The sequence below is a fragment of the Aegilops tauschii genome, chromosome 5 (genome assembly GCF_002575655.3).
Source record: "Aegilops tauschii subsp. strangulata cultivar AL8/78 chromosome 5, Aet v6.0, whole genome shotgun sequence".
NCBI lineage: Eukaryota > Viridiplantae > Streptophyta > Magnoliopsida > Poales > Poaceae > Aegilops > Aegilops tauschii.
The window spans coordinates 500,787,169-500,859,001 of record NC_053039.3 but is presented as its reverse complement, the minus strand read 5'-3'; the positions used below and the strand labels follow the sequence as shown (position 1 = coordinate 500,859,001).

At 44.3% G+C, this 71,833-nt stretch overlaps 2 protein-coding genes and 1 non-coding gene across 8 annotated transcripts; 2 read left to right on the top strand and 1 right to left on the bottom strand.

Moving 5' to 3' along the window:
• Positions 1–18,320: 18,320 nt before the first annotated feature.
• On the top strand, positions 18,321–18,393 carry TRNAA-AGC (transfer RNA alanine (anticodon AGC)). Its single transcript has one exon. It is a non-coding gene; the product is annotated as a tRNA-Ala (tRNA).
• A 16,585-nt stretch (positions 18,394–34,978) lies between these two features.
• On the top strand, positions 34,979–39,504 carry LOC109763785 (uncharacterized). 4 transcript variants are annotated; one of them, XR_012183209.1, is made up of 9 exons: positions 35,035–35,320; positions 35,521–35,561; positions 35,760–35,942; positions 36,025–36,099; positions 36,200–36,274; positions 36,361–36,414; positions 36,528–37,761; positions 37,839–39,179; positions 39,280–39,504. XR_012183209.1 is itself a non-coding variant. In XM_073498270.1 (7 exons), exons 1-7 carry the CDS (start codon positions 35,278–35,280, stop codon positions 36,786–36,788), a joined length of 732 nt encoding a protein of 243 aa, XP_073354371.1. In that variant the 5' UTR covers positions 34,979–35,277; the 3' UTR covers positions 36,789–39,504. The 4 variants fall into 4 exon arrangements, 1 of the variants encoding a protein (XP_073354371.1); XM_073498270.1 differs by having other exon boundaries at positions 34,979–35,320; positions 36,528–39,504; XR_012183208.1 differs by lacking the exons at positions 35,035–35,320; positions 35,521–35,561; positions 35,760–35,942; ... (1 more) ...; positions 36,200–36,274; positions 36,361–36,414 and having other exon boundaries at positions 36,786–37,761.
• A 545-nt stretch (positions 39,505–40,049) lies between these two features.
• On the bottom strand, positions 40,050–43,753 carry LOC109763797 (uncharacterized). Of its 3 annotated transcripts, XM_073498273.1 has the most exons (9): positions 43,562–43,753; positions 42,006–42,233; positions 41,655–41,723; positions 41,432–41,567; positions 41,186–41,299; positions 40,945–41,076; positions 40,770–40,870; positions 40,471–40,661; positions 40,050–40,365 (listed from the first exon to the last, which is right to left on the bottom strand). In XM_073498273.1, exons 1-3 carry the CDS (start codon positions 43,679–43,681, stop codon positions 41,685–41,687), a joined length of 387 nt encoding a protein of 128 aa, XP_073354374.1. In that variant the 5' UTR covers positions 43,682–43,753; the 3' UTR covers positions 40,050–40,365; positions 40,471–40,661; positions 40,770–40,870; positions 40,945–41,076; positions 41,186–41,299; positions 41,432–41,567; positions 41,655–41,684. The 3 variants fall into 3 exon arrangements, with proteins under 3 accessions (XP_073354374.1, XP_073354373.1, XP_073354372.1); XM_073498272.1 differs by having other exon boundaries at positions 41,432–41,723; positions 43,562–43,752; XM_073498271.1 differs by lacking the exon at positions 41,655–41,723 and having other exon boundaries at positions 43,562–43,740.
• Between the last annotated feature and the right edge of the window lie 28,080 nt (positions 43,754–71,833).

Genomic DNA, 71,833 nt, shown 5'->3' with positions numbered 1-71,833 from the left:
TCCAATGGAGTTGGCCGGCAGCCCTTTTAACCAAGTACGGGCCGTCCCATCCAGTATCATGGTGAAATACTTAGCGCATGCAGCATCGCCAACATCCAATAGTTCCATTGCCATCTCATAACTTTCAACCCAAGCTTCTGGGGCCTGATCTGCTGTGTAGTTAGGCACCTTACGAAGGCCCTTGAAATCCTTAGGAAAACGCACGTTACGTAGAGCTGGCACTAGACATGGTACACCCAAGGTTCCTGAGGTCACGCCTGTCTCCACCGATGTTGTCGAATAAATCGGAGAATGGTGATGAGCCGCTTGTTGAGTCGCCAGCTCAGCCTCCCGACGTGCTCTGCCCTGGTCTACCAAAGCCTGGATATCATTACCAGCGCGCGGCAGGTTAGGTATACGAGGCTGATTGCGATATCGTCCACTGCTTGATACGGCCGGCTCATCAATATGCCTGCTATAACTCCTGCTTGGACGTGGTGTTGAGTGGATATGATCCCGACTGTATGAATAAGCCGCCTGTTGGGCCACAGCCGTCTGGAGCAGTTCTCCGGCTCGTCGTATTTCCATTGCTGCTGGCGATTCGCCTTCAACCGGTAGAGCAGGCCAGCTGCGTCGCCGCAGCAATCATATTATCCAAAGGGTTAGAATAATGACCCGGCGGTGTCAGTACATACTGAGGCGGAGTAGCATTCAAATGGGGTGGCTCCGTCGTGCGTGGCTGAGCCGGCGCTCCAGCCCCAGGCGCTTCAACCCGGTTTATCTCCGACGGGTTACTGGTCCCTGCTCCAGGCGTGTTGAAGAGGTTCCTTGCATCATAAACCGGGAGCAAACGACTCTGGTGCCTCCTTCTCATGACCTCGTTTGAAGCATTCTGATCTATCGTGAGCTGAAAAGACTCTGCCTGAATTCATTGCGCCTGAGCATCCAGAGCAGCCTGCTCCGTGGCCATCCTGGCGTTCTCTGCGTTTAGCTCCTCCTTGGCCTGTGCTATCTCGTCACGCAATTTTGCAACCTCCGCGTTATGCTGAGCTTGATTTACTGGGTTAACCTCTGCCGTTAACAATGTTGCCAGAGTGTCCAACAAGTCGGACAAGACCTGAGCCGGCGGGCGCACAGGGCCTTCTGCCCCGGCAACCGTTGTCGTTGCTGACCCGGAGATCATTGCTGCTGCAGTCGTAGAATTCTGCCCTGGCTGTGTACCGACCATGAAAATCGTGACCCTATTCGGCGGCTCATAGGGGTCCGGAATACTGTCGCCATCGGAATAGCCCCCAAGCCGGCCATCTTGCAATTGAAACAACGACTCAGTCTCACCGGTGGATGACTCACCATTAGAGTAGATGACCGTCTCACTGCCAGACACAGATCTATCCTCAAATTCCGCCCCATGGATGAACCCAACGAAGGCGCGTTTCATGGCGGGCTGAACTCGGGCAAATCATGCACGCTGAGCCGTCTCGATGATGTCGGTGCAGATGTCCGGCTCGGGGCCCGGTTCGCCGACCTTGCCGATGAAGACATGGATTCCGCCGAAGGGGACCCGGTACCCGTACTCGATTGAGCCGGCCTCGGGGCCCCAGCCTGCATCATCGATGTAAAGCTTGCCGCGATGACTCTTGGTCATCCGGCCCACAGCGTATCCCTTGATCCCTCAAGAACTCAAAACCACCGTGCGCTGGCCCCACGGTGGGCGCCAACTGTCGTGGAATTGTCATGGCAGTTGTCCTAGCAGAAGGACTTAGTCGTGGAGCCATCGCGACAAGGTTAGCTTAAAGGGGTTAAACGGGACAAAGGGCACACGGAGTTTATACTGGTTCGGCCCCTTGCGGTGAAGGTAAAGGCCTAATCCAATTTGAGGTGGTATTGCTTATGTTTTGATTACCGGGGAGCGAATACGCCTGACCTAGCTTTCAACCTGTTGTTTCTTGCCCTAAGCCGCCGCCGGGTCATCCCTTTATATACACAGGTTGACGCCCAGCGGCTCACGGAGTCCCGGCCGGCTCATAAACAACGTGTCCGGCTTGGTGACTAATTACACTTGCCTTACAATACAAGTCATACATACATTGCGGTTTACACTTATGGGGCTTAAGTCGCCTTTGGGCTTCGGGCCCTTAGCAAGTCTGCTTCGTGAACCACCATCTTCAACATCTTCATGGGCTTTGTCTTGATAAACTGCCATTGGTATAACCCGGCCCCTCCTGGGCGGGTCATACCCAATAGTCATATCCCCAATAGCATTGGTACACCCCTCCCAACCCTTTGGAGTAGTTATTCCATTGCCAATGCATGCAATCGACTGAATCGAGCATACCTGAAAATCCTCTCATGCTCCAATAGCCATCAACATTCCTGTATCTTGCATAGTTGATCAACATTCCTGTATCTTGCATAGTTGGTTCTCTCATACACCTTGCTCCAAACACCTTCACCACTACACAGGTGATGTCTACTACGCAACCTTCTTCTTGTAGACGTTGTTGGGCCTCCAATTGCAGAGGTTTGTAGGACAGTAGCAAATTTCCCTCAAGTGGATGACCTAAGATTTATCAATCCGTGGGAGGCGTAGGATGAAGATGGTCTCTCTCAAACAACCCTGCAACCAAATAACAAAGAGTCTCTTGTGTCCCCAACACACCCAATACAATGGTAAATTGTATAGGTGCACTAGTTCGGCGAAGAGATGGTGATACAAGTGCAATATGGATGGTAGATATAGGTTTTTGTAATCTGAAAATATATAAACAGCAAGGTAACTAATGATAAAAATGAGTGTAAACGGTATTGCAATGCTAGGAAACAAGGCCTAGGGTTCATACTTTCACTAGTGCAAGTTCGCTCAACAATAATAACATAACTGGATCATATAATAATCCCTCAACATGCAACAAAGAGTCACTCCAAAGTCACTAATAGCGGTGAACAAACGAAGAGATTATTGTAGGGTACGAAACCACCTCAAAGTTATTCTTTCTGATCAATCCATTGGGCTATTCCTATAAGTGTCACAAACAGCCCTAGAGTTCGTAGTAAAATAACAGCTTAAGACACACATCAACCAAAACCCTAATGTCACCTAGATACTCCAATGTCACCTCAAGTATCCGTGGGTATGATTATACAATATGCATCACACAATCTCAAATTCATCTATTCAACCAACACATAGAACCTCAAAGAGTGCCCCAAAGTTTCTACCGGAGAGTCAAGACGAAAACGTGTGCCAACCCCTATGCATAGGTTCATGGGCGGAACCCGCAAGTTGATCACCAAAACATACATCCAGTGGATCAATAGAATACCCCATTGTCATCACGGGTATCCCACGCAAGACATACATCAAGTGTTCTCAAATCATTAAAAGACTCAATCCGATAAGATAACTTCAAAGGGGAAACTCAATCCATTACAAGAGAGTAGAGGGGGAGAAACATCATAAGATCCAACTATAATAGCAAAGCTCGCGATACATCAAGATCGTGCCGAATCAAGAACACGAGAGAGAGAGAGAGAGAGAGAGAGAGAGAGAGATCAAGCACATAGCTACTGGTACATACCCTCAGCCCCGAGGGTGAACTACTCCCTCCTTGTCATGGAGAGCACCGGGATGATGAACATGGCCATCGGTGAGGGTTCCCCCCCCCCTCCAGCAGGGTGCCGGAACAGGGTCCCGATTGGTTTTTGGTGGCTACAGAGGCTTGCGGCGGCGGAACTCCCGATCTATTCTGTTCCCCGAATGTTTTAGGCTATATTGGTATATATATAGGAGGAAGGAATACGTCAGCGGAGCCACGAGGGGCCCATGAGGGTGGAGGGCGCGCCCCGTGCCTCGTGCCTTCCTCGTTGATTCCCTGACGTGCACTCCAAGTCCCCTGGATTGCTTCCGTTCCAAAAATAACTTTCCCGAAGGTTTCATTCCGTTTGGACTCCGTTTGATATTCCTTTTCTGCGAAACACTGAAACAAGGGAAAAATAGAAACTGGCACTGGGCTCTGGGTTAATAAGTTAGTCCCAAAAATAATATAAAAGTGCATAGTAAAGCCCATTAAACATCCAAGATGGATAATATAATAGCATGAATACTTCATAAATTATAGATACGTTGGAGACGTATCAGCATCCCCAAGCTTAATTCCTGCTCGTCCTCGAGTAGGTAAATGATAAAAGAAAGAATTTATGAAGTGTGAATGCTAGCAGGTGCACAAGTTTGATTGATGATAATTTCAATCACCTTTTATAGCATCATTATATGTCATAACAGTAGCTCATATCATAAAACTTTGCATGATCAAGTAACAAACTATTCACATGTTAAAGTATAGATCATAAACTTTCTTGAAAACTAACAAACCGTGTTATTTGTCATCAAACAATTACAATTCATCTTATTTTCAGGAAGAGTCTATGTCAGAGCTTTGATTTAGCAAATCCCACATACTCAACTATCATATAGTCTTCCATGATTGCTACCACTCAAAGCATATTTTTAGAACAAATAGTATTCAGCGAACACAGAGAAAGATAGGGGCTTAATGTTTGGCCTCCCAACCTTTTACCTCAAGGGTAATGTCAATAGTAATAATTCATGCTCAAATGTATTTGAATGGCCATATATGCCTAGATCTTTCCATCACATGATGCTTGCCAACTAAAGAGTAGGTTGGAATGAGAAGGAATACTACTGACTCTTGCATAAAAGTAAAAGACAGGCCCTTCGCAAAGGGAAGTAGGGATTTGCAGAGGTGCTAGAGCTCGAAGCAAAAACAGAGATGAAAATAATTTTGAGAGGTATGCTTTCATTGTCAACATAACGACCAAGAATTCCCAATATCTTTCATACTAGATACATCATAGGCGGTTCCCACGCAGAAAGGTAAAGATTTTACTCCCCCTCCACCAACAATCACACTCCACGGCTTGTCCGAAACAACGGGTGCCGTCCAACTTTCAACAACCCTGGGGGAGTTTTGTTTAAATTATTTGCGAATTTGTTTTTGATATTTTGATCATAGGACTGGGCATCCCAGTTACCAGCCATTTTCTCGTGAATGATGAGCGGAGTCCACTCATCGTGAGAATAACCCACCTAGCATGGAAGATACTGCTAACCCTAGTCGCTACATGAGCGATTCGGGCATACAAAACAGATTATTATTTGAAGGTTTAGAGTTTGGCACATGCAAATTTACTTGGAACGGCAGGTAAATACCGCATATAGGTAGATATGGTGGACACTCATGGAAGAAACTTGGTTCAAGGAATTGGATGCACAAGCAGTATTCCCGCTTAGTACAGATATTTTGGCTAGCAAAGGATTCTAAATAGCAAGCACCACATGTTAGAGGATCCATAACAATATAACTTCTATACAAATATACCCAAGCATAACTCATTATGTTGTCTTCAATTTGATCAAGTTTGAAAATAATTAATGGGGATCACAATCATAGAAGATGTCCAAGATAGTATATTTATATGTGAAATCTCTCTTCCTTCAATATTCTTTAATGAATTGTTCAAGTGACCAATACAATGTTTACTAACCTTCAATAAATTTACCACCTCTACTTCTTATATCTGAAGTCATTACTCCCCATGGGAAAGGCATATGAAGCATATATAATTTCAGATTTATGACATTCAAATCATTCAACCATTTACTCATAGGATATAAGTGAAGCACACGAGTAAATGACAAACTACTCCAAAAAGATATAAGTGAAGATCAATGAGTAGTTAAATAATTATGTAGCTATGTGAGGACTCTCTCTCATTTAAGAATTTCTGATCTTGGTGTTTTATTCGTACAGCAAGCAAAACAAAAGAAATAAAATGACTCTCCAAGCAAAACACATATCATGTGGTGAATAAAAATATAGCTCCAAGTAAAGTTACCGATGAACGAAGACGAAAGAGGGGATGCCATCCGGGGCATCCCCAAGCTTAGGCTCTTGGTTGTCCTTGAATATTACCTTGGGGTGCCTTGGGCGTTCCCAAGCTTAGGCTCTTGCCACTCCTTATTCCATAGTCCATCGAATCTTTACCCAAAACTTGAAAACTTCACAACACAAAACTTAACAGAAGATCTCGTGAGCTCCGTTAGCGAAAGAAAACAAAACACCACTTCAAGGTACTGTAATGAACTCATTCTTTATTTGTATTGGTGTTAAATCTACTGTATTCCAACTTCTCTATGCTTTATAAACTATTTTACTAGCCATAGATTCATCAAAATAAGCAAACAACACACGAAAAACAGAATCTGTCAAAAACAGAACAGTCTGTAGTAATATGTAAATAACGCAAACTTATGAACTCAAAAAATTCTACCAAAATAGGAAGACCTAGATAATTTGATTATTGATCTTCTGCAATTGGAATCAGTAATTTAGCACGTTCTGGTGATTTTAAACAATTGTTTTCGTGAACATAAAGTTTCTGGAATTTTCAGCAAGATCGAATAACTATCATCCAAGAAGATCCTATAGGTCTTACTTGGCACAAACACTAATTAAAACATAAAACCACATCTAACCAGAGGCTAGATCAAATATTTATTACTAAACAGAACCAAAAAGAAAGAACAAAAATAAAAATTGGGTTGCCTCCCAACAAGCGCTAACGTTTAACGCCCCTAGCTAGGCATGACGATTTCAATGATGCTCGCATAAAAGATAAGAATTGAAACATAAAGAGAGCATCATGAAGAATATGACTAGAACATTTAAGTCTAACCCACTTCCTATGCATAGGGATTTTGTGAGCAAACAACTTATGGGAACAATAATCAACTAGCATAGGAAGGTAAAACAAGCAAATCTTCAAGACTTTCAACACATAGAGAGGAAACTTGATATTATTGCAATATGTAGAAGCATATGTTCGTCTCTCATAATAATTTTCAGTAGCATCATGAATGAATTCAACAATATAACCATCACATAAAGCATTCTTTTCATGATCTACAAGCATAGAAAATTTACTACTCTCCACATAAGAAAAATTCTTCTCATTCGGAATAGTGGAAGTATCATAAGAGACTCGAATACTATAAATTGTTTCCACATTAAATGAGTAATGTTCAGAAAAAGGGTAATCATAATCATGACAAGTTTTATAATATAATCATCACTACTCTTTATAGCATAAGTTTCATCACAATAATCATCATAAGTAGCAACTTTGTTCTCATCATAACCAATTGAAACCTCTTCCGAAATAATGGATTCATCACTAAATAAAGTCATGACTTCTCCAAATCCACTTTCATAAATATTATAAGATTCAACATCCTCCAAAATAGTGGGATCATTACTTCCTAAAGTTGACACTCTTCCAAACCCACTTTCATCAATATAATCATCATAGGTAGATGGCATGCTATCATCATAACAACTTTGCATATCAAAACTTGGGAGGCTAAAAATATCATCTTCATTAAATGTAGCATCCCCTAGCTTGGGACAAACAAATATATTCTCAAATATGTCATTCTCATCAAACATAGCTTCCCCAAGCTTGGGCCTTTTCATATCATAAGCATAATCACTCTCATCATTAATAGTATGGATAGCACCAATAGTATAGCAATTATCATATTCTTCCAAGCAAGTGCCAAAAAGATTTTCAAGATCATAAGAAGTATTATTATCTTCCCAATCATAATCATCACAACAAGTAATAGGCATAACGAGATCATCATCAAGTGCATCATCTTCCACAATTATTTTTGATTCATTTTCATGAGGCACAACAATAATAGGAGCAACATTATTTGGGAGAGATATCTTTTTACCTCTCTTTCTTTTTCTTTTCTTCTTCTTCACCACATCATGTGTGGGTTCAATCCTCTTTTTGGAGCTCCTTATTAATGAGATTGGTTGAATAGAAGGCTCCTCCTCGTTACCTGATTCATCATAAGAAATAATAGGAGGATATTGGGAAGTCTCTTCCCTTTCATTAGTATTTTCTTCATCTTCTATTTGTTTTCTTTTCTTTATGTAGTTGGCAATATAAGGATTTTCAATGCAATTCACGGCACAATACATATAAATTTCCTCTAGATCAAAATTAAGAAGTTTATAATGGGCAAATTCTGGAAGATGCTTAGTTATACGTTTCATTTCTTCGTAACCCATAAGCATACTAAGTTCATTATAATGTGCAAGGGAAATCAAGTCATCACAATTTTTGGACACGATTAGATCATGAAACAATTTGCATCGCATAGTTAAATGACCCAGTTCATTGCAAAGTTCACAAGTACAGCCAAGAAAATTTAAATTTTCAGCACAAACATCTAGCCTTTCTTGCAACAATTTAGTTTCTAAATGCTTATGCCTCTTGCAATATCTATCTTCCCTATTTCGTGTGTACTTGCAAACCCAATACACTCCACAAAAATCGACATGCTTATAAGAGACATTTTCATCATGACTAGTGCAATCATCATTAGTACTATAGATATTCAAGGAGTTCATACTAACAACATTGCAATCATGCTCATCATTCAAAGATTCAGTGCCAAACATTTTAATGCATTCTTCTTCTAACACTTTGGCAAAAATTTCCTTTCCATCATACTCACGAAAGATATTAAAAAGATGAAGCGTATGAGACAAACTTAATTCCATTTTTTTATAGTTTTCTTTTATAAACTAAACTAGTGCTGAAACAAGAAACAAAAAGATTCGATTGCAAGATCTAAAGATATACCTTCAAGCACTCACCTCCCCGGCAACGGCGCTAGAAAAGAGCTTAGTTGACGGGGTGTGAGTGCCGCTTACCTAGCCTCCCCGGCAATGGCGCCAGAAGAGAGCTTGATGTCTACTACGCAACCTTCTTCTTGTAGACGTTGTTGGGCCTCCAATTGCAGAGGTTTGTAGGACAGTAGCAAATTTCCCTCAAGTGGATGACCTAAGATTTATCAATCCGTGGGAGGCGTAGGATGAAGATGGTCTCTCTCAAACAACCCTGCAACCAAATAACAAAGAGTCTCTTGTGTCCCCAACACACCCAATACAATGGTAAATTGTATAGGTGCACTAGTTCGGCGAAGAGATGGTGATACAAGTGCAATATGGATGGTAGATATAGGTTTTTGTAATCTGAAAATATATAAACAGCAAGGTAACTAATGATAAAAATGAGTGTAAACGGTATTGCAATGCTAGGAAACAAGGCCTAGGGTTCATACTTTCACTAGTGCAAGTTCGCTCAACAATAATAACATAACTGGATCATATAATAATCCCTCAACATGCAACAAAGAGTCACTCCAAAGTCACTAATAGCGGTGAACAAACGAAGAGATTATTGTAGGGTACGAAACCACCTCAAAGTTATTCTTTCTGATCAATCCATTGGGCTATTCCTATAAGTGTCACAAACAGCCCTAGAGTTCGTAGTAAAATAACAGCTTAAGACACACATCAACCAAAACCCTAATGTCACCTAGATACTCCAATGTCACCTCAAGTATCCGTGGGTATGATTATACAATATGCATCACACAATCTCAAATTCATCTATTCAACCAACACATAGAACCTCAAAGAGTGCCCCAAAGTTTCTACCGGAGAGTCAAGACGAAAACGTGTGCCAACCCCTATGCATAGGTTCATGGGCGGAACCCGCAAGTTGATCACCAAAACATACATCCAGTGGATCAATAGAATACCCCATTGTCATCACGGGTATCCCACGCAAGACATACATCAAGTGTTCTCAAATCATTAAAAGACTCAATCCGATAAGATAACTTCAAAGGGGAAACTCAATCCATTACAAGAGAGTAGAGGGGGAGAAACATCATAAGATCCAACTATAATAGCAAAGCTCGCGATACATCAAGATCGTGCCGAATCAAGAACACGAGAGAGAGAGAGAGAGAGAGAGATCAAGCACATAGCTACTGGTACATACCCTCAGCCCCGAGGGTGAACTACTCCCTCCTTGTCATGGAGAGCACCGGGATGATGAACATGGCCATCGGTGAGGGTTCCCCCCCCCCCTCCAGCAGGGTGCCGGAACAGGGTCCCGATTGGTTTTTGGTGGCTACAGAGGCTTGCGGCGGCGGAACTCCCGATCTATTCTGTTCCCCGAATGTTTTAGGGTATATTGGTATATATAGGAGGAAGGAATACGTCAGCGGAGCCACGAGGGGCCCATGAGGGTGGAGGGCGCGCCCCGTGCCTCGTGCCTTCCTCGTTGATTCCCTGACGTGCACTCCAAGTCCCCTGGATTGCTTCCGTTCCAAAAATAACTTTCCCGAAGGTTTCATTCCGTTTGGACTCCGTTTGATATTCCTTTTCTGCGAAACACTGAAACAAGGGAAAAATAGAAACTGGCACTGGGCTCTGGGTTAATAAGTTAGTCCCAAAAATAATATAAAAGTGCATAGTAAAGCCCATTAAACATCCAAGATGGATAATATAATAGCATGAATACTTCATAAATTATAGATACGTTGGAGACGTATCAGCATCCCCAAGCTTAATTCCTGCTCGTCCTCGAGTAGGTAAATGATAAAAGAAAGAATTTATGAAGTGTGAATGCTAGCAGGTGCACAAGTTTGATTGATGATAATTTCAATCACCTTTTATAGCATCATTATATGTCATAACAGTAGCTCATATCATAAAACTTTGCATGATCAAGTAACAAACTATTCACATGTTAAAGTATAGATCATAAACTTTCTTGAAAACTAACAAACCGTGTTATTTGTCATCAAACAATTACAATTCATCTTATTTTCAGGAAGAGTCTATGTCAGAGCTTTGATTTAGCAAATCCCACATACTCAACTATCATATAGTCTTCCATGATTGCTACCACTCAAAGCATATTTTTAGAACAAATAGTATTCAGCGAACACAGAGAAAGATAGGGGCTTAATGTTTGGCCTCCCAACCTTTTACCTCAAGGGTAATGTCAATAGTAATAATTCATGCTCAAATGTATTTGAATGGCCATATATGCCTAGATCTTTCCATCACATGATGCTTGCCAACTAAAGAGTAGGTTGGAATGAGAAGGAATACTACTGACTCTTGCATAAAAGTAAAAGACAGGCCCTTCGCAAAGGGAAGTAGGGATTTGCAGAGGTGCTAGAGCTCGAAGCAAAAACAGAGATGAAAATAATTTTGAGAGGTATGCTTTCATTGTCAACATAACGACCAAGAATTCCCAATATCTTTCATACTAGATACATCATAGGCGGTTCCCACGCAGAAAGGTAAAGATTTTACTCCCCCTCCACCAACAATCACACTCCACGGCTTGTCCGAAACAACGGGTGCCGTCCAACTTTCAACAACCCTGGGGGAGTTTTGTTTAAATTATTTGCGAATTTGTTTTTGATATTTTGATCATAGGACTGGGCATCCCAGTTACCAGCCATTTTCTCGTGAATGATGAGCGGAGTCCACTCATCGTGAGAATAACCCACCTAGCATGGAAGATACTGCTAACCCTAGTCGCTACATGAGCGATTCGGGCATACAAAACAGATTATTATTTGAAGGTTTAGAGTTTGGCACATGCAAATTTACTTGGAACGGCAGGTAAATACCGCATATAGGTAGATATGGTGGACACTCATGGAAGAAACTTGGTTCAAGGAATTGGATGCACAAGCAGTATTCCCGCTTAGTACAGATATTTTGGCTAGCAAAGGATTCTAAATAGCAAGCACCACATGTTAGAGGATCCATAACAATATAACTTCTATACAAATATACCCAAGCATAACTCATTATGTTGTCTTCAATTTGATCAAGTTTGAAAATAATTAATGGGGATCACAATCATAGAAGATGTCCAAGATAGTATATTTATATGTGAAATCTCTCTTCCTTCAATATTCTTTAATGAATTGTTCAAGTGACCAATACAATGTTTACTAACCTTCAATAAATTTACCACCTCTACTTCTTATATCTGAAGTCATTACTCCCCATGGGAAAGGCATATGAAGCATATATAATTTCAGATTTATGACATTCAAATCATTCAACCATTTACTCATAGGATATAAGTGAAGCACACGAGTAAATGACAAACTACTCCAAAAAGATATAAGTGAAGATCAATGAGTAGTTAAATAATTATGTAGCTATGTGAGGACTCTCTCTCATTTAAGAATTTCTGATCTTGGTGTTTTATTCGTACAGCAAGCAAAACAAAAGAAATAAAATGACTCTCCAAGCAAAACACATATCATGTGGTGAATAAAAATATAGCTCCAAGTAAAGTTACCGATGAACGAAGACGAAAGAGGGGATGCCATCCGGGGCATCCCCAAGCTTAGGCTCTTGGTTGTCCTTGAATATTACCTTGGGGTGCCTTGGGCGTTCCCAAGCTTAGGCTCTTGCCACTCCTTATTCCATAGTCCATCGAATCTTTACCCAAAACTTGAAAACTTCACAACACAAAACTTAACAGAAGATCTCGTGAGCTCCGTTAGCGAAAGAAAACAAAACACCACTTCAAGGTACTGTAATGAACTCATTCTTTATTTGTATTGGTGTTAAATCTACTGTATTCCAACTTCTCTATGCTTTATAAACTATTTTACTAGCCATAGATTCATCAAAATAAGCAAACAACACACGAAAAACAGAATCTGTCAAAAACAGAACAGTCTGTAGTAATATGTAAATAACGCAAACTTATGAACTCAAAAAATTCTACCAAAATAGGAAGACCTAGATAATTTGATTATTGATATTCTGCAATTGGAATCAGTAATTTAGCACGTTCTGGTGATTTTAAACAATTGTTTTCGTGAACATAAAGTTTCTGGAATTTTCAGCAAGATCGAATAACTATCATCCAAGAAGATCCTATAGGTCTTACTTGGCACAAACACTAATTAAAACATAAAACCACATCTAACCAGAGGCTAGATCAAATATTTATTACTAAACAGAACCAAAAAGAAAGAACAAAAATAAAAATTGGGTTGCCTCCCAACAAGCGCTAACGTTTAACGCCCCTAGCTAGGCATGACGATTTCAATGATGCTCGCATAAAAGATAAGAATTGAAACATAAAGAGAGCATCATGAAGAATATGACTAGAACATTTAAGTCTAACCCACTTCCTATGCATAGGGATTTTGTGAGCAAACAACTTATGGGAACAATAATCAACTAGCATAGGAAGGTAAAACAAGCAAATCTTCAAGACTTTCAACACATAGAGAGGAAACTTGATATTATTGCAATATGTAGAAGCATATGTTCGTCTCTCATAATAATTTTCAGTAGCATCATGAATGAATTCAACAATATAACCATCACATAAAGCATTCTTTTCATGATCTACAAGCATAGAAAATTTACTACTCTCCACATAAGAAAAATTCTTCTCATTCGGAATAGTGGAAGTATCATAAGAGACTCGAATACTATAAATTGTTTCCACATTAAATGAGTAATGTTCAGAAAAAGGGTAATCATAATCATGACAAGTTTTATAATATAATCATCACTACTCTTTATAGCATAAGTTTCATCACAATAATCATCATAAGTAGCAACTTTGTTCTCATCATAACCAATTGAAACCTCTTCCGAAATAATGGATTCATCACTAAATAAAGTCATGACTTCTCCAAATCCACTTTCATAAATATTATAAGATTCAACATCCTCCAAAATAGTGGGATCATTACTTCCTAAAGTTGACACTCTTCCAAACCCACTTTCATCAATATAATCATCATAGGTAGATGGCATGCTATCATCATAACAACTTTGCATATCAAAACTTGGGAGGCTAAAAATATCATCTTCATTAAATGTAGCATCCCCAAGCTTGGGACAAACAAATATATTCTCAAATATGTCATTCTCATCAAACATAGCTTCCCCAAGCTTGGGCCTTTTCATATCATAAGCATAATCACTCTCATCATTAATAGTATGGATAGCACCAATAGTATAGCAATTATCATATTCTTCCAAGCAAGTGCCAAAAAGATTTTCAAGATCATAAGAAGTATTATTATCTTCCCAATCATAATCATCACAACAAGTAATAGGCATAACGAGATCATCATCAAGTGCATCATCTTCCACAATTATTTTTGATTCATTTTCATGAGGCACAACAATAATAGGAGCAACATTATTTGGGAGAGATATCTTTTTACCTCTCTTTCTTTTTCTTTTCTTCTTCTTCACCACATCATGTGTGGGTTCAATCCTCTTTTTGGAGCTCCTTATTAATGAGATTGGTTGAATAGAAGGCTCCTCCTCGTTACCTGATTCATCATAAGAAATAATAGGAGGATATTGGGAAGTCTCTTCCCTTTCATTAGTATTTTCTTCATCTTCTATTTGTTTTCTTTTCTTTATGTAGTTGGCAATATAAGGATTTTCAATGCAATTCACGGCACAATACATATAAATTTCCTCTAGATCAAAATTAAGAAGTTTATAATGGGCAAATTCTGGAAGATGCTTAGTTATACGTTTCATTTCTTCGTAACCCATAAGCATACTAAGTTCATTATAATGTGCAAGGGAAATCAAGTCATCACAATTTTTGGACACGATTAGATCATGAAACAATTTGCATCGCATAGTTAAATGACCCAGTTCATTGCAAAGTTCACAAGTACAGCCAAGAAAATTTAAATTTTCAGCACAAACATCTAGCCTTTCTTGCAACAATTTAGTTTCTAAATGCTTATGCCTCTTGCAATATCTATCTTCCCTATTTCGTGTGTACTTGCAAACCCAATACACTCCACAAAAATCGACATGCTTATAAGAGACATTTTCATCATGACTAGTGCAATCATCATTAGTACTATAGATATTCAAGGAGTTCATACTAACAACATTGCAATCATGCTCATCATTCAAAGATTCAGTGCCAAACATTTTAATGCATTCTTCTTCTAACACTTTGGCAAAAATTTCCTTTCCATCATACTCACGAAAGATATTAAAAAGATGAAGCGTATGAGACAAACTTAATTCCATTTTTTTATAGTTTTCTTTTATAAACTAAACTAGTGCTGAAACAAGAAACAAAAAGATTCGATTGCAGGATCTAAAGATATACCTTCAAGCACTCACCTCCCCGGCAACGGCGCTAGAAAAGAGCTTAGTTGACGGGGTGTGAGTGCCGCTTACCTAGCCTCCCCGGCAATGGCGCCAGAAGAGAGCTTGATGTCTACTACGCAACCTTCTTCTTGTAGACGTTGTTGGGCCTCCAATTGCAGAGGTTTGTAGGACAGTAGCAAATTTCCCTCAAGTGGATGACCTAAGATTTATCAATCCGTGGGAGGCGTAGGATGAAGATGGTCTCTCTCAAACAACCCTGCAACCAAATAACAAAGAGTCTCTTGTGTCCCCAACACACCCAATACAATGGTAAATTGTATAGGTGCACTAGTTCGGCGAAGAGATGGTGATACAAGTGCAATATGGATGGTAGATATAGGTTTTTGTAATCTGAAAATATATAAACAGCAAGGTAACTAATGATAAAAATGAGTGTAAACGGTATTGCAATGCTAGGAAACAAGGCCTAGGGTTCATACTTTCACTAGTGCAAGTTCGCTCAACAATAATAACATAACTGGATCATATAATAATCCCTCAACATGCAACAAAGAGTCACTCCAAAGTCACTAATAGCGGTGAACAAACGAAGAGATTATTGTAGGGTACGAAACCACCTCAAAGTTATTCTTTCTGATCAATCCATTGGGCTATTCCTATAAGTGTCACAAACAGCCCTAGAGTTCGTAGTAAAATAACAGCTTAAGACACACATCAACCAAAACCCTAATGTCACCTAGATACTCCAATGTCACCTCAAGTATCCGTGGGTATGATTATACAATATGCATCACACAATCTCAAATTCATCTATTCAACCAACACATAGAACCTCAAAGAGTGCCCCAAAGTTTCTACCGGAGAGTCGAGACGAAAACGTGTGCCAACCCCTATGCATAGGTTCATGGGCGGAACCCGCAAGTTGATCACCAAAACATACATCCAGTGGATCAATAGAATACCCCATTGTCATCACGGGTATCCCACGCAAGACATACATCAAGTGTTCTCAAATCATTAAAAGACTCAATCCGATAAGATAACTTCAAAGGGGAAACTCAATCCATTACAAGAGAGTAGAGGGGGAGAAACATCATAAGATCCAACTATAATAGCAAAGCTCGCGATACATCAAGATCATGCCAAATCAAGAACACGAGAGAGAGAGAGAGAGAGAGAGAGAGAGAGATCAAACACATAGCTACTGGTACATACCCTCAGCCCCGAGGGTGAACTACTCCCTCCTCGTCATGGACCGGGATGATGAAGATGGCCACCGGTGAGGGTTCCCCCCCTCCGGCAGGGTGCCGGAACAGGGTCCCGATTGGTTTTTGGTGGCTACAGAGGCTTGCGGCGGCAGAACTCCCGATCTATTCTGTTCCCCGAAGGTTTTAGGGTATATTGGTATATATAGGAGGAAGAAATACGTCAGGGGAGCCACGAGGGGCCCACGAGGGTGGAGGGCGCGCCCAGGGGGGTGGGCGCGCCCCCCTGCCTCGTGCCTTCCTTGTTGATTCCCTGACGTGCACTCCAAGTCCCCTGGATTGCTTCCGTTCCAAAAATAACTTTCCCGAAGGTTTCATTCCGTTTGGACTCCGTTTGATATTCCTTTTCTGTGAAACACTGAAACAAGGGGAAAAACAGAAACTGGCACTGGGCTCTGGGTTAATAAGTTAGTCCCAAAAATAATATAAAAGTGCATAGTAAAGCCCATTAAACATCCAAGATGGATAATATAATAGCATGAATACTTCATAAACTATAGATACGTTGGAGACGTATCAACAGGCAAATCTCGAAGTGGTATCAAGGTATGTGCTCTCCCCCATCCAGACCATCTCACCGACGACATCGACGACGGTACCTAATTCAAGCATCCTAAAGAAGCCTTTCATTTCTTCAAAGGAGAGAACAAAAGTTGTCCGCAACAATCCCTCTTGAGCCTAAAGTAGGGAATGATGTGCCTCTACTCCCTCCACCCGCAAGAACAAGGGTTTGCGCATATGGAGTATCGATAAAAAATGTATCAGGCAATGTTAGTCCAGGCTAGAACTTGTCCCTGTAGAGCTACCGTGCGCTAGTGACCCTATCCCGGTTTAGATCTCTCCTCCCTTTGACCGAACCCTTGAAGTTCACAATGTGCTCCTCTAATGTGCTCCACTTCCTTCTCCATTTCCCCCTGGAAACTGATCATCATCATCAAGTCAGCATCTTCGTTGTCCAAATCGGACGAATCGAAGAACTCTATTTGAATGAATTCATGAAGCTCCTTGTCTTGATACTCATCATCTGAAACTTGATGAATCCATAATTTTGCCTACAAAAGAATCCAAAAAAACTTGCTCGAACATTTTTAGAACACATAGAAGGCAAGGTGTATGACGGGAAAAGCGGGACACACCGCGGCGGTGGCCAGTGCGGCGAGAATGGCGGGGAGGAGTTTGTGATGGTGGCGGCAGCACTGTGAGGCCGGGTAAGCGGCGGAGCTAATGAGGGGTGGGCTGAACAAGGGAGAAGAGAGCAGGAGAAAAGGGCAGGTTCGGCTAGGTAGGAGGCAATTTGGTGGAATTTAAGGTGGGTCTGATCTATCTATAACGGCATGGCAGATGTGCCCATGCGCGTCCGGGGCTCACATATCCACCCCAGATATATGGGGAGAATATGAGGGGTGTCGGTTAGGCCGGATGTATAGGTCCAGTTGGGTCGCGATTCCCTGAACTTATAGTGTGTGTTTGAGGAGCCCAACTATAGATTTTCTAAGAGCATCTCCAGTAGATGATGTATAATCGTGCACCCAATTATGGTTCGAGTAAAATTTATATCACCTAAAAGTGTTTTTTTACATGACCGAAAACCTCCGACTCCAATAGATGATGTAAAATAGGGCACTAATGTTGGAATACGTGATGGCAACATTTCGTAGACTAAGTTGGAGATAGTGGAGGCAGGCGTCAATGGCTCCTCCTCCACAGCTGGCGACAGGGCGGGAGTTGGTGGGGGAGGAGGCACACCATCAACAGCAGCACCGCCCGCGGGCAATGACGGCGATGAAGCATCAACAACAGTCGGGGCCGCCTTCGTCTTCTTCGCTCGGGATGAAGCCCTGGCGAGGTCGCACGGCGGCCTCTTCAAGCCACCACCATGTGATTTGCTTGTGGGAGCCTTCTTCCTCGCTGGCGGTTCCATTCCGGTAGCGGCCGTGGGACGTGGGATGCTTTTTTGAGCGCACACACCAACGGGGATGTAGCTCAGATGGTAGAGCGCTCGCTTAGCATGCGAGAGGCATGGGGATCGATACCCCGCATCTCCAATAATAGTCATTTTATCCATCTTTTACATCTTTTTTCTTTCTGTTTTAACATCGCAATGTCTGTTTCGACGATGAACGGGGTGCCGGGCGGTGGTTGAAGTAACGACGTCCGGCGGCATGGCTTGGGCCCGGCGCAGAAGGAACTAGACACAGCAAAGCATGCAACACGAAAATGAAAAAAACCAAACGAAACTAATATAGCCAGCCACGAGTTTGAATCATCGGCTGTTTCACCTGCTCTGTTCTAAAAATAAACTTTTTTTCTTCTATATCAAAAAGGAAAGAAAAACAGGAGATGAAAAAAAAAGATGCACCCTTTATTTGTTTTCCTGATTACCACACACCAGAATCATTCCAGGAGAGTGAGTCAGTGACGGTAAGTCAGCACGGCGCCACGGTCACATACATTACTACTGCACATCATTAGCCATTTGGCTAGTAAATAAAACGGAGAGAACAGGGGCAATGTAGCATTTCCCTCTCACGAAAATCTAAAATCTTATATTTCTGTTAGGGCTCTTTGAGGCGGAAATGCTGCACCACGGCTATTCCTGATGTCTCCCATTATCATATAGGTTCTAACCTTTGCACTGTTTCTTCTCTCATCCTCTACTCGATGTGTATATGTGACTATCACCTATTTGATGTACTAAGCTCTTGTTGCCAATATTAAGAAGAAAAATATGCCAACGTCTTGAGATCAAATGGAGATAGGAAGGTTGTAATCTCCTCGAATGAAGTTGCGGTGTTGTATATAAAGGGCAATGACCAAAAATTCGCTATTGATTGAAACAACGGTTGGTAGTCATTCATTGTTTTCTCATGAGCTGAATGGCATGTGTTGCACTCAAGGGCATAGATAAAAGTAAATCGATGCATATAAATAATTTCATTGTTGGACCACCCTGACCCATTGGGCTAGCTTTGCCACTGGTTGCACTGGCTGTGATAGTAACTAAAGGGGATAATTACATTCATATGCCCTTATTTGAGCCACCCTAAACAGTTTTGCCGCTTGTTTCCGAGGGTGCTCAGTTTTGCCCCTATAAAGGTATATGTGTCCTTTGTATCATCCCTATGTTTTCTGCTCAGAAGCCTTTAATCGTTATCTTGGTCCAAAGTACACCTGGGTAACTACAATATGGGCCATGTCACATACACGTTGTACCCATCAAGGAAATAAAACAAAAGAAATAAATATACCCTCTTTCTCTATTTTTATTCTCATAGGTTCTAAATTTGTAGTGTCGTTCTCATAGGCATACCAAAAAATGCATGCCAAAACCACAGGTCTCTTGATGCCATTGCTTCTAGTATATGGTGGCATTTCTGGCGTGGCATTGGTACACCCCTCGCAACCTTTTGTGGTAGTTCTTCCATTGCCAATGCATGCAATCGATTGAACCGAGCATACCTGAAAAACCTCTCATGCTCCAATAGCCATCAACATTTGTGCATCTTGCATAGTTGGTTCTCTCAGACACCCTGCTCCAAACACGTTCACCACTACACATGCAAATCTTGAAGTGCTATCAAGGTATGTGCTCTCCCCCATCTAGACCATCTCACCAACAACATCAACGACGGTACCTAATGCAAGCATCCTAAAGCAGCCTTGCATTTCTGCAAAGGAGAGAACGAAAGTTGTCCGCCACAATCCCTCTTGAGCCTAAAGTAGGGAATGATGTGCCTCTGCTCCGTCCACCTGCAAGAACAAGGGTTTGCGCACATGGAGCGTTGATAAAAAATGTACCAGGCAATGTTGGTCCGGGCTAGAACTAGTCCTTGTAGAGCAACCGTGCACCAGTGACCCTATCCCGGTTTAGAAATCTCCTCCCTTTGAACGAACCTTGGAATTTCACAATGTGCTCCACTTCCTTCTCCATTTCCTCCTGGAAACTGATCATCATCATCAAGCCAGCATCTTCGTTGTCCAAATCGGACGAATCGAAGAACTCTTTTTGAATGAATTCATCAAGCTCCTTGTCTTGATACCGCTCATCTGAAACTTGATGAATCCATCATTTTGCCTAAAAATGAATCCAAAAAAAACTTGCTCGAACATTTTTCGAACACATACAAGGCAAGGTGTATGAAAGGAAAAGCGGGACACACCGCGACGGCGGCTAGTGCGGCAAGAATGGCGGGGAGGAGTTTTGTGATCGTGGTGGAACCGTTGTAAGGCCGGGTCGGCGGCGGAGCTAATGAGGGGTGGGGCGAACAAGGGAGAAGAGAGCAGGAGAAAAGGGCATGTCTAGGTAGGATGCGATTTGGTGGAATTTAAGGTGGGTCTAGTATGTCTATAACGGCATGGCAGACGTGCCCATGCGCGTCCGGACCTCACATATCCACCCCAGATATATGGGCAGAATATGAGGGGTGTCGGCCAGGCCGGATGTATAGGTCCGGTTGGGTCGCGATTTTTTTATCGGTCACTGACCGAGCCGTCCTCCCGAACTTATAGTGGGTGTTTGAGGAGCCCAACTATAGATTTTCTAAGAGCATCTCCAATAGATGATGTATAATCACGCACCTAATTGTGGTTCGAGTAAAATTTGTATCACCTAAAAGTGCTTTTTTACATCACCGAAACCCTCCAACTCCAATAGATGATCCAAAATAAGGCACTTATGCTGGAATAGGTGATGGCAACATTTTGTAGACCAAGTTGAAGACAGTGGAGGCAGGCGTCAATGGCTCCTCCTCCATAGCCGGCGATAGCGCGGGAGTTGGTGGGGGAGGAGGCACGCCATCAGCAGCATCACTAGCCGCGGGCGACGACGGCGATGAAGCATCAACAATAGCCGCGGCCGCCTTCGTCTTTTTCGCTCAGGAAGAAGCCCTAGTGAGGTCGCACGACGGCCTCTTCGAGCCACCACCATGTGATTTGCCTGTGGGAGCCTTCTTCCTCGCCGGCGGTTCCAATCCGGCGGCGCCCGCGGGATGTGGGGCCGCAAATCCACCGTGCTGATTTGAAGGAGGCATGGCGGCGGTGGTGGCGGGACCAGCGGCAGATGCAAAGGTAGCCATGGCGAGGTGCGTTAGAGCGGCGTTGGCGGCCACGGGGTCGGACGAGGCGTCCATGGGGTCCGGTGGCGCGAGGCGGGAAAGGTTCCGCGCAGCAGTTCGGGTTGCGCATGTGACTGCTCAACTTTTGCTCGAGCGGCCCAAGTGATTCAAATTTGCAGCACTCGGTGGCCTATTACACATCGTGCCCTGTCCTCTGAGTATTTTTTTAAATCTACATGATCTATTGGGTATCATTTTTGACCCCCGTTGATGTAAAAATCTGTTACTTCTACATCTACTCCCTCCGTCCAGAAATACTTGTCGAAGAAATGGATGTATCTATACGTATTTTAGTTCTAGATACATCCATTTTTATCTATTTCTCCGACAAGTATTTTCCGGACGGAGGGAGTACATCATCATCATTATCGAAGATGCTCTAAGCCCTCTTGAAGAGCTTTTGGAGTATTTGCGGCGTTGCTTTGTGCGTGATGCAATGGACGGATCCCTGCATGTCCAATTTATAGCCCACGAGCTGACCGCTACCCTAAATTTCTGCAAGGAGAGCTGACGGCCTCCCACTGCATGCTTGCCATTTTACAAGCATCGTCTGTTAGCCACCCGAAGCTGCTAGCATGGGTCGCATTGGCCGAGGGGTACTGGAACAATGTGTGGTATGGACGAAATATACAAACTGTGCGTCGCATTGCAATGCATGATTTTGTGGCTACCTCAACTTGGTTTGCTAGTTACGTAGTTGCTACATGGTGCAAGCGGTCGGAGGTCCAAGGAGAATTTAAGTCAGTTGTCCAAGCTTTCTTCCCCGCAAAAAAATAAAAAATAAAAATGGAGGCGTTCAAGCTTTCTTGCTCTCTCCTTGGAGCAGCAGTTTCACTGCTTTTCCTTTAAATGTTTCTCACATTAGGATGGCTTGGAAAATTCGGGAGGACATGTCCTCCTGCCCTGTCCAATCAATTGTCCCCCAAATTTGGTACTCGCGGGATGGCCCCTGCTAGGGTTTGGCGAAAAAAGGGCGATGCCCAGCCGCCGCCACCGTACACGTCCTCCGTCGGCGAGGACGGCACCAGCGCCGCTCGGGGAACCCATCCCCGGGGCGGTCATCTTGCGGCTCCGTCCGCCCGTGCGGCCTCGTCCGCCATGTCTGGGAGTCTGAGAAGACCTTCCCAGGAATCTGATGTGTGCAGGAGAACGGAACCCCAATCAGATGGAGGCGGCTATGCAAAAGGAACAACTTTGGCAGGGGATCGTAGGAGCAATCTTGATCCAGCAGGCACACAGTTCGATCCAGGCGGCTCTGCCAGAAATCCTAACACTACGACACCGCAACTAGTGCACAATACTGCAACATCAGAAGCATTGGCTTGTTTGGTGTGGAACTGTAGGGGGATTGGGGGATCCAGGACAGTCCGTGATCTTGTATCACTCAATCAAGTGCATCATCCTCAGTTCATATTCTTGTGTGAAACGAGACAAAGAAAAGAGAGAGTCAGACGTTTATGTAGCCGGCTAGGCCTGAGAGGCTATGCCGGAGTTAGCAGTGAAGGCCTCAGGGGAGGGCTAGCACTCTTCTGGGATGACAAGTTGCATGTCGAAATACAAGATCTCAATGAACGTTATATTGATGTGCATGTTGGCTTTGCTCCGGGTACTGTTTCATGGAGATTGACCTGTGTATATGGTGAGCCAAAGGTGGAAAATAGACACCTCATGTGGGACACTCTCCGTCAACTGAAAGCTAAATCTGCTCTTCCGTGGACAGTTATGAGGGATTTCAATGAAGCCTTGTGGCAGTTCGAACACTTCTCGTTTTCCCGTCGCACGGAATGGCAAATGGAGGCATTCAGAGATGCATTGGATAGCTGTGATTTGGTCGACCTAGGCTTCAGAGGCGTACCTTTTACTTAGGGAAACGTTTGGAGACGGTGCGCCGGCCGAAGCTTTCGGCCGGTCGCCCGCTACCTCGTGCTCCCTGTGTCGATGAGATCTGCGCGCGGCGACCCTATCTGCTGCAACCCAATCTCACAGGCGAGGCTGCCGTCCACCCCCGCATCGCGCCCCTACCCCATTGCAGCCCAATCTCGCCGGCAAGGCCGCCGTCTACCCCCCGCATCGACCCTCTACCCGCGGCAGCCCAATCTCGCCGGCGAGGCCGCCCGTCCACTGCACGGCCGGCGATTTCCCCACGCGCACGACACGTCCACCCCGTACCTACAGTCTTCACGCACGCGCATCGTCGGTGGTGAAGCGCTCCCTCGCCGGCCGCCATGGCTGCCTGCAGCCATGCCCGGATCCTCCCGTGTATACAAGTGTTGCAACCGTCACCTAGAAAAGCTTCAAAAGCCGTTGAAAAAAGCTTCAACCATAGACATAGAAAGCTTCAATGGCACTGCACAACAAGGGAAAGCTGCAACCGTTGTTGGATTTTGCTACTACCGGCAAAGCTTTTTGCTACATCCATCAGGCAGAGCTACGACCTCGCGAGGACGACAATGACTTTTTTGCTGCAACCGTAGCAGGCTTTTGCTACTATCGTTGGAGGTTTTTGCTACATCCAGTAGATAAAAAAGCTTCAACCAGACAACAAAATACAGGAAAAGTTACAACCGTTTTGACAAAAAGCTTCAACCCGTAGATGAAAAAGCTTCAAACAGAGATTGAGAAAATCCTCCTCGACGACGACCATGGCGTCTCTCTGTGTTTTTGTTGCAACCGCAGAGTAAAAAGCTGCAACCCTTTGTGAAAAAAGCTTCAAGCTCAGGTGAAAAAGGCTTCAATTGGCACGGTGGAAAGCTTCAATCCGCGAGAAAAGCTTCAACAGGCATAGAGAAAAGCTTCAACCGATGAGATAAAAAGCTTCAACCTGACTCGCCAATGGCAGCGAGCAGCGACGTTGAGAGCTGCGTCGGCGACACGACAGTGCAGCGACGATGGCGGCTGCTAGGTGCTGCGACGACAAGGGGGTGCCTGTGTGCTTCTAGACGGCGCCAGTTTTTGCTACGAGGGGGCTATGGGCTTTCTGCTGGACCGGGGGGCGAGTATGGATGCTGCGACGGGGACGGGGACGGCGGCCGGCGGCGACGGGGACGGAGAGCGCATCCAGCAGCGTGGGACTGGGGGGGAGGGGAGGAGGTCCAGGTGAGGGGGCTAGTCGCCGGCGACAGAGAGCGCTAGGGCGCGCACGCGGTGAAGAAGAAGGGGAGAAGTCAACGCGGGGGAAGGGGGCTCGAGGAACAGATCTGACGGCTCGAGCTCGCGGATCGGACGGCTGGGCCTTGACCGGCCCAACGATTGGGCCGGTGCGCCGGCGCAGATCACTGCCCTTTTACTTCTGACAATAAAAGGGGAGGGAGAAAGAATGTAAAGGTCAGACTTGATCGCGTTGTGGCGGACAATAACTGGAGGGATATTTTTGCAGAGGCATCAATTGAGCACATAGTGTCCTCATGCTCGGACCACTGTGTGCTGCTTGTTCGTCTCCAAGCTGAGCAATTAGTCCAAAACAAAAGGAGATGCAGACAGTACGAGCTGTTCTGGGAAAGGGCGTCTGATCTGCCCGAAATTATTGAACATGCATGGGCAGCAGCGGGTGACAAGAGCGATCTGGGCGCTATCCAGGGCTGCTTAGGTAGTGTGATGAAGTCATTGCAAGCTTGGAGCTGCCGCAAGTTTGGAAACATTCTTCGGAAACTCGAAGCTGTCCGGTCTGAACTAAATAATCTGCTGTTGCATGGGGCGGACAGTAAGGAGGTACGACAAGTTTCAGACAAATTGAATGAGCTCCTATATAAGGAGGAAATGCTATGGTTGCAACGTTCTAGATTTAGTTGGCTGAAAGAGGGGGATCGAAATACAAAGTTTTTCCATCGAAAAGCTGTGTGGCGTGCAAAAAAGAACAAAATTACCAAACTTCAAAAGGCCGATGGGAGTTGGGAATCCTCACAGACCGGGCTGGAATTGATGTCCACACAATTCTTTCAGAACCTCTTCACGCGGGATCCTAGCTTGAACCCAAGTGACATCGTCGATTTGTTTGAGAAAAAGGTCTCTGAGGATATGAATGAAACCCTGTGCAAAGAGTTTTCTGACATGGAAATATCGGATGCCCTATTCCAAATTGGGCCGTTGAAGGCTCCGGGTACGGATGGGTTCCCGGCTAGGTTTTATCAGAGGAACTGGGGAACAATAAAGGAGGAAGTCATTGCAGGTGTCAAGTTATTTTTTGCTACGGGTAACATGCCAGCTAATATCAATCATACTGCAATTGTCCTCATTCCTAAAGTGGATCAACCATCAAATCTGCGAGAGTTCCGGCCTATTAGCTTGTGCACAGTGCTCTACAAGGTGATTGCAAAATGTTTAGCAAATAGATTAAGGCCCTTCCTGAGTGATATAATCTTAGTAAACCAAAGCGCGTTTGTCCCTAGGAGACTTATCACTGATAATGCATTCGTGGCCTTCGAATGCTTTCATTTTATTGAGCATAATACAAATCCGGGGAAGAATTTCTGTGCGTACAAAATTGATCTGTCAAAGGCATATGACTGTGTGGACTAGGGTTTTCTTGAGAATGCGATGAAAGGCTTGGGTTTCTCTCACCGGTGGATCAGCTGGATCATGTCATGTGTGACCACGGTGAGCTATTCTGTATAATTAAATGGAACCTTGCTGGATTCGTTTACTCCGTCCCGTGGTCTCCGTCAAGGCGACCCCTTGTCGCCATTCCTATTTTTGTTTGTTGCAGATGGCCTTTCAGCTTTGCTTCAAAAGGAGATCAACAACAAATAGATTGAGCCCCTGAGGATATGTCGTCGAGCCCCTGGTATTTCCCACATGTTATTTGCGGACGACACCATGCTATTTTTCAAAGCAGAGACTAAGCAAGCTCGAAGGGTGCAGCATGTGATTAATACATACACACAAGGTACAGGCCAACTGGTCAATGTTGATAAATGCTCTTTGATGTTTGTCAAGTCTTGCCCGGCTGAGGTACAAGAGGAAGTAAAAGCTATGCTACAGGTCTCACAAGTAGAGTTTGAGCCCAAATATTTGGGTCTCCCTACCCCAGAGGGTCGTATGACTAGAGGAAAATTCCAAAGTATCCAAGAGAAGCTATTGAAGAGAATGGTTCAGTGGGGAGAGGAAATCCTTATTAAGGCAGTAACACAATCCTTGCCAAGTTTTCTGATGGGGGTTTTCAAACTTCCTGATGGGTTGTGTGAAGATCTTATGAAAATGATAAGAGAGTTTTGGTGGGGTGCTAGCAAGAATCAGCGACGCACACACTGGATCTCATGGGATTGCATGATCAGACCAAAAAACTATGGGGGAATGGGATTCCGAGACTTACAACTTTTCAATGAAGCTTTGCTTGCTAAGCAGGCATGGAGGTTAATTGAATACCCCGATAGCCTTTGTGCCTAAGTACTCAAGGCTAAATACTATCCTAATGGGCTGTTGGTAGACACGGTATTCACAGGCAACGCTTCGTCAACCTGGAAAGCCATTGAGTATGGTCTCGAACTGCTCAAGAAAGGGATTATTTGGCGCATTGGCAATGGAGCAAATGTCCGGATATGGAGAGACCCATGGATTCCCCGTGGTCCTTCCTGTCGACTCATCACTCCTAGAGGTCGGTGCCGCCTCAGATGGGTTGCCGAATTGCTACATACTGATGGAACATGGAAATTGGGACTACTACAACAATTTTTTCACCAAGCTGACATGGAGGAAATTGTGAAAATCAAACCGTCGCAGCGGCTCGTCTCAGACTGTGTGGCATGGTTCCCGGACAAACGTGGCTCTTTTTCTGTGAAGAGCGCGTACTCCCTTGCCTTACAGGAGAAAATAAGTGCAAGTGGCCTTGGTGCCTCCACTGTCCGTCCGGATGGCCGACGACCTGCGTGGGATTTAATCTGGAGGAATCCAGCTCCACCTAAGGTACACATGTTTGCATGGAAATTGGCACATGAAGCCCTGGCTACTGAAGTGACCAAAAAATCTAAACACATGCAGAATGAGCAAGCATGCACCATCTGTAGACATGTTACAGAGGACGCCCATCACGCCCTTGTCCGCTGCCCCCATGCTGCTGGACTATGGAACTCCATGAGAGAAATCTGGGACATTCCAAGCGAGGAAGAAATGCATGATACGGAGCCAGAGTGGATCTTTCGTCTCCTTGAGAAACTGAACGAGACACAGCGAATGATGGTTTTGATGATTCTCCGGCGAGCGTGGCATGTGAGAAATGAAGTTACACACGAGAAACCGGCGGTTCCAATCGAGGTCTCTCGACGGTTCCTCGCTAGCTATGCCATGTCCCTGTTGTCGCTACAACAGCACCCAGACGCAGACCCCATCAAAGGTAAACAGGTGGTCGACTACTTCGGCGAGCCTGCGCGGAAGCAGAACCCCATATGTCATGTGGAACATTGGACACCTCCGGTGGCTGGCTGGCTGTGTGAAACTCAATGTCGACGGTTCCTTCCAGCCAACTGACGGCACGGCCGGAGCGGGGATGATCCTAGGTGACCACCTGGGGGCTGTAATGCTGGCAGCGATCAGAGGGCTTGGGAATTGTGCGGACGCCCTGGAAGCCGAGTTGGCAGCAATCCATGAAGGAATTACTCTGTCTCTTAATTGGACTGAACTAGATATCCTTGTGGAGACTGACAGCGCTGATGCGGTGCAACTAATTTCGGTAGCCGGAAAAGACCGTTCAGCACACACTCACAAAGTAATGGAGATCAGATCAATACTGTCTCAAGAAAGAAGGATTCAAATTATGAAGATCAAGCGGAATGTTAATGTAGCTAGTCACACTCTCGCTCATATGGGACGTACACAACAGCGTACTGCTTGCTGGTTGCGTTCTCCCCCGGACGAGATTGCGAGCATTGTTGCCGCTGATTGTAATTACATTTCCCGATGAATGAAATCCCTTTTCCCGCAAAAAAAAGTTGTCCCCCAAATTTAATGGTGGGACGGGACGTTTAGAGTTTGTTCTGTTTGGTAGGGAGGAGAGAGTGTGGGGCGCGGCGCTGGACGGAATTCTGGTTTGGGCCTCAAATTTGTTGGATAGGCTTTCCAAAGGTATCGCTGGGCCACGTTGGACTGCGATATCTGCTTGTAGACTGTAGCTGCCCCGCTTTGGTCCTCTTGTGCAGTTTGTTCTTCAGACCAGAGAACAGAGCGAGTCTTGAATTGATTCTGGTATAATTAATAATGTTTACGTTTTAACCGCACACAACAATGGGGATGTAGGTAAGATGGTAGAGCGCTCGCTTAGCATGGATACCCTGCATCTCCAACTGTTCTGTCAGACCTCTTTGCACACTTTGCTGTTGTTCTTCTTCTGCATGGATTGGAGCAAAATAATAATGGCTCTGTTTTCAAATCTGTTTTGTCTTCTGCATAAACAAAAGAATGAGGACGAAAAAGGACCCATTATGTTTCTTCTCGATTATTGCCACGCTTAGAATCAATCAAATTCTCGTCACAAAAAAGAATAATCTGGTAATGATGAAATCTATTTTTTCTTCTGCACAAACAAAGGAATGAGGATGAAAAAGGACCCATTCTGTTTCTTCTCGATTATTGCCACGCTTAGAATCAATCAAATTCTCGGCACAAAAAAGAATAATCTGGTAATGATGGCAGGCTTTTTGCACACTTCGCTGTTGTTCTTCTTCTGCATGGATTGGAGCAAAATAATAACGGCTCTGTTTTCAAATCTGTTTTTTCTTCTGCACAAACAAAGGAATGAGGACGAAAAAGGACCCATTCTGTTTCTTCTCGATTATTGCCACGCTTAGAATCAATCAAATTCTCGTCACAAAAAAGAATAATCTGGTAATGATGGCAGGGCTGCAGACACAAAACAGTACTTACATCATGGGTGCTTATAGGCGCCGGTGCACCGGCCGAAAGTTTCGGCCGGTCTAGCCCAGGCCGTTGGATGTGAGCCGCGCAATAGTTGGATTCAGGCAAAAAAAAAAAGATCAGATCGCCCCTAGCTTCTACATCCTTGGGGCAGTTCGGGCTGGATCCACATGTCCCGCTCGGGGACCGCGGCGCCGCGCCTCCTGTCCCCTCCGGTGGCCGTCCTCGTCGTCAATCCCCACCCTCGCGGGTCTTCCTCGTCGCCCGCTGGACCCTGCCCGCGCCGGCCGTTCTCGCCGCCGGTCCCCATGCAACAACTCCACCTGAGTTGCAGCTCTTGACGGCAACGGTTGCAGCTCGGCTGCCGCCCCTCGCCATTGATGCTCGCTGCAGGAAATTATGTCGACGGCGGCCGCCAGTCAATCAACGCCATTTCGAATGGATGTAGCAAAAAATTCACCGGTAGTAGCAAAAATAAACTACGGGTGCAGCAAAAATCAAATACCGTCGCCATCTTCGCGAGGTCGCAACTCCACCTTACATGGATGTAGCAAAAACTTCAGCGGTAGTAGCAAAATTATACTACGGTTGCAGCAACATCGTCGTTGTCATCGTCGCAAGGTCGCAGCTCCGCCTGATGGATGTGGCAAAAAACTTCGCCAGTAGTAACAAAATCCAACTACGGTTGCAACTTTCCCTTGCTGTGCAGTTCCATTGAAGCTTTTCTGTCTATGGTTGAAGCTTTTTTCAACAGATGTTGAAGCTGTTCTAAGTGACGGTTGCAACACTAGTATACGCAGGTGCATCCAGCCATGGCGGCAGGCAGCCATGGCGGCCGGTGAGGGAGCGCCTAGCTGCCGGCGATGGAGGTCGTGGTCGCCCAGTTGCAGCCCGGGGGGAGGGGGAGGGGATGCGCCCGCGTGAAGGCTGTAGCTAAGGGATGGATCTGGCCATCTCGGCAGGCAGCCACGGCGGCCGGCGAGGGGAGCCTGGCCGCCCGCGATGGAGGTCGTGGTGGCCCAGATGCAGCCCGGGAGGAGGAGGAGGGAGGAGATCCGCGTCCGTGAAGGCTGGAGGTAGGGGATGGAGCGTATATGGAAGGAGGCGGGTCGCACGGGGCCACTGTGTACTGCGCGTTGGCCAGCGTGGCGTGCGAGCCGGCCGAAGCTTCGGCCGGTGCGCCGTTGCCAAACGATTCCCTTATATCATTGGCTAGTAGATAAAACAAGAGACAAGGCACCATAACATATCACCCCGGTGAAGATCCAAAATCTCGGACATGGAGTTTATGCTCTCGAAATTAAATGCACCCTCGTGAATAGAAGAATAAAAAAATAGTAAAATGTCAATATTTTCTCAAATTTCTTGGCAACGCACATTGTTGAATGTTCCACATATGCACAAATATCCGCGAGGAAAGAACATTCCTAATGTTCTTTGCAAGAAAAAAGCTCCAAAACTACTCTTTTTGAAAGCACTTAGGAGTGATGATTTTGTTATTTTGCCCAGACATCTGCGCATATGATTTCATCACGAAAATATGCATGTAGGGACAAAACTAAGCATTGTTTACTGTGGAAAACTATATTGTTGGATTTTATTGTAAATAACAGGAGCATTTGAGGTCGGGATTAGAATGACACTTCCACAAAGATGCCAAGTTTCTCTTGGAACTCCTTGGCCTCTAGCACCACTAGTATTCCCGATGTCTTCTATTCCCACGGGTTCTAATATTTGTATTTTTTTTTCTATGATCCTCTACTCGACGTGTATATGTGACTATCCCCTATTATATGTACTAATATAGTGTTACCAATATTAATAAGAAAAATCTACCAACATCTTCACCCGCAAAAAAATATAGCTACCAACATCTTGACATTAAATGGAAATAGGAAGGTTGTAATATCCTCAAATGAAGTTGCGATGGTGTATATAAAGGGGAATTACCAAAGGATCACTATTTGCGAAAACAAAGGTTGGTAGGCATTCACTGTTTTCCCATAAGCTGAATGGCATGGATTGCACTAGTTGTGATAGTAACTAGAATTATGCGAACACCATTCGATTGGGTCTAGATTTGGTATGTAAGCACCAAACCAAACAAGTTGTACATATACGTGGCATATATACCTTTTGATTTTCAAACCATTATGGTTGCTTATTTCGGATAATTAGATGATGGTTCACTAAAGTGGAAAGATTGGTAAGAAGAGGGGCAAAAAATAAATAGAAAATCATCTTGTGAAGTTTATCGCTTCCTAACATACCCCGTTCATATACCACACTTTCAATACATATATAATTAAAGCAATGAGAGACTTCCATGCCGGTTTTGCGAAAAAGGGTAAAAAGTAACTAGGAATGCCAAAAAAGGCAAAGAAGGGAAATCACAAGTGTAAAACAGAAGAAAACGATTTTGCTCATACACGAGAGTCACTCATACATCCACATAAAGGCTAAATATAGTAATTTCAAATGTTAATTTGATTTGATAATATTTCCTTTTTTTTAAGAGTATGTTCATAGATAATCTATGATTGTATGGAATTGAATAGCTTCATAATTTTATTTGTTTCCCGTTGGAAAAACTCAAGTTCTCAAAATACTATAAAAACCACGAACAATAATGGAGAGTTCAAAAATTCCACAAGGAGATGAGACAATTTATGCATAAGCGCTAACAATACTACCTATTTATTTATTACCTTTGCGGTTCAAAAGGTCCTCATAAGAAATTTGCAAGGTTGGAATCATCAGGGATTTTTGCTATATGGGTTGTTAGTTTATATATTGAGTTCTATAGAGTTATTTTTAAGGATTTATGCACACTACATTTTTAGCGAGTATTATCTCTTTAAATAATTTTTTATTTTTCCTATGATATGACCAACAAGCTATAATTTGATGCAAATTCAATCATTTGATATGAATCACATGAGGTATCGATTTTTCCTATGAACCCATAGCTGCCACGAACCTTCTTTGTTCTTTACAAGAACATCTGCTGAGGGAAGGAGGGCTGGTCATGCCTTTCATTTTGGTTAAGAGTTGCTCGCCTTACAAAAGTACCAAAAAGGCTTTGATGATTGACACTCCCTACCTTAGAATCTAAGCCCTTTAAAGATACATTAGTTGGTGGCGTTGTCGGTAAGGCTTTCATCAATAAGCTCCAAATTCTAATATGTATCACCCCATGAAAGTGCAGAGTACGCTTTTTCTAGAGGCATGATGCTAGTAATTTTTTCAGAGAGCCAAGCCCTTAAATACATAGTGAAATCTTAAAGTGTGGCATTAGTTTGGATCCTGGAAAAGATCGACTGGGATTTCCTCCTTGTTTCCACTAAGATCTCCGCATATTTATCTAGTCTGGGATAACTAAGATTTAAGTCTTTTTGTCGTGGGAGCAACAAAACAGAGAAGAGTTTTATCTGCTCTTCATTCATGCCCGACACACATGTATGGTGTTAGGTCTAAGAATGGTGCCAAGAAGGGTGTTGCACTTCCCCGTAGCTCTGCAGCAACCGACCTACGGACTACATAGAAGAATCTACCTCAGAGTCCATTCACTAGAGTGCCATCTTACAAATGCGCCGACCCTAAATAAAGGCATATACAAGGGTAGGTGGAGGCCCCACTACTTATTGATTCCGGTGGCTAGCATGATGACTTACCATTGCGCAATAGGTGCACCTAACCCACCTACTCGCTCGTCGATTACAATGTTAGGCTGGCTTGCAAGAAAAAGACTCCTATTGTTTAGTATGTGTTATAACCTTGCGTTTTCATTTTCCTACTTTTTTTATAAATCATATGGATCAAACTTATTTATCGAAGATCCTTCGTAAGAGCATTGTACTGCTTAGTTTTGAAGAGGGGTCGCATTAACATGCAACACAACATTTCATCTTGAATTCCTATTGGAAATTTCTACTTTCAAGCATGTGGTTTGCAAGGATAAATGCATGAGACCAGCATAAGTGACTATGAGTAGAGAAACAACTTACCACCTACCGTGGGTGTTAGGGTGATTGAGTAATGTCTCTACCCACTAGATTTCAAATTTTGGTGCTCACATCTCACACACGAGGCATGTGTAAAAATTTACAAGATATTTGTTGATTAATCCACAGTCCAAGTTAGTTATATCGCGTGGTTCAGGGCGCTCTTATACATGACTTAAGGCAGCATAGCAAAAAGGTGACGGTTCGGCTGGGAAAATCCCTTGCTTCAACCACTTTGCTCTCTACTTTCACAATCTTTGTTAACCCGACTCCGCAAAAAAGGGTATTATCTTGTTGAAGTGATTTTCTCACTTCTAACCTCTAAGTCCACTAGGTATACAAGACAAACACGACCAGTCTCGTGTCATTCGCTCAACAGTGCATTTGTTAGAACAGGACATGCATGCTGCCCGATTACATAGAAAAGGGAGGGGAAATTAAGATTCTCCTTCGATTCTGAATCGGCTAATTAATGCACATGGCATTCATTTCCCCCACAAAAGGATCAGTGCATTCATATGCTTCATCTTTTAAATGAGTTTTGGGAAATAGTCAATCCGGCGAGTGCTTGTGCAAATCAATGTTGTGAAATTCCATGAGTCTGCTTGTTTTGAGATCAAGTTGTAGCTTCGGGCTAGAATTCGTAAAACAGAAGGAAAATACTTGGCTCCATCCATATTGTTGTCCCCTCCCTTTTTCCATTGTTCAAAGTTCAAACATCTCTTTGGTTCTAAGATTATTTTAATTGGATCAAATCTCCCCCAAAAGTCCAAAATCGGTTTAATTGCCCTTGAGTGGTTTTGGGGAGGATTTCAGGTGGTTTTGACTAAAGGTTGCTAACTGGACATGTTGACCAGTCATTTGACTTTTACGATCAATGACAATGGCCTTCTTGGTCGAGAGACTCGTCAAAGCTGGCGGACAGCCACGGTGTGTGCTACCACAATGAGTGTAGCGAGAAAAGACCGGTCATCGGTTGTGAGGTCGAGTCGATGCTGCGCACGCTAGTCGTCGGCTGCCATCGACGCCACGTGCAACAGTGTCTGGGCCGAATGCCACTGCACACACTGGGCGCCACCTGCGTCCATGACGAAGAGTTGAAGAGCAGCGGCCACCACCTTGTGGCATAAAAAAAGAATGAACCTCTCATAAGATTGCTCTGCCTTCCTAACTGCACAATAGACTTGGTTTTTTCTTTATCTTGCGGGGACACGGTAGTCTTAGTTTGTAGAATACCAGAAACTTTTTGCTTGGAAGAATATCACTTGGAAAATTATAATACTTTTTTTACATGATATATGATATCATTATTGGTAGTTTTCCTAAGATAAGATAAGTTGAAAAACATTTTATTTTTATGACATCACAACCAGTGGAGCATAATATTTTTACATGATATTCTAATCAAGTATTGTTTTGGCACACTAACATCAAATGACCCATTGTGTGCTGAGTTGCTCCTCCTTGGTTTTTTTGTTGGGAGCTGAGTTATAGTATGGTCTCAATCACCTGATGTCAGCTGATGTCATTGTGTAGTTGTCTCAGCCCGTTTTCTTTTTCTACGTGTGGCGGAAGCCCGTTTTGTTGTTTTGTCGTCCCGTTTTCTTTTTTTGACTTGAAAAAGCCTGGAGGCCCAAGTTGTTATCCCGGTTGGTTGTTCCAGGTGTGTTGATGGTTTTCTCTGTTGATGGTTTTGCCTCCAGGGCACCTGAGGTCACGTGCCCCCAGGGAAAAAGAATCCAACGCCCCCAAATGTTTGACGCCCTTCTCCCCATCCTCTGTTCTTCCTCCTGGCATCCACAACTCCCCACCCCATAACCCCGCCGCTAGCAAACCCCAGAACCCTAGATCTATCCCCTTGAATCAACCAACAATGGAGAGGCAAAAAGTGAACTTGCTGTAGCAAAATTCAGAGTTTCAGACTTCTCCATAGAGCAGAGGAAGGGGAATCAGTTTTGAAAAAAAAAAGATGGATGCGGGTGCTGGTAAAGGGGCGCACATGACTCACCATGGTATGTTTTTTATTGCCTCTTTGCTTTGCCTATTTTTTGTTCTTTGAGTCCTTGTTCAATCAGTTGTAACCTTAACAGCAAAAAAGAGAAAATCTGTCAGGTTTTTTGATTGCAAGCTTGATTTCTTACTCCTCTCTTGGTCAGAGTATTAGAAAACTGGAACGCTTGTCTGATCTTTATATTTGTTACTCACACTGCAGCTACTGCAGAGGAGTATGGAGACTACCTGCTTGCCAATCAGGTCAGTTCCCTGGGAAGAAGGCCTGCTGAGAAAAATAAAGGAGACTCAGTATCAAAATTGATTTGGTTCCCCCCCCCCCCCCCCCCCCCCCCCCTATTTAGAAAAAAGCAAACTAAGAAAAGAGCTTGTTTTTTGTTTGCCTAAAAATGTGCATTTGTATCCCTTCAGAAAAAGTTGATGACAAGATGTTTTTTGCAGTTATCTATGTATCATGAGCGCCAATTTGATTTGGAATGTGGTCAGTCGAGCACGATGCCTGGGAAGTCGTTGCAACAATGGGTGTCGCAAGAAGTTGGTCCTCTTGTCTATAACTACAATGAAATGAACAACACACATACAAACTCTCCTATGATTAACATGACCAACAGGACTATGCCCGAGGTAAAAACAAACTAAAATACAGTAGATTTTGTAGGGCTGTGTTTATATTGTACCTTAGCTTAACTCTTCCAGATTTTTGCAGTTGTTTCTGCAGAGGAGTCCAAATGCTGAAGCCTCAAGAACCCATCCTACAGAAACAACTAAAATGCAGCAAACTGTGAGTGCCAAAAACACATCAAAAGAAAGTGTCAACAGAAAAAGAAAAAAATGTTACATGATCATCATTAAAAACATGCTTTTTTGAATTTTTTTAACAGGGGGTGAGCTTCATGAATGTATCCGGCGATGCACCTATGTCATACATGCAACTGCTGCTTGCTGCTGAACAAGAGGTTTGACCTTTCTTTCCTCTGTTGAAACCACAAACCAACTACTAATTAGTCAGAACAAAAAAATGATCATCTACATTCTCTGGCAGGGGGCAAAATATTTCTCGTCTCAATCACAGGAAGAACGCCTAGTTCGTACTGAGGTTTGTTTTGTACATGAACTTATGTAAAAAGAAAAATGAAAAAATTTGTATCAAACTTGTATACTATTATGTCGTCGCTGATGAAAAATTCTGTTATTGTGAATTGCATTCAGAATGACATGTTCATGATAACTGGCTGCTATGGAAGAGGAACATCAGAAGAACCAAGGCAACCAACTCATGATAACACAGGGCGAGTTTTGGTTGAACAAAATCAGGAGCCTTTCCTGTTTGTTGACAACACAAATATACAAGGACTGCATGATTTGATCTGGGAAACTGATGAACCTGATTGTGCACAGAAGCAGCCTTCAGACAATGAACTTGACAGTGATAGTGAATCAGATCATAACCTTGGACAGCATCAAAGATAAGGTGATATGGATGTTGATATTGTGGAACAACAACATAACAATGAGACGGGAGTTGAAGTTGAACAACTTTCACAAGATGACATCCTCATATTTCTTGAAAATGAAAGCATAAAAAATGCTCAGACTTGCAGCCAGGAAGTTCGTAGCCATCATGTGCCAACTATTGACATGGTTTTTGACAACCAAGAAGCAGCTTATAGCTTCTACAACGAGTATGCAAGCATATGTGGTTTCTCTGTAAAGAGGGCAGCATCCTTTTGTGCAAAAAAGGAAGGTGGCAATGCACCAACAAGAATCACTTTGAAGTGTAACCGATCTAGACGTGCAATTGGAGAGGAAGAAAAGGAAGCAAGGTTGAAAAAACAACGAGAAACTAGACAGGCAAAAACAGGCCAGGTCCCGCGTGAGAACCCCAGGAAAAAGAAAACAAACACCATTGAGATAACTGGTTGTAAGGCTCAGCTTATTATCACAAAGAAGGTAGACAAGTGGGTTGTTACAACAATCAACCTCGAGCATAACCATGAGTTGAGCCCTCATACAGAGTCAAAGTACCTCTGTTCATATAACTACATGACAGAAGAGGAGAAGATCCTTATCCGTACATTCAATGCTGTGAAGCTACCAACAAGGAAAATAATGACCATCCTGAGTTTCTTGAGAGGTGGCAACACTCCTTACACTAAAAAACATGTCAGCAATGTGAGGACAGCAATTGGCAAAGAAACTAACCAGAATGATATGATGCAAGTACTGACTTACTTCAGGAAAAGGCAGGCGGAAGATCCAAGGTTCTATTATGCATTTAAGACAGTTAAAGTTTCTGATGAGGCAAGCAAACTGTTATGCATTTTCTGGGCTGATGACTACGCAAGAAAAATGTACGACTTGTATGGTGACTGTCTCAGCTTTGACACAACGTTCAAGACAAACAGATACAACCTCCCGTTTGCTCCATTCGTTGGGATCACAGGTCATAGTCAGAACTGCTTGTTTGCTTGTTCTATCATTCAAAATGAATCAACTGACACTTTTAAGTTGTTGTTTGAGACTTTTCTTCACTGCATGGGAGGCAAAAGTCCAGTGACGATTATAACAGATGAAGATGCGGGCATGAAATCGGCAATCCCGATGGTTTTTCCCAACTGTGTTCACAGGCGTTGTCTGTTCCATATAAAAAAGAAAGCTGAGGAAAAATGTCCCAGAACATTTGCAGCACATGAAAACCTACATGCTGATTTCAGTGACATCATACACAACTCGCTGACAGAAGGTGAGTTTGAAATGTTGTGGCCAGATATGATACAGAGATATGGTATACAAAAAATCAGCTATTTCAACATTATGTGGAAGAAGAGAAGGAGGTTTGTTCCTGTCTACTTCAAGAAGAATTTCTTCCCATTCATTCATTCTACTAAGGGACAAATGCTATTTTCAAGGACAACATAACTTCAACACATAGTGTGATATGCTTCCTGGAAGAATATGAGAGGATATCTCACAATATTCAAGATAATGAGAGAGAACAAGACTCCATAACTAGAACAACAAAGCCAACTTTCTGGTCTCATAGTGAACTTGAGTATCAGGCAGCATCTATGTACAACTGAAAGATCTTCTATTCCAAAAGCAGCTGCAATTTGTTGTCAATTTGCATGTTGAAGAAGTTGTGAGGAATGTGAGATATGAAGTATACAAAACAGAAATGCTGGCTGCAAAGGATTTCAGGCAAAGGAGATTTGTTGTCGATGTGAACATCCAAAATCAGGAATTCAGTTGCATATGTGGTAAATTCTTGAAAGATGGAATTGTGTGCAGTCATGTCTTGAGGGTTCTTTCTCATCTGAACATGTCAAGACTTCCTGAAAAGTACTACATCGACAGATGGAGGCCAAAGGATACAAAAGACATACGACACAGGCGGTTCAATGTGCCTGCTGAGCTAACTGCTGGGAGTCAACACTTGAGGTACACACTTCTGTCCAACAGGCTCAACGATATGGCCTCTGATGGCGCATCAACAAATAGAAAATATCTATATGTTGTTGGGGAGAGTGAGAGGGTGCAGCAGAGATTGGATGAGATGACTAAAGAAGATGAAGCTGCTGAAGCTGAGAAAACAAGTGTTGGACAAAAGAATTTCAGAAGTTCCACTCATAGACCCGCATCCAGATGGTTATGGGGACAACCTGCAAAATCCCGATGTTGCTATCTCGAAAGGACGTCCACAATCAGGGCGATACAAAACCTTCATGGAAACTTTGCGTGCCAAACAAAAAATTCACTGTAGCCGATGTGGTTCTGAAACCCACAACATATCTACTTGCACAATAATTGCTGATAATGTTGCCAAGGCACAGCGACAAAAAAGCACTCAAAAACGTGCTTCAGGTCCCCTAGATTTTTTCTCTGTTTTGTTAAATTTATGATTTTTGTTTCTCTGTTGCCCACTTGCAATTCTAAGAATGTTTGCTTATTGTGTTCGTAGCAGGTTCGATGAAAGCAGCAAAAACCAATAAACCATCAGGTGGGCGGACGAAGAAGAGCAAGACACAAAGCACAACAACAACAGGAGACAAAGACTGACTAGACTATTTGAAAAAATTATTGTAATAAATATAGCATTTTCATATATTTTGGGATGCAAAAAAACGCATGGCAAGATAAGAAAAAACATTGTAACTGTACTTTGTTTAGCTCATGTTGCTGCATCTGATGTTGTTTCCCCGCTTGATGTATGAATTCTGTCAAAAAAATGTGTGTTTTTGGAAACAACCTACAAAAATTTTAGAAAGAGTGTCCGAAATTGTTATCCATACATTTAAAAAGGTATCTCAAAAAACAGTACCAAAATCAATGTGATTAGAAAAACTCATGAGGGCGTACCTGTGTAAGTCATTGATATGATCTTGTATCAACTTTCACGCCTGATATTTATTTATAAAAATGTGGAGAAAACAGAAGGAAAATCAGCACCAAAAATAAAAAACTCATGAGGCCGTACCTGTGTAAGTCATTGATATGATCTTGTATCAACTTTCATGACCGATATTTATTTATAAAAACATGGAGAAAACAGAAGGAAAATCAGCACCAAAAATAAAAATTTGCAAAAAAAAGAAAAAGAGAAGAAAGATTCACAAAAAACGCAATTGTTGTATCCAGTACACGAAGCACTTTCTATTTGTTATAAATATGGAAAACTGCTCCAATGAACCCAAAAACCTATACAAAAAAACTTTGAATATATTTGCATACTCATTTGCATTCAAATCTCTTCCTCATAGTACTTCGAATATATTTGCATACTCATTTGCATTCATTCTCTTCCTCGTAGTACTTTATACATGGCCACAGAGTGTACAAACGAAACAAAAAAATTCTGAAACACGTAAAAATGTTTTGTTATCTACTTGACACCACGCTTCCTTGCTTCATGCGCATGAACTTCGAATTCTGCGCCATTGTTTGTGAGAGAAACAATTGAAGAGACGGAGTCTTGCCATTTTCGCAACTATAGTTGAATTGTTTATCTTTGTATTGCTATGTCCACTGGAGAGTTTTCTGGAAAGTGTCTCTGAAAAAAGAGTATATACATCAGAAAAGAAGCACAAAAGAAGAAAACCTTTGAAAAACATATTATACAAAAAAGGTAGCAGAGACAGAGAAGATTAAGAAGTACCTTAACTCATATTTCATAAATCCTTTACAATCCTTTTCCCTTCATCGAGAATGTTGTGTTCACTGAACAAAATATCGACTGCAAACCTTATACGTGCATCTTGGACCATATCGTGCGTGAAGACTGATTGCAACGCATTCCTAGAACGCCAGTTCTCTAACCAATTCAAGACAAAAATCCCGCAAGCATCGCTATTTTCCGGAAAAAGAAATGTTGACACAAAAATAAAGTCAGAAATGACAAACGATCACAACATGCACTGGACTACAAAAATTACAGAGAAAGGATCTTCATCTAACCATCCTTCCTGCTTCGGTAAGTTTGGATATGCAGTTTCATAGTGTCTGTATCCCATATTCCTTAGACCAGCATCATTCCAAGCTCGTTTGAAATTTTCAATCTGCATTAAAAAAACATTAATATCATGAATGAAAAAGTTGTAGATGAAGTCAGAGTTCTCTTGCGACAAGTTACCATCATGTGCTTTATTGTCCTGTGGTATGTGCTATCTCCATCATACTTTGAATCCAGGAAGATGAATTTATGGGCACACAGGTCCACCAGGAAAATGAACCAGTGCGACTTGTGTAGCGTTGGAAAAAATAACTTCATATCATAAAGCAGAGGCAAAAAATTAGAGAACAATAAAGGATAAGAGCAGCACAAAAGTACAAAAATAATGGCCAAAAAAAGGTTGAGGGAGGACAAGACATACTTCGTTACATTGCTGAAGATCCTTTGCTTTTCCAGCTCCTATGAAACTCTTTATTAATTTATCTCTAAACTGCAATCTCGATGCTTCATTCTTCCACTTTTGTAGGAAGTATTCCTTTTTCGAGAAAAAAAGTACAAAGAAATGTCAACCGCTCGAGGGAAAAAAAAAAGAAAAAGTAAAAAAGACAAGGAGAAAAAGGAAAAATAAATAAATATTGTGGTCGAATGTGAAAACTATGAAACTTACACTAGCAGTGTGGAAGAAGAAATGCCTTTGAGATAGTCTTGGGTGATAGTCTTGGGTTCCCCTTCCATATACAAATTCTTGGCAATGTACACTCTAGTTGTATGGTCCCAAAGTCAATAAAATCAAGGCACCGGACCTAAAAAAATTACAATAAGCGAACAAAGAAAACTTCAGACATTGTTATTGTGTTGCCAAGTAAAATAAAGACGTTGAAAACTCATACTTATAAAAAAGGGGGAAAATGGAAAAAATACTAAAACTGTATATATACTCTTTCAATACTCTTTCTTACCTGCAAGAAAAAATCATAAGACAAAACATCAGAGACAAAAAAAACTGTCTATGAGATAACCTGGCAACATAAACTGTATATATACCAGAATTACGAGTCACTTCAAAAACATATATATTAAACTATTGTAGGGAGAAAGCACAAGTTCTTTGAGTTGGGTGTGTTATTTTCAATTAGTCGTAGCACATACCCACCTCTATCACTTGTTGGTTGCTCAATGAGGAAAAAAATGAAGACATGAGATGCATTCATCAAAGCAAAAATCCAAAAAAAAGTGGTTACCAAATTTATCACACCGTCGCACAGTAGACTATCTGACACTTCAGTTTCAGTTAAATCATCATCTATTTCTTGCCCCTGTTCCTCATATAGATGTTGATCGTCCATATCTTCGGGATCTCTTTTTTCTTCAAACAATATTTCTTGGGCTTTGTTAATTTCATCATGCTCCAAGCACGTGTCACTGTTGTGTTTATCCCCATGCGATGCCCTCAGCACAGTAACAGGCCCCTACAACAAGAAAAAAAGGGTTATCTTAAGTGTCCCTATAAACTCTTTATAACAGAGTAATCTATGCTTAAAAATACACCTACTAAAACAAGTACAGTTATAAATTCTGAAAACATGACTTGAACACACATGCATGTTTTAGATTCAGTTCTGAAAAAATGAAAAAGAGCTAGAATGACCAACAGATAAAATGTCTTGTTGTAATGTAATGTGTGTGTGTGTGTTCATTTTGAAGCTATGTTCGAGCTTGAAAGTCGTTTTTTGACAGATACATGCTTCTCCTGACATACACTGCTTGTACCCCTTCAAATTTCCAAAATCCATATGGTTTTCTTTCTAACGGCCGGGCAAGCAACCAATGCAATCACATGCATTTTACTGAAGACAATTCAATTCAATTCAGTCCAGTTTCCTTTACTACATTCACTCAGGTTCAGATTCAGTCCTACACAAATGCCAAACCACCTTCACTTAATAAAACAGCAGCCACAAAACTGCAACTGGCCGGACCGGAACGCCAACAATTTCATGTAGTAATTAACACAAAAATGAAAAATCAATGAAACATTCACCCTAGAACCAAAACCATCATCATGCAGGCATGTTTCCAAAAAAAAAGTAACATCAACAATCAAGCATAAGTATGCTTACTCATCAAAGAAGTCCTAACAAAGCCATCATGATAGCTACTGATAAGCTGCACTCACCATGGCTTCAACAGATTCAAAAAATTGTACAGATACAAAATGCTTTACACTACATATATCAACACACATGTGAGAGATTCAGGACACACACACACACAAAAAACATGAAAACAACACACGCAGAAACTCCAGCTCCACCTAACTGCCATGGTTTGATTCACATTCTGTTCGTTCTCAAAGCGCACGTTCTAGTTGTTTCCCGTGGCAGCATCAAATAGCTGGTTCATTTATCCCTCTGTCCCTTCCCACAGCAATTCGACCCTCAATCCTGCACTAAACGCCTAAAAATGGACAAAAAAGGTTACTCGTACTTCGCCGTGGTGAATTGCTCCTTCACCCCCCTTCCATGGCGACAAATCAACCCGAAAAATCATCCCTCCCGCTGCTACCGAATCCACCGGTTGTAACTCGCCACCCATCCCATAGCTGCTCCCGCTATCGATTGGAGGACCAACAAAGTAGAAACCCTAGCCACAGATTTCCCCCCAATTTCAACGTGGCGGTAGCGCCACCGAAAAGAGATGGACGCCGGCGCGCAGAATGACTGGACCAACAAAAATGAAAGCGGAAGCTGGGGGAGGGGGGGGAGGGGCGGCCTCCTTCCGGCGGTGGGAGCCTTACCTTCAATGGGAGCGCGCCGCCTGGCGGGTCGCCGCCCTGCTTCTCCATGTCGCCGTTGCCGCCTTGAGCGTCTTCCCGTTTAGATATGGGTACAGCCGTGTTGGCCTCTCTCTGCTCCATTTCAAACAGTCAGGTGCGCTGTCGGCTTTGGGCAAAAAAAAAGGAAAAGTAATTAAAAAAAAGAATAGCGGTTGGTCCACAGTACAGTGGGAGTAGAAAAAAATAAAATAAAAACGTGCATTGAAAAAATTTGGTACGACATGAATGTATATAATTTGGCACAAAAATTAATAATTGAGAAAAATAACACATAAAAAAATATGGCATGTTTTGAAATTAGTTTATTAAAATTTTTTGAAAAAATGTGGGAAAAATGAATATGCCATCGATTATAAAATGAAGACACAAAAAATGAACACATAAGAAAATAATAATTAAATAAATTAGTAGAAAAGGAGCAACAAAATTTAAGAACCAATGAGAAAAAATGAATTCCCAAACTTCCCACTCGTAGACACTCATCTGTAAACAGAACAAAAATAAAAAAAGAAAACAACAAAAAGAAAAAGAAGAGAAAACTAAAAAGTAAATAAAAAGAACAAAAAATAAGAACCACAAAAAACCAATGAGAAAAGTGATTTCCCAAAATTATCCGGTACCTTCCACGTTAAAACTTGAAGTTGCGATCCCCTCTTTAAAACATGTCGTTGCGATTCCCCTTGTTGGAAAACATGTAGTTGCGACCCCATCTTGAAAAAAATGCAGTTTGAACCCCTGATGAGACAGAATTTGGAAGCAAAAAAAAAAGACAGAAGTTGCGTCTCGACATTGCCACGTTGCAAAATGCAACGGCGACATTGGAAAACTTGCAGTTGCGGCTCAAGTTTGAAAACTTGCAGTTGCGACCCCCGACAATGGAAACCCTGAGTGCCTCCGAGGTTGAAAAATTACGTCTAGACATTGCAACCTCGCAAAAAAAATGCAGCGTCAACATTGGAGAACTTGCAGTTGCGGCTCGAGTTTGAAAACTTGCAGTAGGCTCGAGTTTGAAAACTTGCAGTTGCGACCGAACATTGGAAACTTGTAGTTGCACACTCGAGTTTGATTGCGGCTCAAGTTTGAAAACTTGCAGTTGCGACCCCCGACAAATGGAAAACCCTGAGTGCCTCCGAGGTTGAAAAGTTGTGTCTAGACATTGCAACCTCACAAAAAATGTGCAACGTCGACATTGGAGAACTGGCAGTTGCGGCTCGAGTTTGAAAACTTGCAGTTGCGGCTCGAGTTTGAAATCTTGCAGTTGCGCCTCGAGATTGGAAACTTGCAGTTGCGCCCGAACATTGGAAACTTGCATTTGCACCCTCGAGTTTGATTGCGGCTCAAGTTTGAAAACTTGCAGTTGCGACCCCCGACAAATGGAAAACCCTGAGTGGCTCCGAGGTTGAAAAGTTGCGTCTAGACATTGCAACCTCACAAAAAAATGCAACGTCGACATTGGAGAACTTGCAGTTGCGGCTCAAGTTTGAAAACTGGCAGTTGCGGCTCGAGTTTGAAAACTTGCAGTTGCGACCGAACATTGGAAACTTGCAGTTGCACCCTCGAGTTTGATTGCGGCTCAAGTTTGAAAACTTGTAGTTGCGACCCCCGACAAATGGAAAACCCTGAGTGCCTCCAAGGTTGAAAAGTTGCGTCTAGACATTGCAACCTCACAAAAAAAAGCAACGTCGACATTGGAGAACTTGTAGTTGCGGCTCAAGTTTGAAAACTGGCAGTTGCGGCTCGAGTTTGAAAACTTGCAGTTGCGGCTCGAGTTTCAAAACTTGTAGTTGCAACCGAACATTGGAAACTTGCCGTTGCGGCCGAACATTGGAAACTTGCAGTTGCACCCTCGAGTTTGATTGCGGCTCAAGTTTGAAAACTTGTAGTTGCGACCCCCGACAAATGGAAAACCCTGAGTGCCTCCGAGGTTGAAAAGTTGCGTCTAGACATTGCAACCTCACAAAAAATGCAACGTCGACGTTGGAGAACTGGCAGTTGCGGCTCGAGTTTGAAAACTTGCAGTTGCGCCTCGAGATTGAAAACTTGCAGTTCCGCCCGAACATTGGAAACTTGCAGTTGCACCCTCGAGTTTGATTGCGGCTCAAGTTTGAAAACTTGCAGTTGCGACCCCCGATAAATGGAAAACCCTCAGTGCCTCCGAGGTTGAAAAGTTGCGTCTAGACATTGCAACCTCACAAAAAAATGCAACGTCGACATTGGAGAACTTGCAGTTGCGCCTCGAGATTGAAAACTTACAGTTGCGCCTCGAGAATGAAAACTTGCAGTTGCGACCGAACATTGGAAACTTGCAGTTGCACCCTCGAGTTTGATTGCGGCTCAAGTTTGAAAACTTGCAGTTGTGACCCCCGACAAGGGAAAACCCTGAGTGCCTCTGAGGTTGAAAAGTTTCGTCTAGACATTGCAACCTCACAAAAAAATGCAACGTCGACATTGGAGAACTTGCAGTTGCGGCTCAAGTTTGAAAACTTGCAAGTTGCGACCGAACATTGGAAACTTGCAGTTGCACCCTCGAGTTTGATTGCGGCTCAAGTTTGAAAACTTGTAGTTGCGACCCCCGACAATGGAAACCCTGAGTGCCTCCGAGGTTGAAAAGTTGCGTCTAGACATTGCAACCTCGCAAAAAATGCAACGTTGACATTGGAAAACTTTAAGTTGCGACCTTGAGTTTGAAAAACTTGAAGTTGCGGCTCGAGTTTGAAAACTTGCAGTTGCGCCTCAAGGTTGAAAACCTTGCAGTTGTGCCTCGAGATTGAAACACCTTTCAAATCAGCCCGGGCATTGAAAACCTTGTACTTGCCCCTCAAGTTTGAAAACTTGAAGTTGTGTCTCGAGGTTGAAAAACCTTGCAATTGCGTCTCGAGGTTGAAAAACCTTGCGGTTGCGTCCATATAGTAGGAACTTGAAGTTGCGCCTCGAGGGGTCGGAAACTTGCAGTTGCGCGTCGTGTCTGAAAAATGTTGTAGATGTGTCTGACATTGGAAAATTTGGCTGTTGGAGGTTGAAAAACTTGCAATTGCCCCTCAAGTTTGAAAAACTTGACGTTCAAAAACTTGGAGTTGCATCCCGAGGGGGTGATTGCCCGCACCTCCGGGGGAAGGTTTGGCCGACCATTACCTGCACCTAAACCCCAGCGTGTACCATCTTGATCCGTATAGAAAAAATGTTAAAAATGAAAAAAAGCCATGTTTCAAAAAACTACCCTCCTCCATTTGAGCATTCATTTTCAGAACGTGATGAAACATCCACCATTTTCGTATTTTTTCCTACAAAAAAGTGTTAATACTGAAGCAAGAAAAAAGAAAAAAAATAGAAGGTCACCCAATAAAAGACATTGAAAACATTAAAAAGAAAATATGGATAAAAAGAAGATGGATTTCACACGGGATGTCGCATTTGCAAAAAAAAAGAGTTGGAACCCACACATAGCGTTTAGTAGATAGATAGAAAAGGAACATAGAAGTCTAGATCTCTCATACTACTTAGGAGCTGGTCTGATTGACACATAAAAAAGCGCAAAAATAAAAAGTTCCTTTAGAGGGCTGATGGTTCCTGAACACTGCGCTGCTGAACTTGCTGTCTTTTGGCATCCCTTCCTTCATTATGCTGGCATTCTCAGGTTGTGCACAACACATGTTATGTTTACGCCCCCTTGGTTGCTGGGTTTGAAATTGAAAACAACGCCGTCTCCTTCTTGAAGGTTGTTCTGGGTTGCAAAGACACCCCATTGCTTGCTGAAAACCATGCGCCCATCACGATCTTGGCGGTATCCAACATTCACGTATTCTTCAGCTTCAAAACAAATACCAACAACACCTTCTAGTAGCAAGTTCAACCCTTCAATCACCTTCCTTGGAATTTTCTACATAAAAAAGAAGATAAACATAAGACAAAGAAAAGACATATATAGGACAAAAAAATGAGCGAACAAAAAAAAATCAGATTGAAAATAGCACATTTACCATCTGCTTGCTTGCAACGTTTGTGGCTGTGAGACGGTGCACGAAAGAACATCCAATGCACCCATCATTGTTGGTAAGAACCAAATCCAACTTTGATACTTCATCATAACTTAGAACAATGCCCTTTGTGAAAACAACTAGTGGAGCAGCTACTTCCTCATGTTCATCATTTAGGACCTCATCATCAGACCCGATGTTGATCCCACCTGCAGCAGCGCCCAGGTCTCCCGCATCCTCATCAACAATCGTGTGCTCAGCTGAGCCCCCGTCATTTGCAACACGTTCTGACATCATTTGCTGTTTTTCAGTCATTTGAACTCCAGCCTATTTTTGCATTCAGTATGCATCATTCAAAGCGACGTCATCAATTTCCAACACGTCTGACATCATTTGCTGTTTTTCAGTCATTTACCGATTTGTTTAGAGAGCTAAATGACGGTGAAATTGAAAATCACTACAAAATGAACAGTGAAAATGTTGGAACTTGGCATGGTATCATCATTTCGCCCGCATAGCATGTGCAAAAGAGTATAGAGGGTCACGGCGAAAACTGGACGCACCTCGTGTACAAACTGGACAATCTCTTTCGGAGTATCAGGGTTTCGGACGAGAACTCATCTGTTACACGGGCACTTCAATGTTTTTAAACTTATTTGAACTCCAGCCTATTTTTGCGTTCAGTATGCATCATTCAAAGCAACGTCATCAATTTCCAACACGTTCTGACATCATTTGCTGTTTTTCAGTCATTTACCGATTTGTTTAGGGAGCTAAATGACGGTAAAATTAAAAATCACTACAAAATGAAATGTGAAAATGTAGGAACTTGGCATGGTATCATCATTTTGCCCGCATAGCATGTGCAAAAGAGTAGAGAGGGTCACGGCGAAAACTGGACGCACCTCGTGTACAAACTGGACAATCTCTTTGGAGTATCGGGGTTTCGGACGAGAACTCATCTGTTACACGGGCACTTCAATGTTTTTTAAACTTATTTGAACTCCAGCCTATTTTTGCATTCAGTATGCATCATTCAAAGCGACATCATCAATTTCCAACACGTTCTGACATCATTTGCTGTTTTTCAGTCATTTACCGATTTGTTTAGGAGCTAAATGACGGTGAAATTGAAAATCACTACAAAATGAACTCTGAAAATGTTGGAACTTGGCATGGTATCATCATTTCGCCCGCATAGCATGTGCAAAAGAGTAGAGAGGGTCACGACGAAAACTGGACGCACCTCGTGTACAAACTGGACAATCTCTTTCGGAGTATCAGGGTTTCGGACGAGAACTCATCTGTTACACGGGCACTTCAATGTTTTTTAAACTTATTTGAACTCCAGCCTATTTTTGCGTTCAGTATGCATCATTCAAAGCGACGTCATCAATTTCCAACACGTTCTGACATCATTTGCTATTTTTCAGTCATTTACCGATTTGTTTAGGGAGCTAAATGACGGTGAAATAGAAAATCAGTACAAAATGAACTCTGAAAATGTTGGAACTTGGCATGGTATCATCATTTCGCCCGCATAGCATGTGCAAAAGAGTAGAGAGGGTCACAGTGAAAACTGGATGCACCTCGTGTACAAACTGGACAATCTCTTTCGTAGTATCAGGGTTTCGGACGAGAACTCATCTGTTACACGGGCACTTCAATGTTTTTAAACTTATTTGAACTCCAGCCTATTTTTGCGTTCAGTATGCATCATTCAAAGCGACGTCATCAATTTCCATCACGTTCTGACATCATTTGCTGTTTTTCAGTCATTTACCGATTTGTTTAGGGAGCTAAATGACGGTGAAATTGAAAATCACTACAAAATGAACTCTGAAAATGTTGGAACTTGGCATGGTATCATCATTTCGCCCGCATAGCATGTGCAAAAGAGTAGAGAGGGTCACGACGAAAACTGGACGCACCTCGTGTACAAACTGGACAATCTCTTTCGGAGTATCAGGGTTTCGGACGAGAACTCATCTGTTACACGGGCACTTCAATGTTTTTTAAACTTATTTGAACTCCAGCCTATTTTTGCGTTCAGTATGCATCATTCAAAGCGACGTCATCAATTTCCAACACGTTCTGACATCATTTGCTATTTTTCAGTCATTTACCGATTTGTTTAGGGAGCTAAATGACGGTGAAATAGAAAATCAGTACAAAATGAACTCTGAAAATGTTGGAACTTGGCATGGTATCATCATTTCGCCCGCATAGCATGTGCAAAAGAGTAGAGAGGGTCACAGTGAAAACTGGATGCACCTCGTGTACAAACTGGACAATCTCTTTCGTAGTATCAGGGTTTCGGACGAGAACTCATCTGTTACACGGGCACTTCAATGTTTTTAAACTTATTTGAACTCCAGCCTATTTTTGCGTTCAGTATGCATCATTCAAAGCGACGTCATCAATTTCCATCACGTTCTGACATCATTTGCTGTTTTTCAGTCATTTACCGATTTGTTTAGGGAGCTAAATGACGGTGAAATTGAAAATCACTACAAAATGAACTCTGAAAATGTTGGAACTTGGCATGGTATCATCATTTCGCACGCATAGCATGTGCAAAAGAGTAGAGAGGGTCACGGCGAAAACTGATCGCACCTCGTGTACAAACTGGACAATCTCTTTCGTAGTATCAGGGTTTCGGACGAGAACTCATCTGTTACACGGGCACTTCAATGTTTTTAAACTTATTTGAACTCCAGCCTATTTTTGCGTTCAGTATGCATCATTCAAAATGACGTCATCAATTTCCATCACGTTCTGACATCATTTGCTGTTTTTCAGTCATTTACCGATTTGTTTAGGGAGCTAAATGACGGTGAAATTGAAAATCACTACAAAATGAACTCTGAAAATGTTGGAACTTGGCATGGTATCATCATTTCGCCCGCATAGCATGTGCAAAAGAGTAGAGAGGGTCACGGCGAAAACTGATCGCACCTCGTGTACAAACTGGACAATCTCTTTCGGAGTATCAGGGTTTCAGACGAGAACTCATCTGTCACACGGGCACTTCAATGTTTTTTAAACTTATTTGAACTCCAGCCTATTTTTGCGTTCAGTATGCATCATTCAAAGCGACGTCATCAATTTCCAACACGTTCTGACATCATTTGCTGTTTTCAGTCATTTACCGATTTGTTTAGGGAGCTAAATGACGGTGAAATTGAAAATCACTACAAAATGAATTCTGAGAATGTTGGAACTTGGCATGGTATCATCATTTCGCCCGCATAGCATGTGCAAAAGAGTAGAGAGGGTCACGGCGAAAACTGGACGCACCTCGTGTACAAACTGGACAATCTCTTTCGTAGTATCAGGGTTTCGGACGAGAACTCATCTGTTACACGAGCACTTCAATGTTTTTTAAACATATTTGAACTCAGCCTATTTTTGCGTTCAGTATGCATCATTCAAAGCGACGTCATCAATTTCCAACACGTTCTGACATCATTTGCTGTTTTTCAGTCATTTACCGATTTCTTTAGAGAGCTAAATGACGGTGAAATTGAAAATCACTACAAAATGAATAGCAGAAAATAAATAATGCAGAAAAGAAAAAACTATATAATTTTTTTATATTCACAAAGAAACTAAATACAGCAAAGAAATTACTCAGAAATAAATAGAAGAAAATTATATAAAAAATTGTTGGGGCGCTGACCGCTGGGCCTGCCAACCCTAGGGTTTGCAAATACAGGCCCAGAAGTTCTAGAAGGCTCAACAAGCAGCGCGCCAAAGTTAGGCCCAGAAGCCAGCTATAGAGAGGAGTTCGAGACAGCAGCCGCGCCGGGGCTTTTAAACTGGTGCGGGCGCCCCTCGGCTAGCGAGGTGGGACTAAACTTGCCCGCACCGCTCCTGCGCCAGCAAAGGGGAGCCACGAACCGGTACTAAAGGGGCAGTTTCCCGCCCCTTGGCCTGGCGAAAATTGGCCTTTAGTACTGGTTGGTGGCTCCAACCGGTACTAAAGGCCCTTCCTATATATATGGCACTTATGAAAAATTCAGTTTCATCGACCACCACTTCTTCTCCAACTACTTCGCGCGACATCACCGCCGCCCTCGCCGCCCCCGCCGCGCGCCGTCGCCCCTCCCGCCCGTCGTCGCCGTCACCGCCGTCACCCTCACCACCCGTCGTCGCCGTCACCGCCGTCGCCCTCACCGCCCGTCGTCGCTGTCACTGCCGTCGCCGCCGCCGCCCGTCGCCGCCGCCCCGTACCACGTCGCCGTCTCGATCGCGCCGTCGCCCCCGACCTGCCGCTCGTCGTCGCGCTGTCCCCGTCGCATCGTCGTCTCGCGCCGCCGCCCGTATGCCGCCGGCCCCCGCTCGTACACACACACACATACACGTACACACACATACACACACAGACACACACACACATATTCTTTTTACTTATTTTCTGTTTTCTGTTGTTTAGATTAATGTTAGATAAATTACGTAGATGAGAATGTTAGAATGTTAATGTTAGATGAATTATATGGAAAAGATGTTAAATATTAATGTCAATTTTAGATGAATTAGCTAGATATTAATTACGTATATATATGAGATTTGAACTAGTTGAATTAATATAACTAGTTTATTTTTAGTATGAAAATTAATAGAGCAAGTTTATTTTTAGTAAGAAAATTTAGGTATATGAGATTATTTAAACTAGTTGAATTAATATAACTAGTTTATTTTTAGTAAATGCTTAGTTGAACTAGTTGAATTAGTAGAAGTAGTTTATTTTTAGTAAGAAAATTTAGGTATATGAGATTTGATGATCTAATTAAAATATTACTATATATATAGCTACTTTATATATTTTAGTAAGAAAATTAATAGAACTAGTTTATTTTTAGTAAATTCTTAGTTGAATTAGTTGAATTAATAGAACTATTTTATTTTTAGTAAGAAAATTTAGATATCTGAGATTTGATGATCTAATTAAAATATTACTATATGGAACTAGCTACTTTATTTTAGTAAGAAAATTAATAGAACACGTTTATTTTTATTAAATGCTTAGTTGAATTAATAGAACTAGTTGAACTAATAGAAGTAGTTGAATTAGTTGAATTATTTGAATTAATAGAACTAGTAAGTGTTTAATGTTTCACCTATATGAACATAGGAAATGTCGTCTGACGACGAAAAAGATTTCATTAAGTGCGAATTCTGTGAAGACCAGCGCGGCCTGTGCGACAGAAATTCCCTTGTTGATGATACGCGCTTCAGCATCAAGCTGGATGAGACCTTCGAAGTGGATACAGTAAGTCACAACGACAAGTCCTTTTTCGTAATTAAGCATGACTTATATATGCTTCATTTGCTTCAAGTTATAACTTTAAATTTTCACTATTCTACTAGCGCATCCCCTGCCATGCAAGAATTTTTGTCTTGGATAAGATAGGTTTCAGTGCTATGGAAACTATGGAGGTAAAGAGAGTTTACCTGAAGACCGAGCATGCTGGTTATACTTTCAACGTCAAATTATACAATGCAGACATGTACACCTATTTTGAATGCAAAACTTGGCAAGCACTATGCAAGGCTTTTGCATTTGAGCCTGATATGGTTATCACCTTTGATATTCGTCCGGAAGATGATATTGAAGGTAATAGAGACATCTGGGTCGATGTGCAGACGCCTCCAGTTCTACCATTATGTGAGTTTCTCAACCATATTTATGTCTTTGATATTGTTTATTCAAAAATAGTTGACAACTAATTTCTATTGATAGCTTATTTCCATTCAAGAAAACATGTCCGGCGCTTGGTAGACATGACCTACTACTGTCCCGGAGCTGAACTAAACTGCAAGGAGATAAGTCATTATGTTTCATGGCTTGAGGATCTTGATGCTGGTAAGAGAAATCATTTTCCTGAATTTGAAAATCTTAGTACTCAAAACGTGCGACCAATAGTGATCGTATTGAACTACGGTCACATGTATTTAAGAAAGATGGTAAGATTTTTACTATTAGTCCTCAGTGCATCTTTTGCATACATTATTTTTCAAGCTAAACTTTCATTGCTAAATATATTAATTACTATACGATGTTCTTCAACAGGACTCCCGATGACAGTTGTGCCTTAGTGGATCAAGACTAAAGGTCGCATGTCAATTGTTAGCTTACGGCCAAGATATCCTACAGTGAACATGAGTGCATTCAGGATTTCTGAAAGCGATGAATGCTTAATAGTGAAAGATTGGAGCAAAATTGTTAACGATCGCAGAGAAGTACTAGGGGGCAGCAATCAGAAGCGCAGCCCACGATTAGGAGACAGGTTCATCTGCATGCTCCAATATGATGAATCAGGAGAGCTATACATGTTCTATGCTATTTTACCTGAGAGAGAGCAGCAGGAGTGATTTAGCTAGCTATCATGCTCTTAGTACTTGTTGTCCTCTCATGCGTGTCCGTGTTCTTCGTCCTGAACTTAATCTGAAAGAGTGATTTGCTTTTGTGGTGTTATCAACGCTTATAATATCATGACCATGTTGAACTCGATGATATCTTTGCTAGCTAGTATATACTGTTGTTGGTGATGATATGATGCAAGAGTTTTTATATTAATATGATGATGATGATGATGATGATGAGTTATTATATCATTTATGAAAGAAACCGCATATTAGTTTCAACTGGATGGATCCTAGCTAAGTGATCAAGTATATGCCATATCCATATTACTTAGATCACTAAGTGATCAAGTAATATGGATATGGCATATACTTGATCATTTAGCTAGGATCCACATGCATCCAGTCGAAACTCATCTGCGGTACTTTCACCTAACGATTTAACAACTCATTATAATGTAAAACAATCACTAAATTAAATTGATAACACAAAACTAAAGGAAAAATAAAAATTAAAACCAAAACACACCCAAACATTTAGTACCGGTTGGTGTTACCAACCGGTACTAATGTCCTACACGCACCCGGGCCTGGCTCGTGCCACGTGGTGGCATGTTAGCGCCGGTTCATGCCAAACCGGTACTAAAGGGGGGCCTTTAGTCTCCACTCCATAGTGCCGGTTGCAGAACCGGCACTAAAAGCCCTTACGAACTGGTGATAAAGGCCTGTTCTACACTAGTGGTAGTTGGTACAATTCTCAAAGCAGTTGGGCCTCACGCCCCGGGCCCAGGCCTTGGGGGCCTGGGTCCTGTCTCCGCCCCTGCATACGAGCATCACATACGTGATATTTAAAAATAAATCAGACAGTACAAACAAAGGACAACAAGACACAAGACGACCTGTTAAAAAGTAAAATTACATTGAAGCCCCATTATGTCTTTTTTTTGAACATTAGTACAGACACAAGGGCTCATATACACGCGCATACACTCACCCCTATGAATGCACACACGCACACGCTACCCCTATGAGCCACATTATGTCTTTGCCGTGGCTGCGGTTCATCGGCTGGGCCGGCCTGCTCACGGACCGCCAAATCCACCCCTCCAGCGCGCCCCGTCCGTAATCGATCGCCACCGGCGCCTTTGGGTCAGTCAGCTTGAAATGGCACCTTTTGTTAGAGATAATCTTGGCATGAAAGACTCAGGCGTATGGCCTGGCGCATGGTGCGGCCGAGCATGGGCGAAGCAGCCGAATCGTGGGCTATTTGTTGGCTGCATGCATGGTTGTTAGCTGCATGTATGTGTGCTAGCCGAGTTGTGCGTTAGTAGACTTAGTGCGTGCGTGCATGTAGTTAGCTAGTTGGTGGTGTGTGGCCACTGGCATGGATGCGTGAGTGTGCTATATAATGTGTACTCGGCTGTGAGGCCAGGGTAGAAGGAGCCAGAGAGAGATGTAGCCTCTTGGAGTGTATGTGTGCTCGCCGTGGGGCGGTGTGTGTGGCAGAGTTCGAGCTCGCCGGAAATACAAGGGGCTGTTCGTGCGGCCGGAGGCGTTTGTGCGCCGGGAAACCTTGTGTCCTCTCTCTCTCTTGTTTCTTCCTTGTCTCCCGTGATCGCCGTGGTTCTGTGAGTAGGTAGACACCAACAATTGGTATCATGAGCTGGTTCATCTTGGGCGTCGTTCTTCTTGCCGGAGGCGTGCCGGCGGTGGCGGAGTTCGCCGGCGGCTGCGCGATGCTCCGGGCCGTGTGTCGGTCTATTAAGGTGCGCGGCGCGATGAGGAGGCCGCGGTGGCTGCGCCGGCATGGTGAGGAGGCCGCGGAGGACTTGCGTGGCGGCGGCTTCAACGACACACAGCGCCATGGAGGTGCTGCGTAGCGGTGCAGGGCAATAAGCCGTGGCGGCGAGACGGGCGCGACCGGTGCGTGTTATGGGTGCGCACAGGATGCGTCGGGCGCGTCGGTACAGAGGGCGCGCGTACGAGCGTGCGGTTGACGTTGGGAGGAGGCGTATGTCGCCGTTGTGCTCGAGTTCGGCTACATCCTTCCGGCGTTTGTCGCTGGCGCCTGCCATGGCGGACGCGGAGGCGGCGCGCGGTGAGCGTCTGGTGCGGTTGGGCTCGTCGGGCGCGTCGAGTGCGCGCGGGACGTGCGGGACACACTGGTGCGGTTGGGTGCGTCGGGTGCGCGCGGGACGTGCGGGACACACTGGTGCGGTCGGGCGTGTTGGGTGTGCGCGGGACGTGCGGGACGCACTGGTGCGGTCGGGCGCGTCGGGTGCGTGCGGGACGTGCGGGTCGCCGAGGGACGCCAGGCGTGTGTCGCTGGCGGAGAAGGAGCTCGGCGTATGTCGGCGGGGTCGTGACGGAGCACGGTGCGACCGGCGTCAGTGCGCCAGGTCTGGTCCGTGGCGGTGCGACCGGCGTCGATGCGCCGGGTCGGGTCCATGGGCTGGGTCACGTCTGTGACGACGACAATGACAAGAGCTGCAACAACGACGGTCGACGACGAGCCAGTGTCAAGATTATCTCTAACAATTTCGCCGGCGGCTGCGCGATGCTCCGGGCCGTGTGTCGGTCTATGAAGGTGCGCGGCGCGGGGAGGAGGCTGCGGTGGCTGCGGTGGCATGGTGAGGAGGCCGCGGAGGACCTGCGTGGTGGCGGCTTCAACGACACACAGCGCCATGGAGGTGCTGCGCAGCGGTGCATGGCAATAAGCCGTGGCGGCGAGACGGGCGCGACCGGTGCGTGTTATGGGTGCGCACTGGATGCGTCGGGTGCGTCGGTACAGCGGGCACGCGTATGAGCGTGCGGTTGACGTTGGGAGGAGGCGTATGTCGCCGTTGTGCTCGAGTCCGTGATCGAGTTCGGCTACATCCTTGCGTTTGTCGCTGGCGGCTGCCATGGCGGACGCGGAGGCGGCGCGCGGTGAGCGTCTGGTGCGGTTGGGCTCGTCGGGCGCGTCGGGTGCGCGCGGGACGTGCGGGACACACTGGTGCGGTCGGGCGTGTTGGGTGTGCGCGGGACGTGCGGGACGCGCTGGTGCGGTCGGGCGCGTCGGGTGCGCGCGGGACGTGCGGGTCGCCGAGGGACGCCAGGCGTGTGTCGCTGGCGGAGAAGGAGCTCGGCGTATGTCGGCGGGGTCGTGACGGAGCACGGTGCGACCGGCGTCAGTGCGCCAGGTCTGGTCCGTGGCGGTGCGACCGGCGTCGATGCGCCGGATCGGGTCCGTGAGCTGGGTCACGTCTGTGACGATGACAATGACAAGAGCTGCAACAACGACGGTCTACGACGAGCCAGTGTCAAGATTAAAGGGGGAAATTGTTAGAGATAATCTTGGCATGAAAGACTCAGGCGTGTGGCCTGGCGCATGGTGCGGCCGAGCATGGGCGAAGCAGCCGGATCGTGGGCTGTTTGTTGGCTGCATGCATGATTGTTAGCTGCATGTATGTGTGCTAGCCGAGTTGTGCGTTAGTAGACTTAGTGCGTGCGTGCATGTAGTTAGCTAGTTGGTGGTGTGTGCCCACTGGCATGGATGCGTGAGTGTGCTATGTAATGTGTACTCGGCTGTGAGGCCATGGTAGAAGGAGTCAGAGAGAGATGTAGCCTGTTGGAGTATATGTGTGCTCGCCGTGGGGTGGTGTGTGTGGCAGAGTTCGAGCTCGCCGGAAATACAAGGGGCTGTTCATGCGGCCGGAGGCGTTTGTGCGCCGGGAAATATCTGTGTCCCTCTCCTTCCACCTACGTCCAAGTGAGTGTGTGAGAGAGGTAGTTCGGAGTTTGTCCCAACACCTTTGGATTCGTCAGCTTGAAATGATTGAGTAGTAACTAGAACACAGAGATGATCGTCCGGTAAATTTCACACTTGTCAAGATCTAAATCCTCATATTTCTATATGAGCTCTCTGACCAATGGCTTCACCACTGTTCCCAATGTCTTCTGTTCTTGCAGGTATTACATTTATATTGTTTCATGTCTCACTCTTTACTCGACATGTGTGTGTGTGTGACTGTCACCTATTTGATACTACTACCTAGCGGTGCCAATTATTTAGAAAAAGTTTTTCTACCAACGTCGTAGGATTAAACTGAAACACGGAGGTTGTTAGTTGCTCGAACCAAGCATGGTGGTGTAGATATAAAGGGCAATGGCCTGAAGCCACTCTTCATGAAAATAAAGGTTGATAGGCATTTATTTCTCCTCCTTAGCTGGATGATAAGGTTTGTGCCAGTTGTGATGTAGGCCCTCCGCTTTACAGAGGGAGTACCACCTTAGCTGGAGTATGGTAAGTAAAATTATGAAAACAGTTTTTGCTTCAGTGTCGACCGATTCTAGATTGGTCTCAAAGTACCAAAAATTAACAAGTCTAGATTGGAAGATACAGGTCGGGGCACCCATGTAGCTCTCCAATACCCAACTTTATATAATATTGTGCACATAAAGAAGGTTTCGGTTGCCTCGCTGCTTAACAATCCCCTTGGATATTTAATTTTGTAGGGCTTTGATTGATGATAAGTGGACAGTGTGGCATCATTTGGTGTATATGTTGATGTTGATGAACCTATCACAGATGCTAATGGCGCCTTCACCATTTGGAGTAATACAGTGCGTATTTTTCATAGGCAACATATTTGAAAGACAAGAATTCCTACAGAATTTAAATTAAAATTTCCATGTGGCTTCTACAGAGGGAGATAATACTTAACAAGGATAATCTGTCAAAAACAAACTGATAGGGATGTAAAAGGTGTTGCTTTTGTGATCAAGGGGAAACAATTCACCATCTTTTTTCCTGCCTATTTGCTACTTTGATTTGGCGTTGCCTCCACCAACGAATATTTACAATCTGTTTGCAAATTGGTTCGGTGGTATTCATCACAAGTTTAAGCAACATAGCAGTGTGGAAGCATGTGCCCTTTTATGGGAAATTTGGAATTGCCGGAGCGGTTGCTTTTTTATCCAATCATCTAATCCAAAACAATTGCAGCCTATTTTCAAGGCTACAACGTCTAGCTGTACATGATCATCTTCAGCGTGTGGATGCTCAGGAGCATATGGTGAATGAGTGCAGCCATTTGAAGACGAATATACGGGCATTATTCAACTGGTTTGGCTGGCGAGTTGGTAATAGATTTTGTGTTAGAGACATGTAATCCTTTATTTTGATCGGTTGTGGTTTGGTTTTTACTTTCTGTCGATGATTTAGAATGTTGGAGAAAGAAGAAGAAAATTAAGATACGTAAAAAAAGACAAAAATTGTATACAATGATATTGTATAACAGCTCATTAGTTTCAAAAGGGATGTAGCGCAGTTAGGTAGCGTGTTTGTTTGGGGTGAAAAATGTTTGTGTTCAAATCCTGTCATCCCTACCTTAGGCTAAATACCTGGTTTTTCTTTCTTATGGGCAGCAGGGACGAGGTCAATTAAAGTAAAGTGGGTACTTCTTAATAATATGGTTGTGTGTATTATGATGATGTAGATGCCGGCCGGGTCAACCCTCTTTTCGGAAGAAAGAAATGTTCATCGTGGATTCAAATGTTGAAGTCAGCTAGATTTGTCAATTGGGTCATCTTTGTATATATATTGTATTGGCACTATTTACGCTTTGATTAGCGTCAGTTTACTAAAGATATTATCTAGTAAATCCATGGGGGTGAGGTGAACCCAATGCCATATATAGTGTTAGCTCCACTCCTGCTACTAAGTGATATGCTTCTGTCTTCATCGAGGAGGAAGATACAATGGCGGGCGGAGCTGCTTGAGGCCACGGAAGAGAATCAATGGTGCAGTTGTGGCTGGTACACAGTAGCGTGGGATACCCTTGCGCAAAGATATGTCAGGCGTGCCCGGCGGCCGTCGCGATTACAATCACAATGAGCAGAAGCGCTGGAGCTCGAAGCTGCGGTCGATGAAGGGACCATCGGTGGAAGAGCACAGGCATCATGGGGAGCTGCATGGAGACAACGGCTGCAACGATGGGCTCTAGCGGCGGCGGGGTGTTGAAAAAGGGACACGCCATTTTAGCTTCATATTTGAGCATCTCCTTTCGTCTCTGAGTCACTGAGGTTCCTGGTTTTGTTATTGTTCCTGATGTCTCTCGTTCCCACGTAGTACATGTTATAACATCTGTCTTCTAACTCTCCTCTCGTCCTCCCCTCAATTTAATCATTTCATCACTACATATCCAGTGCACTAGGCTAGTGCTACGAATATGTTGAAATGAATAGAAAGACAGCGTTTGAGGGTCTATATATGTACAAAGGAAAGCATCCTCCATATAAGGGACGGTTGGGGAGCATTCAATTATTTCGTCAGTCGAAACACATGAGTTGCTTCCCAGCAAAAACAAAAGTAGGAACACATAAGTTGTAAACTTGTATAACTAGACAGCTTGCACACACTATATCCAACATGTGTACAGTAGTTTTTTTTTAAGAAATATGGTATTCCCCTTAAACAGGGTGGGTAGCACGATCGCTAATCACCAAAGCAACAACAAAGCCAGGGGCATTTTCAGCCCAAACAGAGAACGACACATGCGCCTCAAAACCATGTTGTGCTAATACATGTGTGACTCTATTACATTCACGGCGGCAAAACCTGAAATCAGCTTTCTCGAGAGACATATGGCACAGGCTTCTACCGCCACCTTACTGAGATAAAACTGAAATACGAAGGTTGCAATCTGCTCGAATGAAGATGCGGTGGTGTATATAAAGGGCAATGACCTGAAATCACGATTCATGAGAACAAAGGTTGGTACGCATTCATTTTTTTCATTCTAGCAGATGGTAGCTCAGATGGTAAGAGCGCTCGCTTAGCATGCACGGGGATCGATACCCCGCATCTAGCATGTTTGTGTGGGGTGAAAAATCTTCAAATCCTGGCGTCCCTACGTACCTATTTTTCTTCTTTGTGGGCAGAGACGGTGAGGTCAGTTAATGTAAAGTGGGTACTTCTTAATAATATGGCTATGTGGATTATGATGATGTAGATGCCAGCCGGGTCAACCCTCTTTTCGGAAATAAAAAAGTTCATCGTGGATTCAAATGTTGAAGCCAGCTAGATTAGTCAATTGTCTCATCTTCGTATATTATTGTTGGGGAACGTAGTAATTTCAAAAAATTTCCTAGGCACACGCAAGATCATGGTGATGCATAGCAACGAGAGGGGAGAGTGTCATCTACGTACCCTCGTAGACCGTAAGCGGAAGCGTTATGACAACGCGGTTGATGTAGTCATATGTCTTCACGATCGACCGATCCTCAGTACCGAACGTAAGGCACCTCCGCGTTCAGCACACGTTCAGCTCGGTGACGTCCCGTGAACTCACAATCCAGTAGAGCTTCCGGGAAGAGTTTCGTCAGCACAACGGCGTGGTGACGGTGTTGATGAAGCTACCGACGCAGGGCTTCACCTAAGCACCGCTATGATATGACCGAGGTGGATTATGGTGGAGGGGGGCACCGCACACGGCTAAAAGATCAATGATCAATTGTTGTGTCTCCAAGGGGTGCCTCCCTCCCCGTATATAAAGGAGTAGATGAGGGGGAGGGGGGCGGCCTCCTATGGCGCGCCCCATGAGGAGTCCTACTCCCACCGGGAGTAGGACTCCCCCCTTCCAAGTAGGAGTAGGAGAGGGGAAGGAAGGGAGAGAAGGAGAGAAGGAAAAATTGGGGCGCCGCCCCCCCCCTTGTCCAATTCGGACTAGAGGGGGAGGGGCGCGCGGCTGCCTTGGCCGCCCCTCCTCTTCTCCCACTAGGGCCCATTAGGCGCAATATACTCTCCGGGGGGTTCCGGTAACCCCCCGGTACTCCGGTATATGTCTGAAACCTCCCGAAACACTTCCGGTGTCCACACATAGTCGTCCAATATATCGATCTTTACGTCTCAGCCTTTTCGAGACTCCTCATCATGTCCGTGATCACATCCGGGACTCCGAACTACCTTCGGTACATCAAAACACAAAAACTCATAATACTGATCGTCACAGAACTTTAAGCGTGCGGACCCTACGGGTTCGAGAACTATGTAGACATGACCGAGACTCATCTCCGGTCAATAACCAATAGCGGAATCTGGATGCTCATATTGGTTCCTACATATTCTCCGAAGATCTTTATCGGTCAAACCGCATAACAACATACGTTGTTCCCTTTCTCATCGGCATGTTACTTGCCCGAGATTCGATCGTCGGTATCTCAACACCTAGTTCAATCTCATTACCAGCAAGTCTCTTTACTCGTTCCGTAATACATCATCCCGCAACTAACTCATTAGTTGCATTGCTTGCAAGGCTTATTATGATGTGCATTACCGAGAGGGCCCAGAGATACCTCTCCGACAATCGGAGTGACAAATCCTAATCTCGATCTATGCCAACTCAACAAGTACTTTCGGTGACACCTGTAGAGCACCTTTATAATCACCCAGTTACGTTGTGACGTTTGGTAGCACACAAAGTGTTCCTCCGGTATTCGGGAGTTGCATAATCTCATAGTCAAAGGAACATGTATAAGTCATGAAGAAAGCAATAGCAACATACTAAACGATCAAGTGCTAAGCTAACGGAATGGGTCATGTCAATCGCATCATTCCCCTAATGATGTGATCCCGTTAATCAAATGACAACTCATGTCTATGGCTAGGAAACTCAACCATCTTTGATCAACGAGCTAGTCAAGTAGAGGCATACTAGTGACACTATGTTTGTCTATGTATTCACACATGTATTATGTTTCCGGTTAATACAATTCTAGCATGAATAATAAACATTTATCATGATATGAGGAAATAAATAATAACTTTATTATTGCCTCTAGGGCATATTTCCTTCAGTCTCCCACTTGCACTAGAGTCAGTAATCTAGATTACACAGTAATGATTCTAACACCCATGGAGTCTTGGTGTTGATCATGTTTTGCTCGTGGAAGAGGCTTAGTCAACGGGTCTGCAACATTCATATCCGTATGTATCTTGCAAATTTCTATGTCTCCCTCCTAGACTTGATCCCGGATGGAATTGAAGTGTCTCTTGATGTGCTTGGTTCTCTTGTGAAATCTGGATTCTTTTGCCAAGGCAATTGCACCAGTATTGTCACAAAAGATTTTCATTGGACCCGATGCACTAGGTATGACACCTAGATCGGATATGAACTCCTTCATCCAGACTCCTTCATTTGCTGCTTCCGAAGAAGCTATGTACTCCGCTTCACACGTAGATGCCGCCATGACGCTTTGTTTAGAACAGCTCCAACTAACAGCTCCACAGTTCAATATAAACACGTATCCGGTTTGCGATTTAGAATCGTCCGGATCAGTGTCAAAGCTTGCATCGACGTAACCATTTACGGCGAGCTCTTTGTCACCTCCATAAACGAGAAACATATCCTTAGTCCTTTTCAGGTATTTCAGGATATTCTTGACCGCTGTCCAGTGATCCACTCCTGGATTACTTTGGTACCTCCCTGCTAAACTAATAGCAAGGCACACATCAGGTCTGGTACACATCATTGCATACATGATAGAGCCTATGGCTGAAGCATAGGGAATACTTTTCATCTTCTCTCTATCTTCTATAGTGGTCGGGCATTGAGTCTTACTCAACTTCACACCTTGTAACACATGCAAGAACCCTTTCTTTGCTTGATCCATTTTGAACTTCTTCAAAACTTTATCAAGGTATGTGCTTTGTGAAAGTCCAATTAAGCGTCTTGATCTATCTCTATAGATCTTGATGCCCAATATATAAGCAGCTTATCCGAGGTCTTTCATTGAAAAATTCTTATTCAAGTATCCTTTTATGCTATCCAGAAATTCTATATTATTTCCAATCAACAATATGTCATCCACATATAATATTAGAAATGCTACAGAGCTCCCACTCACTTTCTTGTAAATACAGGCTTCTCCAAAAGTCTGTATAAAACCATATGCTTTGATCACACTATCAAAACGTTTATTCCAACTCCGACAGGCTTGCACCAGTCCATAAATGGATCGCTGGAGCATGCACACCTTGTTAGCACCTTTTGGATCGACAAAACCTTCTGGTTGCATCATATACAACTCTTCTTCAAGAAATCCATTCAGGAATGCAGTTTTGACATCCATTTGCCAAATTTCATAATCATAAAATGCGGCAATTGCTAACATGATTCGGACAGACTTAAGCATCGCTACGGGTGAGAAAGTCTCATCGTAGTCAACCCCTTGAACTTGTCGAAAACCTTTTGCAACAAGTCGAGCTTTGTAGACAGTAACATTACCATCAGCGTCAGTCTTCTTCTTGAAGATCCATTTATTCTCAATGGCTTGCCGATCATCGGGCAAGTCAACCAAAGTCCACACTTTGTTCTCATGCATGGATCCCATTGTCGGTGTCAAAAACGGCGGATCTCGGGTAAGGGGTCCCGAACTGTGCGTCTAAGGCGGATGGTAACAGGAGGCGGGGGACACGATGTTTACCCAGGTTCGGGCCCTCTCGATGGAGGTAATACCCTACTTGCTGCTTGATTGATCTTGATGATATGAGTATTACAATTGTTGATCTACCACGAGATCGTAGAGGCTAAACCCTAGAAGCTAGCCTATGGTATGATTGTTGTTGTCCTACGGACTAAACCCTCCGGTTTATATAGACACCGGAGGGGGCTAGGGTTACACAGAGTCGGTTACAAGGGAGGAGATCTACATATCCGTATTGCCAAGCTTGCCTTCCACGCCAAGGAGAGTCCCATCCGGACACGGGATGAAGTCTTCAATCTTGTATCTTCATAGTCCCACAGTCCGGCTAAGGTATATAGTCCGGCTATCTGAGGACCCCCTAATCCAGGACTCCCTCAGTAGCCCCTGAACCAGGCTTCAATGATGATGAGTCTGGCGCGTAGATTGTTTTCGGCATTGCAAGGCGGGTTCTTCCTCTGACTACTCCATAGAAGATTTTGAACACAAGGATAGTGTCCGGCTCTTCAAAACAAATTCCACATACCATCGTAGAGAGAATAATATTTCCACAAATCTAATCTGCTGACACATTCTACAACATGATATCACACTACGGCCCGGTCATTATTCGAACCGTTTTTCTCAACCAGCTACTGCACATATTGCGAGGCGGTTTTCTTGGCACGTCTTGTCGAAGCAGAGATCGTGTCCCCTTATCACGGGATTCTTATCAATACGGGTGTGGGTAACCCAACCGCGCCACCAATTACGGCGCTTGTGGAATAAGCGGTTCTACCAGGCAAGTGGGGAGGTGTAGAATCCCTGCTGCCTTTATAAGGGGGTAAGGGCTCCCTTTCGTACCCACGCGTTCTTCTTTCCCGATCTATTCCCCTCCGCCCAAGCTCCAGCGCCCGAGCGTTCATCTTCTCTGCCCACAAAAGCCTTCAAAAAATGTCCGGATCTGGAGCAGGAGGCAAATGGATGGTTTCTACCGTCCGGGAGAAGGATATCAAAAAGCTTCAGGAAGCCGGGTATCTGGCCAAGAGAATCAGCCATCGTCTTCCGACGGCAGGACAGATCGTCCCCACTCCGGAACCCCACGAGAGGGTTGTATTCCTCCCTCACTTTGTCCGCGGGCTAGGGTTTCCCCTCCACCCGTTTGTTCGCGGCATCATATTATGGGATCGATCTTCACGATCTGTCCCCCAATTCCTTCCTCAACATCTCGACATTCATCGTCGTGTGCGAGGCTTTTCTCCGCATCTCGCCACATTTCGGCTTATGGCTGAAGATTTTTAATGTGAAGCCCAAGGTAGTGGGCGGCGAGCACGCCGAGTGCGGGGGTGCTATGGTGAGCAAGATGCCCAACGTCATATGGCCAACAAGCATCTTTAACGATTCGATCAAGGAGTGGCAACAGCAGTGGTTTTACATCACCGAGCCGCGCGGCACGGAATGGGCCGCTACTCCCGAGTTTCGATCCGGTGCCCCCCTGCGGCTTACATCCTGGGTCAAGAAGGGCCTGAACTGGTCCTCGTCCGACGAATTGTCGGTGCTCCAGATGCGCGTTAAAGATATGGGAGACAAGAACATTGAACTTGTCAATGTGGTCCAGGTGATGTTAGTTCGCCGGATCCTGCCTTGTCAACACCGGGCTTGCAACCTATGGGAATTCGATCCGGCCAAGCACCAAACCTTGCGAGAGCTTTTCGGCTCCTCGCACAAGGATATCTGGAAGGTGCTTTTCAAGTCCAGCAAATCATGGCTGGACTCCGCCGAGGACCGTGGGTACCAACTGTCCCGTCCTGCAAGTTCGGTAAGTCATCAAACTTTTTATCCGCGCAACCCAAAGGAAGCGCTCAACATGTTTTATACAGATCTCCCAGGCTGGATCCATTGTCCGGCCCCGCTGCCCGAAGAACCGGCCGTCCCACTTCTGACGAAGATGCTGGTCCCGACGCCTTACAAGGTGCCGAAGAAGACGGCCGAGAAGGAGGCCAAAAAGACCCGGGGCGGCCTTCGTCGCCGCGGCACTTCAGACACCATATCCGAAGGCTCTGATGCCCGTTCCGCCTCTAAAGAGGACGAGGAGGAGGAGGAGGAAGATGAATCCCCTGCGGGGGGGGGGGGGGGAAGAAAGAAGAGGACGGCATCCGTGCACTTCACTACAAAAAAAAGACACATCCGTGACATTTTGGGCCGAACGAAATTTTTTTCTGTCATACATATGACACTTACATGACGATAATTGTGACAAAACCCGGTATCATCATAGATGTGGTGGGCTCCTACTTCTATGACAAAAAATCATGACAGAAAATGGGCTTTTCGTCCTGGGCGGGCTGGAGACGCAGCTGCATGACGTTCTTTGGGCCGTCCATGACGGAAAAAACCGTGGTAGAAGCGAGGGCGAGGAAAATTTCGGGGAGTTCCCGGTTACGGTGGGAGGTCGGGGGCCGAGCGATGCGCGTTCCTCTCGTACACGTACGCGCGTGTGTGCGAGGCGTTGGGCTCTAACTGAACCCAAGCGATTGCACTGCAGGCTACGCGTTACTGAACCCGAGCGATAGATCGATGGCTGTTAACTAAACCCGATCGAGCGATTCCTTCGCTACTGCTGCTAACTGAAGCCGATCGATGCTGCCTCTGGATGAACAGTGAGCGTTGCTGGGGGGGTTTGGATGAACAGTTCCCGGTGGGGGTGGATGAACAGGACCCCGTGGTGTTGCCTCTGGATGAACAGGACCCCGATCGATCGAGCCGGTTAGGGCTGGATGAGTAGGACCTCGTGGAGGGCAGGATGAACAGGACCACCCCGTGGAGGGCAGAATGAACAGTAGCGGTGGAGGGCTGGATGAACAGTAGCCCGTGGAGGGGTGGTTGAACAGGAGCCAGCTGTCAGCCTGTCCACGTACAGTCCACGTCCGATGGAAGTCGTTCCTTGACCACGTTGACCACGCCGCGCCGAGAGCACCAGGGCGGTGGACGACGGCGAGGCCTAGGAAGGGGACGACGGGTAGCCAGGGAAGACGCGGCAGTGGAAGCCCGCGCGGAGAGGAGTACGAGGGTTCACTGGTTCGGCTGCGGTGTGAGGCTGCCGTCGCCGCAGGGCCTGGCCAGCGGTGGGAATAGTAGGGGCGGTGAGGCCTCCGCGGCAGCACAACCGGCCACGGGAGGCAGGAGCATGCGGCACGACCGGCGCTGCTTTGGGCGGCTGGAGCAAGAAGACCAGAGGTTGAAGAAGCACTACGGCCGTTGGATGGACATCGTACGGTCACTGGAGCTAGAATCGTGCATATTGGCTAAGTTGACAAAGCCCTCTGTCCCCGTCAACTTAGTAGGCCCACAAGTCAGCCTGCCACTATACTGGGTCCCAGCTAACAGTGGGAGTATTCATTTTTGTGTGCGTAATAAGGAGGCACTTCCTTGCGTGCGAAGATATAGCTGGTGGGTCCGAGCTGTCAGCGGCGATAACGTTTTTTCGCGAAATACAAAGGCCCTTTCGGTGGGTCCCTGATGTCAGGTGGAGGAATCATTATTTTGCGCGTAATAAGGAGGCATTTCCTTGCGTGCGGCCGTGGACCCAGCTGTCGGCCTCTCCACGTACAGTTCACTTCAGATGCATGTCGGTCGTTGACCACGTTGACCAGGCTGCGCCGAGAGCACCAGGGCGGTGGACGATGGCGAGGCCTAGGAAGGGAACGACACGGAGGCTGGGAAGACTCGGCAGTTGTTTCCCACGCGGAGGGGAGTACGATTGTACGAGGGTTTACTGGTTCGTCTGCCGTCGCCGGAGAGTAACAGCAGGTGTGGGTGAGTAGAGGGATGGCTAGGCCAGTGATGGGAGTACGGTGGGGCGGTGAGGCCTGCGCGGCAGCAGAGCCGGCTGCGGGGAGGAGGGAGCAGGCAGTCCCGCCGGCGCTTGTTTGAGCGGCTGGAGCAGGAAGAGCAGAGATTGAAGAAGCACGACGGCCGTTGGATGGACATCCAACAGTCAGTGCTTGTGCGCCAACCTTTTTTTTAGGAAAGCCTCAAATCTGTAGAAAACAGCATACAGCTCATCTGCCATTATTTCTAATAATTTACAGCCCATTTGCTAATTATTAAGGTTTTTTGGAGCCCATATTCTTTTTGTTAGCATTACAGGCCATATTGTGGCCACAGTTAAAAAATTATACGAAATTTTGCATATTTTGGTGCGGTCCGAACTGTTTTTAATCCCGAAATTTCGACTCACATTCAAACTTATTTTAAAAATAAATTTATATCAATATAAAATCCAACAAATTCTCCACGCATAAAAATTAATGTAATTTAAAATCTCGAAATGAAAAAGATGATATTTGAAACTAATTGCCGGTTTGATGTGTTTTAAAAATGTACAGCCCATTTCTCATTACTGATAGGCCATTTTCTCGGCCAGCCGAATGAAAGCTCTCCTCGTCTTGAAAGATTTGCAGCCCAACAGGCCTGACAAGGCGACTTACTTGGCAAATCACAAAAAAACTGGGCTGTGGCCGTGGACCCAGCTGTCAGCCTCTCCACGTACATTACTCTTCCGATGGAATGTCGTTGACCTCGTTGACCACGCCGCGCCGAGAGCACCAAGGCGGTGGACGACGGCGAGGCCTAGGAAGGGGACGACGCGGAGCCGGGGAAGACGCGGCAGTGGATGCCCACGCGGAGAGGAGTACGAGGGTTCACTCGTTCGGCTGCGGTGTGAGGCTGCCGTCGCCGCAGGGCCTGGCTAGCGGTGGGAGTAGTAGGGGGCGATGAGGCCTCAACGGCAGCACAGCCGTCCACTGGAGGCAGGAGCAGGCGGTCTCCCCGGCGCTGGTTTGGGCGGCTGGTGCAAGAAGAGCAGCGATTGAAGAAGCAGCAGGACCGTTCGATTCAAATCCAACGGCTACTGCTGCTAGAATCATTTGTTGACTAAGTTGACAAGCCCTGCGTACGCTTCAACTTAGTAGGCCCACAGGTCAGCCTCCCAACCGGTGCGCCCCAGATGTCAGTGGGAGGAATCATTTTTTCGCGTAATAAGGAGGCAGTTGATTGCGTGCGGCCAGGCCAGCGGAGGGAGTAGGGTGGGCCGGGGCAGCCTGCGCGGCATCACAGCGGGCCACAAGAGGAGGGAGCAGACAGTCCCGCCGGCGCTAGTTTAGGTGGCTGGAGCAGGAAGATCAGAGATTGAAGAAGCACGTCGGCCGTTGGATGGACATCCAACAGTCACTGCTGCTAGAATCGTGTGTTCACTGACAAAGCCTTGCGTAAACAAGTCAGCCTCGAAATCTGTGGCGTGTATAGCCCATTTGCTATTATTTTTATACGTTTTAATCCATTTCTAATTCATATGGAATTTATTGCAGCCCGTTTTCCATTTTTAGAATTGCTGGCCATTTTCTGGTCAGTACCAGGGTCAAAAAATTAACTAAATATGTGGAAAATTTTGAAAATTCACAAATTTTTGCTGGGGAATGAAATATTCTTAATCCAAAAATTAATAGCCATACTAAAACAAATTTAAAAACAAATTAGTACTTGTCATGTTAAATCCAATGAAATACGTATAAGATATTAGTGAAGAACAAAAACAAAAAAAGAAACTTATATCCCATTTGCTATAAATTTTTTGGAATTTTCAACCCCTTTTGATATTACTTTTAACAGACATTGACCATACTCTTAAGCCAGGCCGGAATGCATCCCTCCTCGTCTTGAAAGATTTGCAGCCTAGTAATTCGGAGAAAACAAATAGGCCTAGCTTGGGTATTCTTCAAAAAGAAATACTGGGCTACCTATTTTCCCAAAGAACTGGTGCATGAGCATTTAGCTTTATTTATTTATTTACTTATTTATGTTTAGGGGACCATGAGCATGTACCTAGGCCGGTTTCATGTGAGAGCCTCCCTTCCAGTTAATTATGGGCTTCTCTATTGGGCCTTCATCAGTGGGCTGCATGTTATCAACAAGTGGAAAATGTGTTCCGTACGAAAAATAGTATGCGCTACGTACGGTACGGGGAACTAAAGGATCGAATGTGCAACGACTTCCAAAACATTGTGTTTGTCGTTCTAATAACACATTTATTCAACGAACAGACGAAATATACTACTGATTGTACATTGAAAACAGCAGCAGCAGCAACCAGGGCTGGGGGTGCAACAGAAGCACTAAGCAGGCCAGAAGAGTGAAGACGCAGCTCTCTGTTCCAAAACAAACATCAGCCATCATTACAAAAGGGCTACCAAAAAAGAACGAGTGTATGCATCAAACTAAATAAAGATCCTACTACACCAAGTGTACGCATCTAACTAACTGGCTCAGTTAGACGTTACTATTTATTAAGCTGTGGAGATTGGCTGACGGCTTGAACCAGATGGGTGCCTGACGGGGGAAACTCCAGCCAGCAGGTCGAAGTCTGATACTTGCGACCCTCTCTCCTACTTTGGGCTGCAGAGCGTGGCGGCACATATCAGGGTATGGTGCATGCAGAGACGCATGGTACGCTGTGTACACACAGTTTTGCTTGATGAACGAAACCGCGCTGCCATCATGATCCTTGCCGTCGGTTATCTCCTGGTTAATTGGATAATTCAGTACAAAAAACAGAGAGCGTGTACCAAGGCTACTTACCAGCCTCCAGTCAAAAATTCCTGAAGGCCCAGAGAAGCTGGGATCCTGCTCAATGACCTTGCAGTGACTGTGATTGTATTCCACAAAACAACACGTTCGGTACGTGCGAACGATCATCAATCTTTCGCCGTCGTCTGATCGAGCCAGGAACCACCTGCAACTACCATGCCGCTTTTTTTTGAAAGGTTCTGGGATTAGGAAGGGTAGGGACACCAGGCGGCCTACAACATCATATCAAGTTGGAAGGGCTCTTGATTTAGTCAATCTTAAGAACAGCATGTTATGAGCATGAATATTTTTTCAGCAAATGTTGACAGTAATATAAGCAAGCCATCATGATATCATAGGAAAGTAACATACTGCTGTAACAGCCGTTTGTAGTGATGACTGGAGTAGGCCAGTAATACGTCCAGCCATAGAAGGAGTCGACAGCGTAAATGAAGCCCTTGTGTTCAATGGCATCAGAGAACAATGGAGGATGTATGATCCTGCGATGGACGTGCAGATTTATCCACTTACCGCAGTGACCTGTCAGGTAGGCGAGACCGCGGTTGAAGAACGCAATTAGCTTGAAGTCTTTATAATTCGCAGATCTTGTGGGCACTTGGCAGATTACAACCTTGAGCAAATCAAACTTGGTATCATGTTGGCTACTGTAAGATTCCGAGTATTCTGGGCCGCGGTGCCAAAGCAGTGCAGTGTTAATCGAAGGAAGGGGGATCAATCGCCGGGTGTAGACCTCCAAGAGCATCCAACTGCCGCGCCTGTCGACGAGCACCATCCAAGACGTGTTCATGCCGACCCAGTACAT

What these genes read in the sequence shown, in the direction of transcription:
- LOC109763797 (XM_073498271.1), bottom strand. Translation starts at nt 43,681, where the DNA reads ATGGAGCAGAGAGAGGCCAACACGGCTGTACCCATATCTAAACGGGAA. An exon ending in GCGGCGCGCTCCCATTGAAG is followed by an intron (nt 42,234 to 43,561) that starts GTAAGGCTCCCA and finishes TTCTTGTTGTAG; the next exon opens with GGGCCTGTTACTGTGCTGAG. An exon ending in GCGACGGTGTGATAAATTTG is followed by an intron (nt 41,568 to 42,005) that starts GTAACCACTTTT and finishes TAATTTTTTTAG; the next exon opens with GTCCGGTGCCTTGATTTTAT.
- LOC109763785 (XM_073498270.1), top strand. Translation starts at nt 35,278, where the DNA reads ATGGATGCGGGTGCTGGTAAAGGGGCGCACATGACTCACCATG. An exon ending in ACTACCTGCTTGCCAATCAG is followed by an intron (nt 35,562 to 35,759) that starts GTCAGTTCCCTG and finishes TGTTTTTTGCAG; the next exon opens with TTATCTATGTATCATGAGCG. An exon ending in CCAACAGGACTATGCCCGAG is followed by an intron (nt 35,943 to 36,024) that starts GTAAAAACAAAC and finishes AGATTTTTGCAG; the next exon opens with TTGTTTCTGCAGAGGAGTCC.